This window comes from Acartia tonsa, chromosome 9, assembly GCF_053477335.1.
Source record: "Acartia tonsa isolate MP-2025a chromosome 9, ASM5347733v1, whole genome shotgun sequence".
Classification (NCBI taxonomy): Eukaryota; Metazoa; Arthropoda; class Copepoda; order Calanoida; family Acartiidae; genus Acartia; species Acartia tonsa.
The window spans coordinates 46,231,728-46,295,690 of record NC_137268.1 but is presented as its reverse complement, the minus strand read 5'-3'; the positions used below and the strand labels follow the sequence as shown (position 1 = coordinate 46,295,690).

The window sequence follows — 63,963 nt, the reverse complement described above, 5'->3', positions numbered from 1 at the left end:
TGGGAAGGTTTTAAACTATTTTTGAGGAGGGTGTCTTCACCCCCCTTCCCCCCCCAATTTTTTTTATTCTTTTGAAATACAAATTTAAAATTGGATGAGGTCGACTTTCCCCCTCCTACCTTAAGTTCCCCTAGAGGCTTCTAGGGCCGTAGCCGCTAGTAATTTTATATTTTATTTGCATGCACTACTTAGTACTAAAAAAATGTTCTTGTTTTTATATTTGTTTAACTCAAAATGTGATTATTTAGAAATATATTAATATTACAAATACCTTCAAATGTAATAACTTATCTCTTTAAATGTATATTTCTAACTTTTCTGTCGTTATTTATTTATTTCCCTTGTATTACTTAATAACATTTAAACAAGGATGACAACATCCATAAGTAGCGAAGCACAAAAAATCGTGGATGAAAATACGTAAAAGTAGATTTAAAGTGTACTTATTAAAATCAAGAATAGATTTATAGGAGAAAATAAACACAAAACCTTGTTTTATTTTTAATGATGACGACGGTCAAAGTAGATTACATAAAAGATTCTCATAACAATGAGAAAAATTGATACTGATATCCCAAAAAAAGTTTGAAAATTGGACCAAAAACACCAAATATATGGGGAAATATGTAAAACATATAAAAATAGCCAAAAGCCTGATAAAAGGCAGTCTGACCGCCATGGTTGTTTTCTTTAAACGACGGGAAATTTAATTTTGATATCTATAACTGAAAAAATTTTGAAAATTGGACCATAAACACTGAAGATATGGAGAATAATGTGAAAAATATAAAAATAGCCTAAAACCTGCAAAAAGGCAGTCTGGCCGTCATGGATGTTTTCTGTGAACGACAGGAAATTTAATTTTGATATCAATAACTGAAAAAAATTTGAAAATCGAACCATAAACACTGAAGATATGGAGAAAAATGTGAAAATACAAAAATAGCCTAAAACCTGCTAAAAAGCGGTCCGACCGCCCTTGATGTTTAATAGTTAATTGTGCTCCTTAATAATGGGAATGTTGTCAAAAAATTTCAGCTGTCTATCTTTAATAGGAGCCGAGAAAATCACGTTTCCCCTATTCTGTCTCACACGGACGGACAGACGGACGGACGGACGGACGGACATTTCGAATTATAGAGTAGCTTCGCTTCTAAAAAAAGACAAATATTTATGTTTAATTGTCTCTTTCCAATTTTATTTTTTGACTTACTTGATTTAGAAGTAAAACAAAACCCAATACGGTTATTACAAGCAAATATCAAAATCAAAAAATTATTTCATTCAACATATTAAAACACAATTATATGATACGAATATTTACATAGGTATATTGTTTATATAGTTTTAATTTATTTTAATACACAAAAATATCAAATATGTTGCCTAGTGGCAGGACCTAACGCAATACACAATGTGTTAATTTTCTAGTATAAAGTGGATTATTAAACAATAACATTGTGATCATGCGGTAAGCAAATTAAAGGTAAGCACAGAAAACCTAAAAGAATAATTAAAAACAGAATTACAAAGGAAATATAATTAATTAAGGTAATATGTAAGATACGATATATGTTACAAATTATAGAAATAAAACAATTACACATAATTTAAAAAATGGAGCTTTTTAAGGATATACAGTATGACCCTTGAAAAAGTATTTTTTAGCATCTGCAGCCCTTATTTCTCAACGAATCATTAAAAAATGTATATGACCTTGTTCTCTATAGATTTCCACATAGGTAGATATAAAAATATTTTTTTTACCTCCATTAACACCGGAGATTTTTAGAGCTAAAGTTTTGAAAACTAAACTGAGAAAAGAATTTTTTTTGTTTCTCATAATTATTGGATGGTTATATTATGTTTTTCTGGCAACTGAATAATGATACACAAAGAAAAACAAGTTAACTAATTATTTCTTTTTTATTACACCAAAAAATATCAATTTTTAATGGCAAAAAATACTACTAAATGAATTGATTATTTGCAAATTTTAGGTTATTTATTTACCCTTATTTATAAAAGGATTAATTATGACAGTTGCTCCGCCCCCTTTTCTGACATCTTAATCATTTAACAGGGGGTTGATTAAGCTTTTTATACTAAAAAATCATTATGTTGAAATTTTATTTTCTTAATAACTTTTTTATTATTAAAGTTAGGATTATGAAACAAAAATAATTTTCCTGCTTTATTCATAAAGATTTGTTTGGTTTTTAAATCTAAAACAATTTTGCCTAATAAGTAAGTTTATAAAAATATCATTAAACTAAAAAGTCTCAAAAATATGTGTAAAAAAATGCTTTTTTCTCAAACCTAATTTTTTTATTTCATTTTTGTATAAAGTTTCTGCTAGTAACAAAAATAAAAGGATTTCTACCTTAATTTTTCTAAAAAAGTCGTTAAAAGTTACTTTTTCCTCAGTCAAATTTTCAAAACTTTAGCTCTAAAAATCTCCGGTGTTAACGGAGGTAAAAAAAAATATTTTTATATCTACTTATGTGGAAATCTATAGAGAACAAGGACATATACATTTTTTGATAATTCATTGAGAAATAAGGGCTGCAGATGCTAAAAAATACTTTTTCGAGGGTCATACTGTATATATATACTGACATACATACAGAATAATCGAATGTCCTGATATTTCTTCTCATATATCTTGAAGTAATTTTCAATTCCATAAAATTATTCTGTACAAAAAATGTGATTAATTAGCGAAATTTGAATATCTGTAGTTAATGAAACAAATACAATTTCTGGAAAAGCCATTGAGTCACAATATGTTAAATCCTAAGGTAGGTTTTTTTGTCCGGTAAGTTCGCTATAACAACATAAACAATAGATTCCTAATATGTAAGTTTTGAATTGCAAAATAATTTTTAAATTAAAATGGTTTTAGGCTAGTTTACTACTCCCTCCCTCCCCTAAGACGTTACAGGATCTGTCTCTATTTTTGAAAAAAACTACTGTTAATTGTATGTAGCAAAGCATAAGGACGTCCAATTTTTTTCTGTTAAGGGGGCAAAATGAGGGTCTCCACGGTTTTATGGGGGTAATCTAATGTATTTTTGAAAATTTTTAGAGGGGTACAATGACGGGTTTTAAGGTTTGAGGGTGTTTAACACCCCCCCTTTCCCTGAAACATATATGGCACAGCAACTATTCAAATAAAGTGTGTCAGTATGAGTAATTTCAATGATATTTTCGTTGATTTTCCAAACTAGAGGGAGCATTTGATTATTTGATAACAATTAGCAGTTGACCAATTAATATCGTCCCGTGACCTTTTCAAAGCTTTTCTGTAAGGCAGTAAGAAAGTTAGTGAGATCTTTTAGTACAGACACTTTATAATATAGTGAATAATATATTAAAACTGTATTATGATTCAGAAAAAAGTGCGCATAATTCTAATGTATTGACGTGAAATGTTTATATTAAAGTTAGATATGCAACATTGCAATTTTTGATATTGCACTGGCCTTGATAATCAAGATTGGGAAAGATATTCTGAAATATAAATAAGACAAAAGTTGCAGGGGCGTCAAAGCTTTATATTTTGAGGGGGGTAAAATGAGGGGAATCAAGTTTAAGGGGGAGGGGGGTTAAACACCCCTTTACTCTCCTCCATGGATGTCTATGAAAAGTTGAACTTTTTTTTGCAAATTGAAAGACTGCCAGAGATCTTAAGGGATTTAACATGCATGCATTATACCTGTCCAACTCCTTATTCCTCTGGGGAACATAATGCATTGACAAGATTTTTCCATTCTCTCCGATACTGGGCTGTTTCCTCCACATCCTCCCAGGCTAGGTTGGCGTCCTCCAGCTCCTTCTCCATGGTCCTTTTCCAGGTTCCCTTGGGTCTTCCCCGCCTCCTGCTACCTCCAGGCATCCAGTTAAGGGTTTGTTTTGGGATCTTACTACCATTCATGCTGAGCACATGTCCCAGCCAGCTCAAACGCTTGTGTTTAATATCTGTGGAAACTGGTTGACTTTTTGTTCTTTTGTACAGATTTTTGTTAGATATAACCTCAGGCCAGTAAATTTTGCATATTCTTCTGAGGCTCTTGTTATGAAAAACATCTAACTTTTTCATATCAGCAACATTATTCTTCCAGCATTCAGCACCATATAAAAGGACAGATTTGACGTTACATATCCTTAACTTTGTTCTTTCACTATATTTGTTAGATTTCCAAATTGTTTTTAGCATAGCAAAGGAAGCATTTGCCTTGTCAATCCTCGTTTTGATATCTGCACTTGCTCCTTCAGTTTGGTGAATAAGACTTCCTAAGTATGTAAATTTTTGTACTTTTTCCACAGGAGTGTCGTCAATGGTAATTTGGTCAATGTTGTCTGAAGCTATATACATTGTTTTTGTTTTATCAACGTTAATTTGAAGTCCAGTTTTCTCTGTAAATAAATATAAATTCCCAGTGATGATAAACAAAATTACTAATTCTGTAGATCAAAATCAATAGGGCGTCCTGGCAAACAGCGATATATACAAAGAATTACAATAGTGGCCAGAATAATTGTCAATGTTTCTGAAATTATGATATTCTTTGCTAATTTGTATTAAAAGAAACTACTTTCCATTTAACTCTTTTCTCTTTCTGTCTGTCTGTCTTTCTCCCTTTCTCTGTATCTCTCTCTCTCTCTCTCTCTCTCTCTCCCTCTCTTTCTCCCTTTCGCTGTGTATCTCTCTCTTATTCTTCCTCTCACTATATTTATCTTTTTCTCTCTCTGTATCTCTCTCTATCTTTTTCTATCTTTCTCTCTGTATCTCTCTCTCTCTCTCTTTCTCCCTTTCACTGTGTATCTCTCTCTTATTCTTCCTCTCACTATATTTCTCCTTTTCTCACTCTGTATCTCTTTCTCTCTCTTTGTCTCTCTATCTCTCCGTCTCTCTCTCCCTCTCTCTGTATCTCTATCTTTCACTGTATCTCTTTCTCCTTCTTCCTCTCACTATATTTCTCTCTCTCTCTCTCTCTCTCTCTCTCTCTCTCTCTCTCTCTCTGTCTGTCTCTTTCTCTCTCTCTATCTCTCTCTCTCTGTCTCTCTCTCTGTAATACTGTCTCTTTCCGTCTCTCTCTCACTATATTTCTTTCTCACTCTCTATTTATCTGTCTATCACCTGCTCTATATATATCGTTCTCCTCTCTCTTGGTAAAGAGCAAAATATTTGCCTACTTTTAAAAATCAAAATAAAATTAATAATGCATTTTTAAAAAATTGGACAGTTATTGTTTAAACATACTTATATTTACACCTAAAGTCATATAATATGTTAATCTTTATATAAAAGTAACAGGATGTTTGTATGTGTGTCTGTATCTGGCGATGGATCTCGTTTACAGTGAAGCTTCTAATATGTCAAGGGAATTTTTATAACTATTATAGAGGAAGGGTGGGAGAAGGTCGCCACCTTCACAAGAGAAATCGCCATTATGAAAAATGAACCAACCTTAATAGTCCCCCTCCAGCTACAAATACAGACCTAAATTCATCTGCTTTATATTATAAACAGTGATTTGAAAATCCAACCATCCATTAGAGGGTTAAGAGCGGAAGGCAGGCATAGAAGGTGGGGGTAAAGGGGTTTTTACTCCCTTCCAACCTTTTAAATCCCTCATATTACCCCCCTCAAAATAAAAAAGCTAGGACGTCCCTGAAGGCAGATCTTCCCTGATCATCACAAGTAAAATTTTTAAGGGAGGGCAGGGGCTGTTGACACCCCATTACACCCCCATACTGCAAGCAACTGAACACAATAAATTTCTTTTTACAGAACTAAAAAAGGAGGAAAATGAAAAAGAATCTCCTTCTAAATTTGTTTATTATGGTTACATACTGGTAAGAATAATTTTTCTTCTGAGCTTTTTAAAATTATTTTTTTTCATTCTTATGGTTCGTTGCATTTGTACTTTTTGTTCTTGGCATTTTATATTTTTGATGGCGGTTTTTGCGATGGAATTTTTTGAGATTCGATTTGTTATATTTTCAGCTAAGTTTCTAGGGTCATAAAGTGACTTCTAATTTGTAAAAAGTGTTATTTTAGTTTTAAAGAATAAGATAGAAAAAATTTATGCGACTTCCTTTGGAAGGGTTCAGTGAATACCATCATACTAGATAAAAACCTTCCTAGAACCTAAAAAAAGACTCACTGTAAAAGATAATCTTAATAGTAAAGCAGTTAGCGAGATATTTATGTCCAAATATCCAATCCAGAGAGGGATGGGATATTGGGCTGTTTATTACAATAGTCTCCAAAGTCTTAAAATTAGGTTTAATTATAAGTTGGATCCTTGGGGACTTTTAATGATTTTGATTGGTTAGTTCATTATGTTGAGTGTCCAAAAGTTTCAACCACTAAATGTAATCTACAGAAGGGGTACTATTATTTATCGTTATTGGGATTTAACGGCCATTGTATTATTCCTTCAGAACACTGATAATCAAGGTGCACAACAAGACCTATATAGATCTAACAGGGATCTTGACGCAATGAAGCAGGCCCTTCTGTAAATGTTGAAAATTGGAATTTTCTGTGTATTAAAAGTTGTCGCAAATATAGGTATTAGATAATCAACCCAAAATTTGATATTTTTAGTACGCAGAAAGTAGATGTGATCAAGGTGCACAACAAGATGCTGGAGAATGGAACCTGGATAGCTCTTGATAATCCTTTACAAGTTCCTCCAGATTCAGGTATTCAAAAAAATATTTCATCAGTTGTTTCGACTTATTCATTTATTTTCTGCTTATTTAGTTCTGACACACTACAAGTGTTAATGTTCGTTTGTCCTACTGCATAAGAGCATTGCTCTTATGGTTGTTGTCAAACTTGTTTGAGAATATAAATCATTTAGGAGGCAGTGATAACAGGTATTGAATCAAAGTTATATTAAAATGTTTCTTCATACGTTGTCCTGAAAAGTTTTGGTTCTAGCAGTGTCTAAACTTGGTTTAAATTTATTTTATGGTAACTTAAAACCATCAGCAAATTGCATTAATATATCAAGAAAAAATAAATTACGATTTTTTGAATAAAAAAACTTATGAAAGGATAAAAACATCTTATTACCTTATTCTAAACTAGCGGCTATGCCCTAGTTGCCTCTAGTGGCACTTTAAATGTTTTTTTTTTGTTCAAGTCTCTACGATACCTATCTATGTTGCGTTGAAATTTGATTTTTTTTTGTGATTTCTCTTGGAAGGGGGGCGGTACCCTCCCCTAAAATAGTTATAACCTTTTCGGGACCTATGAGAGGCTACCCAATTAAGGAAAACCCTATCGGTTCAGCAGTTAGCGAGATCCTTCGGAACAAACATACAAACACACAGACAAACAAACATACATCCTGTTACCTTGTTTAAGGATTTTGTGAGTGCTGCTTTTTGGAACGCTTTACCTCCTCCTACATTTTTCCCACATTTTGAATTATCAGAAGGAATGTGCATTGAATTTCTCAAACCTAAGTTGTCTTATACCATGTATCTTATATCTATTTAATTCTTTTCTGTAAAAGAATAGTTTTATGAATTTGTAAAAAATGTGTTTTTAAAAGCGAAGCTTTTCTACAATTAGGGTCGGTCCGTCCGTACGTCCGTCCGAGATAGATAGCTTTTATTCGTTAATTTAGGCATGTTAGAATTGTCCTATCGATTTCAAACTTTGCATGATGATTCCTGTAGTAGTTGGGTACGATTTAGTAAGCGTAGCAACTCTATAATCATTACCAGAATGTCCATACTTCCATTTTAAACATGTTGATTTTTCTACTTTTTTACCAACAAATTTTTATGTGATCTAATTATTCGTTTGATCTGATTTTTGGTATATTGATTCCTGGGACAACAAAGAACAATATTATAAGCGAAGCAACTCTATAATCCAGTCCTAAAAATGTAAGTATGTCCATAAACATTATCCTATATTAAGCAGTTTTCAACAAATTTACTTACAATTTTGCTTCGACTCTTATACTTTTATATTCTGATTATTTAGTTCAGACACTATACAGGTTTTAATGTCCGTTTGTCCTACCGTTTCAGTGCTTCGCTTTTATGGATGTTGTCATCCTTGTTTTGTTTAGATTATGATTTGCAAATGTGGGAAGATAATACTACAGAAATATTGTTTGAAAGGTATATTACAGTATGGCCTAGAAACAGATTAATATTCGTTGGATTAAAACCGGTTCTCAGCACTCCGGATAAATTATTTATAGCACCGTATTGCGACAATTTTCCACGAATATAAAAATAAAATTTGTAAAATTAATTACAGATTTGTTATCCCCAAGAGAATCTTATAATTTTTCATTTTAGACCCGCGGAAAGCTGTCTATACGATGCGATGAATAACTATTAAAACTTATTTGATTGAAATGCATTCCATTCTGCAATTGTATGATGTAGCATGACAAAATCATCAAAATACCCACGACCGTGACATAACAAGTAACGTATACCGCTTGTCCACAGAAGGTTATGAGTTCGAATCTCGGCTTTACAACGCGTCATAACTAAACATGTTCTTACTACTGCTATGTCAGATGCACGACGTAATAGTAGGGGAAAAGACTTGTCCCAAAGCAGGCATTATTATGCGAAAATCAAACGCATTATCCAAGTAATTAAATATCAAATTTTCTAGTGCGTTACTTTCTTATGTACACCTAGTTGTCCTTGTAATCAATAGATTTTATTTTAGTGAAAGAGTGGACCTGCTAACCAAGATAGATTCCGTACTCAAATCAAACAAAAATAGCATAAAAGGTTTTTAATCAGTTCTGCAGCCTAAATTTTTAAAATGTACTAGAAAATTTCTTTTCTTTTTGCGATTGTCTGAAAATAGATAATTTTAATATAGAGCATTATATTTCTAAAGAGTTTTGAATTGTTGCTAAATTAAAACTAAGGGTAGGGAGGGCTCCTTTGCACTTTAACCCGAACGGAGTATACTATAAAACAGGGACCGGCAAGCCCCTGTAAGCCTCAGGGAAATGAACCTTTTACTATTTTAAAATTCAAGTCTAAAAATGACCCAAATATGACAATCCTTCTTTTCCAAAAAACTATAAATTAGAGACTTAGTCGCGGCTTCCGAGCCCTGCTATAAAATAAAATTTTCTGTTGAATTGATTGATCCACAATGCAAAGTGCACATGACCGATGCGTTCTTCCATTGTTTGTCCTCCTACCTGACCCTAATGTCAAAAAATGACACAAACAACAAAACTAATAATGAAAGGTAATTTTGGAAAGTTTTTAAAAGCGAGGCTTTCTGCAATTAGGGTCTGTCTGTCCGTCCGTAATAATAGCTGTGTTGATTTAAGATATGTCATATAGTTATGTACGGCATATAAATTATTTTTATTATCAAGGGATCGCAACATCCATAAAAGCGAAACGGTTGGATAAACTAACATTACCACATTTAAAGTGTTAGAAATGTATAAGTAATAAAAAAACTGTGTTAATAAATGATACTGTTTAACGATATACTTGAATTTCAAGGATTTTATTTTAGAGATGCTTCGCTTATAACATTGTACATTGTGGTCCTAAGAATAAGGATTCCAAAATCCGATAAATATTGATAATCATATTACAAAAAAACAGTTGTCAGAAAAGTTGAAAATCGACATGTTTTAAATGGACGTACGGACATTCTGGTAATAATTATAGAGTTGCTAAGGTTTCTAAACAGGAATCACCAAGTAAAGTATGAAAAGTGATCGTAAAATTTTAACATACTCAAATTAACCATAGGACGGACGGACAGACGGAACGACGGAACGACCCTAAAAGCTTCGCATTTAAAAATCTTAAATTTAGTGCAACAGGCATACACCAGGCACAGTTACTAGAGGCATTGTTTCGTTCTGAAGTAGAGGAAGTATCGAATGAATATCTTCAGGTTGGGATGTGCACAAAATTATATTTTTTTTGGGTGGGGGGGTAAAATAATGCAACAGCAATTCAATATTGGTTATATTTTGTATTGGGACTTTAAAATCAGCTGATAGCGAAACCCTACAAATGAATAAAAAAAAATTTGCTAACAGACGAAAAGGGTCCCCACCACTTGGGCCAGGTATTTGTCTGGATTATACATCTATACCTATACCTTTATTGTCAGTTGACTATATTTTAGTGACTTACCCAAATTTTTGTTCATTTAATATCCCCTTTCTTCCTTGCTAAATTTTAAGGGATACACTCAAATTGACGTACATGGGTGGAGATAAATGGGTGCGTTACCCCCTCAAACTTTGAAATCCCTCATTTTACACTTTTTAAAAATAAATTTCGATCACCCCTGTCAAATCTTTGAAAATTGTTTTGACCCCTCAAAATAAACCATATGTCCCTGTACACTTCCATATATTTTTTATGGGTTACGAGGCCACTTTAGGGGATTCCCCTTTCATGTGCACGCCTATGTTACGCCTAGGTTTTAGAACACAGCATTGAGACAAACTTTACTGATGATTCTCTTGGAAATAAGAGGTAAAAACTTAGGGTTGGGCCGGATATTTTTTTGGCCGGATACCGGATACCGGATATCCGGCTGATTTCAAATGCCGGATATCCGGTATCCGGCCGGATATCCGGCCAACGCCGGATATCCGGCAAATATCCGGTTATCCGGCCAAATTCCCGGATATCCGGCCGGATAACCGGCCAAATTCCTGCATATTAAAGTATCAAAAAAGACACATTACAAACTGTCCCAATTTTGAATAACTTTTGCGGAACAAGTTCCATTTACGTCATATTTTTCTTTCCCGAAAAAGGGAAGAGGGAAAGAAAAAAAAGGGAAGGGGGGAAGAAAAAAGAGATGGGAGAAAAGGGGGTTTTCCCCATCTCTTTTGAAGAGATTTTCTTCCCCCCTTCTCTTTTTCGGGAAAGAAAAATATGACGTAACTAGAACATGTTCCGCAAAAGTTATACAAAATTGGGACAGTTTGTAATGTGTCTCAAAAAAGGATATAGTCCCTTTCGTGGCAACGCACCTTAAGGGCCGATTTGTCGTATTTTTAAAGTTGCTTTTAATAGGTCATTTTAGGTTAGGTTAGGTTATTTATTGGTTAGGTGATTGCCCCGCAGGGTTAGGCAATTGGCCCCGCAAGGTTAGAGCCCCCCGCAGGGGCTAGAAATAGGAGGAAAGCTACTGTGAAAATACGAATAATCGCTCCTTAAGGGGCGATGCCAGGATAGGGACTATACCTGCAAAAAAATTTCTTTATAAACTGGTGTTTTATTATATAAAATTAAGGTCAAAACTTAAAAATTAAGTAACTATTATATGATCTTTCTTCTTAGCAATTAATCTAATGAACTACTACTACCCTCAATCTGTAGTATCAACGGTTGGAGGATGGGCGGGGAGGTGGCGTTAAATGCCTGCCCCCCCCCCCTCTGTTTTTTTCTATCCCATTTTCAGTGACTTTCGAAATATGGGTATGACACATAACTGAGAGTTGAAATTTTTTTAATACCTCCTTCCTGGCGGGCACAGGATGCCAGCAAACCTGGTAAGGTCATTCAGGTTAAAAGTAAAAATATATTGTTTTACTTAAACAAAGCATTTCATGTTATCTAATACTAAAATATCCTATAATCGTACATCCTTATATGAAATATATATCAAGTCGATTTCATGTTCCAGGTATAATCCTACAAGTCCTGAACCTCCAGGTCTCCAGAAATATTTAAACGGTTCCTGTGACCCAGGGGCGTCCAAGCTTTTTATTTGGGGGGGGGGGTAAAATTTTTTTAAGGGGGGGATAATTCGGTTTTGGGGGGGGGGTAAAATGGCGCGCGAAGCGCGCCGCAAATTTTTTTTACCCCCCCCAAAATTTTTACCCCGGGGGTAAAATTTGCTTGGGGTGGGTAATTACCCCCCCTGAAATCTGTTGGCAGGGGTAAAATTTGTTTACCCCCCCCCCCCCAAATTTACCCCCGGGTTAAAATTTTTGGGGGGGGTAAGTTAAATTTTATCAAAAATTTAGTATTAAAAATGCGCGCGAAGCGCGCAAAAATTTTTTTTGTTAGAGTTTTTCTATTTTGGGGGGGTATTTACCCCCCCAAAATTGTTTGGGGGGGGGGGTAAATACCCCCTCCTAAATGGTTGGGGGTAAATTTTAAATGGGGGGGGGGGGAGGTAAAATGAAAAAAATTTTGGGGGTGCCTACGGCACCCTAAAATTCGTTTGGGGGGGGTAATCGCCCCATTACCCCCCCCCCTTGGACGCCTATGCTGTGACCGCAAATTTTTACTTGAAGATTTCAAATTTTAAACTTAGGCTTTTTATATATCTTCATGACATATTACAATTTCATAAAATCCGTTGCCGTTTACCTGCCAACCGTCGGTTTGCAGGTGGCAGCTGCCAAGTACTGCTGCCACCGCCAAAATTTATGTTTTGATATTTGTAATATAAAATTTACATAAAGATAAACATATTCAGAAAAAAATGTTCTTCTAGCTTTAATAATAAGAAAATTACAGCCATTTAAGATTTTAAAAAATATAAAAGATTATATTGCCGGATATCCGGCCGGATAGTTTTAATATCCGGTATCCGGCCGGATATTGAAAATGGCCGGATATCCGGCCCAACCCTAGTAAAAAGCATAAAGCATTGGCCATTATTTTCAAGAAAGTGTCATGTGTGACGTCATAGAAATGCGCAAAGAGAAAAAGTATGAGTGGAAAAGGAAACTCCTTAAAAAGAGATAGATAATAGACGTATTTTTATGACGTCACACATGTCACTTTCCAATGTCCCTTTCCTAAGCAGCTCACCAGTAACAAACTTACAGTATTTGATAAAAAACAAGGATGACAACATCCATAAAAGCGAAGCACTGAAACGGTAGGACAAACGGACACTAACACTTGTATAGTGTCAGAACTGAATAATCAGAATATAAATGTATAAATGTCGAAGTAAAATTGTAAGTAAAATTGTTGAAAAACTGCTTGATACAGAATAATGTTTATGGACATACTTACATTTTTAGGACTTGATTATAGAGTTGCTTCGCTTATAATATTGTACTTTGTTATCCTAGGAATCAGTATACCAAAAATCAGATCAATCGGATTATTAGATCACATAAAAATTTGTTGTTAAAAAAGTTAAAAAATCAACATGTTTAAAATAGACGTACGGACATTCTGGTAATGATTATAGAGTTGCTACGCTTTCTAAATCGGACCTAACTACTACGGGAATCACCATGCAAAGTTTGAAATCAATAGGACAATTCTAACATGCCTAAATTAGCGAAAAAAGCTATCCGTTACTGTTGCGTGATCTAGTGAAATGTGAAATATGCAATTTATAGTATAACATAAAACAATTAAGAAAAAGAAAACCAATTCCAAATTTAGATAATTTATTACAGTAAGAAAACAATGAAAATCACAAGAGAATAAAATAGTATAAAAGTATAAATATAGAGAAGTTATTAAATATAAAAATTCCCCTTCCAGGACTGGTTTTGAACTCCAGGTGTGGAAGGGGAATTTTTATATTTAATAACTTCTCTATATTTATACTTTTATACTATTTTATTCTCTTGTGATTTTCATTGTTTTCTTACTGTAATAAATTATCTAAATTTGGAATTGGTTTTCTTTTTCTTAATTGTTTTATGTTATACTATAAATTGCATATTTCACATTTCACTAGATCACGCAACATTAAAACTACAGATGCCTGATTTGGGTAAAAGAAACACTAGACCACTAGACAATGGACTGCACTACAAATCTCAGGAATGGCAGATACACTAAGCCTAGGTAACTATTATAAAAGGTAAAATGTTCTAGATTATTATATGTACTTGATATAAAAGAAAGAAAAATAAAAATACATTAAGCAATCAAATCCATTTAATTACAACGAATGTTGAATGTTTAATGAATATAAAAGAGATAAAATGATTAAAGTACATAAAATAACTAAAACTATAAAATAAGAGTAAAATAAAAAATGTTATAATTAAAATAAGATTAAAAGAGTAAAAGGAATAAAAACTTGATCTCAATTGAAATCGATCAAGAAATGAATTGAATAAAAACAATGATCAAAATGACATGATATAGTCAAGTGATTAAAATGATAAAAGGAGAAGTGATCAAAATGACCAAGAATGTAATCAAATGAATAAAAGTAAGTAAAATAATAAAAGAAGAAGTGATCAAATTGACCAAGAATGATCAACTGATAATGCATTCAAAGATACATTGTCATTTATAGGCGAGAGTAATGTTATTGTTTTGATTTTAAACCAGTTTTGATAATAAAGATATTTACTGTACATGTGTACAGCAATTTTTTAAAGTTAAATTAAAATAATAAAATGATAAAATTAGATTAAAATATGATTAAAATAACCCATTTAAATAGATAAAAAGTCGTTGGTATTTTAAAATAATAATTAAGAGCAAACAATAACATCATATAAAAAAATAGACGAACTCTTTGTATCATTTAACATAAATTGAGCTCTTTGTAAAGTTATAATAACAAATCTGGTGTTTTGATGAATTTTGGCAAGATATAAAGACAATTTAATTTAATTCAAATGAACTAATAAAATTTAGCAATATTTATTTTGCATATCTCATTTTTTCACACAACATTGGCCCCAAAAAGGGATGCAAAATATATTGCTTTACCTGTTCTTTTCAGCAGATATAGCATCAGAAGATTCTTCAAATCATAGATAAAGTTCATGACACAAAAATTAACCAGTAACAACAATATTTTCAATATGAGGAGCAGCAAAAGTATCAAGACTATTTTGAAGATTAAAAGTAGCCAAGATAAATGTGTATAGAACACATAAATTAATCAATTAAGGCAGTAATATCAATAAAAAGATCAGCAATACAATCAGGAGAGTCTGAGTATTTGATTAAGTCAAGACAATAAAGAATTGAACAAAGAACACAAAAAAATTTAGGAGAATATACAACACATATCAATGAGAGAAAAGAATTAAAATTTTGATATAATCCTACAGTTGAATATTCAATTAATAAAAAAAGTTATATTCATGCAAAACTTAACAAATCTATTTCTTTAGTTATGACTTGTTTATGCTAAAAACATAATATGAAGTAAGATAAAAACACATTATAAAAATATTAAATGTTATAAACATTTAATTAACTCCTAATATTCTTTTAATTTAAGAGTCAAATAAGATACTGAGCAAAAGTAACAATTTTATTGGTTAAAGTATTTAGAAACAATTTATTATTCATTTCCTATAGATTTAATCAGTAAAAACACTAAGAAAGATTTTTTTGGTAACATATGGGTAAAAATTGACATCCTTATGTTTTGAGAACACATTTAATTATATTGTAATATAATTAATTTAATACAATCTAAATCTAATTCATATAAATCCTTCTTTTCAATAATAAGAATTAAGTATGAACAAGGACTTTTGAAAATGACACAACATGATAAGAACATTTCTGAAAGTAAAAGAGAAAATATCCAAAGTCTAAATATATATACTATTTTTTTATATTTTGAAATTATTTATAAAATTTTTTTTCAACACTTAAAGGATAAAATGAATATCCAATGTCAAGGATAAAAGAAATACCCTTATTTTATTTTTAATTATTTGATTAATATCAATGTTTTGACACTTCAAGGATAAAATTAATATCCAATGTCAAGGATAAAAATAATACCCTTTAAATTAATGTCATTTATTATAAGTATTTATATTTTGACATCTTTGGAATAGGCAATAATTGTTTAGGATTAAAGAAATGTTCAAAAATATTGTAAGACCATAGAAAGCAAATTATTTTAATTAACTAAATTTCATACTTTGAATAAGATAAGTATTATCTAAGGCAATCAATCTAACTCATTAAAATAAAAATAAATATATTCACATTTTGAATATTTGTAAAGGAAAGTATTAATATTGGTATGATAAATTATACCTATATAAGATATCAACACTGGGCTAGTTTAAGCAAAAATATGATAAAATGATTTAAAAATTACAAAAACGTTCTTATTTTCTGCACTTATCATGACAGAACTGTAAAAAGAGCATTAAGAGAAAGGAATTGATATTGGAATGAAAATGATACCTATATAAGATATAAACACCGAGTTAGATTTAAAAAGATATGATAAATATGATTTGAATATTAATTTGTTACAAATATATAAGTTCTCATTTTCTGTTCTTATTATGACAGAATTTTAAAAAAATGAGTATAAATTGGTAAAGGATTATTAACAACATAATCAAGACAAGTAAGCTTCTCAATATCCATAACTAAATCACTTTCTGACTAAAGTGTCATAGCATAATCAAATGAAATATCGTTCATTCCTTGTAGAGAATATTTTGGAAATAGAATTTTATTTTTATAAACAATGTAAATAAATATAAAGCAATTACTTTAATTCATTCTAATATTAATTAAGTAAGCTATTGTTAAATGCAATTATTCTAACTTTTAAATGAGGTAAAGAATGTAAAAATATATAGATATTAAAAAGATTTGCCAGAGATAAAAACGATAATCTATGATATTATCAGCTTCAGCTTATTAATAAAATTATTAAAAAACTTGATTAGCCATCAATAAAAATATTTGTGCTCATAGTGGTAGAAAATAACCATGAGTTGACATTAGATCAATAATAACAAGATCATGAATTTAAGTTTCTTGTTAGCTTTAACTAGATCACTTATTATCTTGATAAGTGAATAAGTATAATTGATGAAAACATCATCATTCTTTACTTGATATTCCAAATTATGAGCATTTTTAAATCTCTGATTAATATAATGTTGAACACTCTCCAAACCTTTTGTGAGAAGACTATTTACAGTAAAGCACATTTTACTGAATTTCAAAACATGTTGGGAAATAAACAGATTTGCTAAGAGATTCAAGTCTGTAATTGCAGACTTACCTTCAGCCTCAAAGGAAGAGCAAAACAAAAGATAATTAGTTCTATCTTTTATGAGCATAATTTCTGCATTTATAGTTCCATTATCAATCAAAGGAACGTCAAAATTGTTTATAAATGATTGATTTTCCAATTTTGAATCAATTTCCCTATTAATACTTTCATGACCAGAATTAATAATACAAGCAGGATCATTTTCAAGTATAAAATTGCATGAAGAGTATAGAGGAATATCTGCACTAGCATTTGAAGAAGCTTCACTGTAATCATGGGAAATAATAAACAAATCATCATTTTCACTTTGGTCAGATATTTGGGGAATAAGACCCTCAAATATGTAATCATCAGAATTATTTGGTACATCATTTAAAACATCAGAGGATACCTGAATATTATTTGAATCAATAAGTTTGCAATCAGAATCAAAAGGTGAATCATTATTTGGACATCCAGAGGAAATAAAACCTGAATCATCTAAAAAGCAAGCAGGTGGATAATCATTACCACAATCAGAAGCACTAATACTACAATCAACTATCTTAGTAGCATTAGTATCACTCACATCTAAACTACTGGCTGGTGTACTAATACCAGTATCAGCTTTATCACTAACTTTCTCAATATTTAGCTCATCAACAAGCATTCTAAAATTACTTTTAAAAAAAGCCGTAATATCAATATGTATTGATTTATATATTTTATGATGGTTATCATATTGACGTGCTAGAGTAGTAAGTTGTATGGAAACATTTAGCAATTCTTCAAGGTCAGACTCACAAATTTTATCATACTTTTCATCAGCAATGATATCATTTATGAATTTTATATGTACATTTAATTTTTCCTTTAATTTAAGAACAATGGTATGTGTTTTATATGGAAATTGTCTGTTCATACCCCTACTGGGATCAGTAATAGATGCTCTAGTTGTATATGCTTCAATTTTACTTTTCATAAGTGTAAGGAAATGAGAAATTCCTTTTGAAAATTCATAATTTAATGACTGTAATACATCCATTTTGAATATCAGATTTTTCTTAATGTATATTTGTCAAACTACAAAATTGCATTTTCTTTTAAAAATTTACACAAAGGATAACAGGACTGGTTTTGAACTCCAGGTGTGGAAGGGGAATTTTTATATTTAATAACTTCTCTATATTTATACTTTTATACTATTTTATTCTCTTGTGATTTTCATTGTTTTCTTACTGTAATAAATTATCTAAATTTGGAATTGGTTTTCTTTTTCTTAATTGTTTTATGTTATACTATAAATTGCATATTTCACATTTCACTAGATCACGCAACATTAAAACTACAGATGCCTGATTTGGGTAAAAGAAACACTAGACCACTAGACAATGGACTGCACTACAAATCTCAGGAATGGCAGATACACTAAGCCTAGGTAACTATTATAAAAGGTAAAATGTTCTAGATTATTATATGTACTTGATATAAAAGAAAGAAAAATAAAAATACATTAAGCAATCAAATCCATTTAATTACAACGAATGTTGAATGTTTAATGAATATAAAAGAGATAAAATGATTAAAGTACATAAAATAACTAAAACTATAAAATAAGAGTAAAATAAAAAATGTTATAATTAAAATAAGATTAAAAGAGTAAAAGGAATAAAAACTTGATCTCAATTGAAATCGATCAAGAAATGAATTGAATAAAAACAATGATCAAAATGACATGATATAGTCAAGTGATTAAAATGATAAAAGGAGAAGTGATCAAAATGACCAAGAATGTAATCAAATGAATAAAAGTAAGTAAAATAATAAAAGAAGAAGTGATCAAATTGACCAAGAATGATCAACTGATAATGCATTCAAAGATACATTGTCATTTATAGGCGAGAGTAATGTTATTGTTTTGATTTTAAACCAGTTTTGATAATAAAGATATTTACTGTACATGTGTACAGCAATTTTTTAAAGTTAAATTAAAATAATAAAATGATAAAATTAGATTAAAATATGATTAAAATAACCCATTTAAATAGATAAAAAGTCGTTGGTATTTTAAAATAATAATTAAGAGCAAACAATAACATCATATAAAAAAATAGACGAACTCTTTGTATCATTTAACATAAATTGAGCTCTTTGTAAAGTTATAATAACAAATCTGGTGTTTTGATGAATTTTGGCAAGATATAAAGACAATTTAATTTAATTCAAATGAACTAATAAAATTTAGCAATATTTATTTTGCATATCTCATTTTTTCACACAACAGTTACGGACGTACGGACGGACCGACCCTAATTATAGAAAAGCTTCGCTTTTAAAAATAATTTAACACATATATTTAGATTTTTACAATGTCAGTAAAGCACTGAATATCAGATGGACGCAAATGACCTTGTTAAACTATAGCTGCGTTACTTGTATCTGATATTAAATTAACAGGATGTTGATTTGTTTGAACCGAAAGATCATACGTACTTTCGGACTAAGATCAGAAAGTTGTGATTCATAGCAGGGATCTAAAGGGTTAAGACAAAGGTCGATAGATTGATTTACCGATGATGATACACAAAATTATCCTTTCTGAAGGTTACAAATAGTGATTGAAACGTTTGGACACTCAACTAAATAAAGCAACCAAAAATTACTCAATGTTCTTAAGCCAACGAATAAGAAATCTTTATTATAGAACTTTGGGGACTAATGTAATAATGTCCCCTCCCTTCCTAAATTACTAAATTAAATATTTAGGAATTTTGTAGCAACGAACTTTTACACAACAGATGAAATTGTCAAAGAATTCAACAGTTTAAAGGTATTTTAATTCTAAAATTGACGTTTTTTTCTCATACTGCTTTGGAACACAAAAATGTTGAAAAAATGTATTTCCATGATTATTATAAAGTTTAAAAAGTCAGGTTAGAAGGGTCTCACTTGCATAGTACAAAGATAAAGCCACTCTTGGAAATAGTTTTGCTTTCATAATTGAATAAGAGGGTTGAGGGTTTCAGTGGTTTAGAAAATATATGTTTGATAGAACGCACCCTAATGTTGCAGTATATCATTTAGGTGTAATAAAAATTAGTAAACATACTTAACAAAAATGAAATGTAAAAAAATATCTTAGGAGATGTACAAAAATGGGAGTTTACAAGTGAAAAGTTCACTGATCCACCAACAAAAAATGTTGTCCAAGAAAATTGACAATGAGTTTGAGGATATCAAGAAGATTTTATCAGATAAGGTTGGTTACTAAAAGTTTTTACTCGTACAGCTTGGAGATTTTTGTCCTTGTTAACAAATATTTTAGGCAGAATGCCATTATACTCCGGGAGGGAGGGGACATTGGGCTGTTTATTTGCACTAGTACCCAAAGTTTTATTATAACGGTATCTTGTTCGTTGGCTTAACAACTTTGGGGTTCAATTTTGATTGGCTGGGCATTAAATTAAGTCTCCAAACTTTTCAACCACTAATTGTAATCTACAGAAGGGAATATTGGGGATGTACATGGATTTATCAACCATTGTCTTATCCCTTTAGATCTCTGATATATGCCCGACATAAACAAATTCACATGCCATTGTTTTGACAGTAAACTTTTTTTCAGGAAATCAGTGACAAAAAGACAGACGCGGGCGCCTCCTGTTCATGGATTTCTCAGTTAGCTACGCTCCTGGGTGTTGTTTGCGTGATTCTCTTCCTTGTTATTTGTTTCTGCGCTTGTAGGAGTAAGACAAAATCTGGAAGCAAAGGAGATAATCAGATTTATTTGTCCACCACTAACCTTGTTGATAAAGATTCTTATTAGCCCACTTAACCTCAACAGAATCTAATAAATATAATATTTTTTTATTGGTTAGGGGAGTTGTTAGTCATAAAAGCAAAGGAAAAAAATGTATATATTTATTTAGACCTCTAAATTAATGTTTGTTCTGTTTATTAAGTTTCGCCTCTACTTGGATAACCTGTTTTTCGATTTTAGAGCTTTGTTTTTATGGATGTTATCATCCTTGTTTGATAACAAATAATCATGTCTTGGTTATTAAGACTTAGTGGATGCTTTTTCTTAACAGGTGGAAAAGCTGCAGGCATTGTAAATAAAATAAGATTCAGTTGCCATGTTTCTGTATATTTCTCATATTTATGACAGTTTTAAATTATAATTTTTTGAAAATATTGTTTATCTGTTAAAAAATGAATGTTTAATGAAAATTAGAATTAAATGCTTAATAATTCCTAATATTTACTTATTACATCATATGTTGCTATCTTAAAAATAATCATATTAATTTTTATTGCTTTTTAAGAGGGACAATTATGTTTATAAGTAGCTCAAAAGTAAGAAAGTATTTAAATTATTAAGAAAAAATGTATTAATGTTAGTTTAATGACATTCTATTCAATTAAAAAATGAATTAATGCATATATTTTCAACTACAATATAATCCACAACTTTTCTTTATTAAAAAGTCAGAAAACAAAAAAAAAGCAGTTGTTAATTTACATAAAAATATTATATAATATAAATAAAATAAAATATTATTTTCTGGTTATTTTAAGCCTCGGTTGTTACAATCCTTGTTAAAATGTATTTTTTTTTACATATAGAGTTATTATTTATTTGTTAACGTTTAAATTTGAAATTTGATTTGTATTAATTTATTATTGTTTATATTGGAAATTGAATTAGCTTAGTCAATAAATAATTTGTGTCAGTGATTTTCAACATTAATTTTAAAATTAATAAAATAATACATGTATATTTAGGATATTTTTTAATAACAAAGCTTTTCTATAATTGAAATTGTTCAGTTCGTTTGACCGCAAGATTGTAATCGATTTCTTTACTCCTTAATCTTATAATATTTAAATGAATAGTGTAACTAATGAAAGAATGCCGGCATTGGTAAAGACCTTTCTCAGAAATAGAATAAATTGCATTAGTTAACGAAATCTTAATGGACAAAAATGTATTATTTCATATTAATGACTACAAGCTGTGCCCCTAGCACCTAGCATCTTGAAGCTTTATATTTAAAGGAAAAAGTCAAAAGAATAGTCTAAAACCATCCTTTTGTCTAAATTTACTATAATAAAACTCAATCAGTTGAGAGTAATCAACGAGATCTCATAGGTCAAACAAATAATAGTTATTTCTCGTATCGTATTATAAACGGCTTTCCGCGGATATAGAATGTACAATTATAAGATTAAAACTAGTTTTTTTAGCCGGTGCCTTCGGGGGCTATGATTGTACATTTCTATATTCGTAGAAAACTGGATATAATACGATGCTAGACATAGTTTTTTCGTATTCATGAGAACCGGTTCCTATCCACCGGATTCAAATGAATACGAGAAAACACTTTACTACTTTATAAGAAAGGATAAATCTTAAAAAAAACATTTATTCGCATAAACGCCTGCAAATGTATTTTTGTATACAAATTTTCTTACTTGAAACATGTACATATAAATATTATTGCATACATAGAAAATCATTTGTTCTGAGTTCCTAGTAATCTTTTATACATTTCGTTCCAAATAATACACAAGTTCAAAAGATATTTTTAACAAACATTTTTAGAGCTTCTGTTATAATAATGGATATAGAATACGTGGATATTGTAAGAGATTCTCGAGCACACACTGAAAATATACTACTTTAAGCAGGCTAACATAACGATAACATCAAACACCTTTATCCCATTCCCTCACCTCCTACTGGAAAAACGAACTGAGAAATAAATTAGAACCACCGTAACAACCTAAATTGACGACAAAATTTCCCCTGTCATAATATCCACATATTTACATATCCATTTTATAATCTCTACTAAATTTGTTAATAGTAGGTATTAATATAAAACAGTAAATATAAGATAAAATATATTTGATGTCAGAAGTTATTAATTTTTTTTTGAAAATGGCAATACATTTATATTGTTAGTGCTTTACCTTCAAGTGAATAGAAAGCATAGACCCCACCACACCTTATTTTGAGAAGAAAATGTAAAGATTGGTGTTAGTTTTTCTTTTTGTAAAGCCGCCGGGATTAAGCCTAGACCTCTGAGGCTACCCTACCTATACTTACCTAAACTATCTTTTTACCCACCATCCATTGTACACCCTTGCTATATTATAAGACTAACGACTACGCCCCTAGAGGAACCTAGGGGTACTTGAGGAGGGGAGAGTCTAATTTGATAACCCAATCTATCATTTTAGATTTTAATAGAAATAGTAAAACAAGAATGACAACATCTATAAAAGCGAAGCTCTGAAATGGAAGGACAAACGAACATTAACACTTGAAGATTGTCAGAACTGAATTAGCAGAATATTAACCCTTAACAGTCGGGCCCCTTGCCGCACCTTAATCAATCTATTTATAATAATAGCTAATAAAACAATTTTCAAGCATAACTTTTATCTTACTAAAAATTTCCAGTATGGCTTCAGAATCGATTAAGATCCCCTGGATTGGAACCAGTTCTCAACAATACTGAAAAATCATGTATAGCATCGTATTATAGACAATTTTTGGCGAATTTTATTATAAAAATCATAAAATTAATACCTACCAGTTTTGTTAGCCCGGGGCTTAGAGCAGCTATCTATAATACTAATCGAAAATTACTATTATCCTTATCCATTTATTAAGTAGTATAGTTTTTTGTTTTTATTTACTTCTGGCTGTACGTTGTTACATATTTAATAGTTATATAAGCTAGTAATTAACAATAAATTAGTAACGGCAATTTACAATTTAAATTTGTTGAACTGTAGCAACATATTGAAAGAGCTTTGAAGGGGTGTATCCAGAAATTTCTGGTTCATGTACAATGAAAATAGGGGAGGGGTAAACAGGTTTGAAAAGATCCATAATATCTAAGATCCCGAACTTCTGTCACCAGTGGGTAAAATGGCGAACTTTTTCTCCCCATCCCAAAAAAGTTTTTCCCCTGGGGGTAAAATTTGCTTGGGGGGGGGGTAATTACCCCCCTTGAAATCTGTTGGCAATCTCCTAAATGGTTGGGGGTGCCTACGGCACCCCCAGGGTAGAGGTAAATTCGTTTGGGGAGGGGGGGAAATCCCCACTTTACCCTCCCCCCTTGGACGTCTATGGGCTCATCCACTAGTTAATTATAAAACAGCATTAAAACAATTTGTCAGTCTAAAGGAGCAAAAAGTAATTTCACCCTAACATTTACAAATATGAAATATACTCGAATAAAAAATTTATATAAGAAATTTTGAAGTGTCCATAGAAACACCATGTTATGTTTGATTTTTATAAATTAAGTCTCGCTTCAATGAACACAATTTGAAAAACTCTCCAACCCTCAGGGTGGTAGAGATCATTGGTTGTAAATCTAATCTACAGCCCTTACTTTTCTCCAATGTTCCTTAGCTAACATCACCGTATTTGAAATGAAAATATTTGGGAGAAGAAAGATTTAGCGTCTATTGTGCTATCCCTTATCCCTGACAACACCTGATATTAATTCAGTTCTGATATCCTTGTCATTTTCACGATAGTTCGTTTCCATATGTTCAAAATATTTAACACAGTGCAGTGTTTAGAAATACCGTTTAAAAATATTTTCAGTTTTTAATCATTGAACACTTCATTTTTTTCTGCGATGATGCACACAAAAAAATAAAAGAAATATAACCATCAAATTACAAAAAAAACATTTAACCAAACAACTTATTTCATAAATAAAACACCGAAGAAATGCGAACAGTAAAAAAAAACTTTTTAAAGCAACACCTTTTTTTAATTTTCGGACACCATTACAATTTTAGAGAATATTCCGGTAAACCTCCGGTTAGGAAAACGAATTGTTCCCATTTCTGCTAGGATATCAGAACAGAAGTTGTGCAGTTGTTCAAATAAAACTTGTTGATATTTCTTATCAGTGTTTTTACAAAGATGTAAATAAATTACCTTAGCGTAAAATTGAATAATTTTGGCGGGAAAATATTTGAGGTAAATTTTCCCAGGGGGGGGGGGGGATATTTAGGAGGATATAGGTACCTTCCCAAAATAGTTATAAATCTTCCCAGGAACTATATAACGCTAAACTGTTAAGGAAAACCCAAACGGTCCAGCGAGAACCTAAGCTAAAGACAGGAAGACATACATTCTGTTACTTTTATATATTATACATATATTCATGCATGTACAATACATTTAGAACATATGTCTCTAAACTTTGAAAAGAAAGAGCCAAATTAGCACAAATTAAAGGCTGTCGGGCCGTATATTTCACCCGTCTAATCCCATTTTCACGAATCTTCTATTAATATGTACTATGTATTGATATATTTACAGACAGACATAAACACAAAAAGAACACTTATAGAGTATCATCGAAATATCACAACCTTTGCTCTTTTCTAAACTAACTTAAGTCATCACTGTAATATTTTAAAATGTCGTCATGACAAATTTATTTGAAAAAAGGAAAGGTAATTTTTCTATTTTGTCAATTAAGATAAAGTATCTAAACAAATTTTTTATAAGCTAATCTTCGCTGTTTTTAGCCTAATTATTCTTGTATTTGTAAGCAGATTTTACACTGCTCTTGATAAAAAGTTACTCAATCATGTTTTTTAATTTGAAAGTGTTTGAGAAAGGGTGTGAAACCACTTCCGCATGTGTATAAAATTTTCAAAACATTAGAACTGCCTATTATTATTACAACACCTCATCTTTCTATCGCTAAATATCTTTATTTATATTCTTCATTGGTACTTTGGTATTTTGAAAAAATGCGGATTTGATATTAACTAAGGATTAAATATTTTTTTATTCATTTCCATAACCTATGAACAACTATGCCCTAACAAACTATGTCTGAAAGCTTGTTCATGGAATTTCATTAATTTTTTATCTTTTTTTTTGAATTTGTTATACTTGTCTATAAATGTATTTTTTAGAATATCTATACCACTTAACAAATGACAATGGAAATAGAATATACGTGGATATTATGACAGAAGAAAAATTTGCATCAATTTAGGTAACTAGTATGGACCTCACATATTGATTAGTTTGTTCATCTAGTATGAGGGGAGGATATGGGGTAAGGGGGGTGGATGAAGGGTATTGTTATTTTAGCCCGCAGCGGGTTTCACTTTATCAGTGAACATACAAATCTGGTTTAACATCCAAGTAATAATATATCCATTCAAATGACAGACGTTTTTCCGGGCATTTGATTTTAAAGTGTTTCTTCATAGTTACAAACTCATTTAAATGCTTGTTGAGATATAAACAATTTTGCTCTGAGTAGATTAAAACCTGCCTAGAATGATTTTCTGAGAGATAGAACCTAATCAAATCAAATATAATTTTCACAAAAATTGGTACAAAAAATACATTTTTAATTTTGTCATTCAGTGGCTCTGTAATCAAAGGGATAGGAATGTGCCTGCATAAAATAGCCTAAAACCATAATAGGACTTAATAAACGTGAAACCCACATGGGACTTGTGTAAAGCTTCCCTAATTATGAAGATCTTAACAAAGTAACAAACAAAATCTTACTACTTTATAGTATAGGATTGTTCCCCTGCTTATAAACATAATTACCCTTAATTAATTATTGCTTTTTTTATGCTCTTTAAATCTGAACGGTTTATGTTTAAACATTTAAACAATTAATTTAATTCTGTAAGAAAAAAAACTTTCTATTTCACTCACCATCATTTTTAGATGATGTCAAGTTAACGTATCCAGGGGGAATTTCTAGTCAACTATATTTTAGTAATGGAGTGCTTTAGTGATCTGCTCTTTGATTGCCTGATCCTTGTCTTGGAGTCCTAACAGTACATGGTAATAGGTTTCGTCTGTTTTAGGCCAATGCATTCTTGTATTCCTAGCAATTTCACCTGATATAGCAGCAATATATACAACTTTAACGTCATTTGTTATGACGAGGTTAGTTCTAAATTCCCGTCCAAAGATAGGACAAAATTCTTGTAATAAATACGCCCTTGTAAGCTATCAATAATATTACCCAGCCGTTTAATTTAATCTGTTCTTTGGGATAAAGACAGATATTTTGATCAATAATTGCCTTTCCAATGTGACATTATAACAGATTTATATCCGCTGGATTTAAATCAGTTCTTACTTATCCACACTGAAAAATTATATTTCTTATTGCATTATAGACCATTTTCCAAGACTATGTTTTAATTTAATATTTACGGAAAGTTGTCTATAATACAATATAGTAAATAACTATTTCAGCACGATTCATTTTCGCTGAATAAAAACCCTTTCTGCACCTAAAAAACAGATTTTAAATATTGAACATAAATTACGTAACAAATGTATCCTTTAATTTACTCAGTCATAATATTTTTTAGGCCCTGTAACAATTATTTGCTATGGCGAATAGCTTACCATGAGATAAGGCCAAAAATTTAATCATTTCAAAATTCTAATTTTTATTATATTCATCTTAATGCTTTTCTTTATTAAATCTGCAAAACTTAAATTTATAATATTAATATCACAAATATATTACATGAATATTTGTCTATAATTTCTGTCTATGATAGCTACGGGATAAAATAATCAACAGTTAGAAAATTTCTTTTGAGAAAAATCTCGCTACTTATATGTGTGTATGTGTGTGTATGTGTGTGTAAGTGTGTGTATGTGTGTGTGTGTGTGTGTGTGTGTGTGTGTGTGTGTCCGTGCGTTTAGCCGGAAAGGGAAAACAGTTTTATTTTTGCTTGTCCGTAGTACTAGTTAGTTCAGTTATAACGTTGACCAACCAACGAAAGTCTTAGATATAGGCTTAAGTGAAAGTGGCTTTTACTTACATTCTGTTATCAACCATATATATATTTTATAATATCAAGTAGAAGGGTTTTTTTGATATGGTTCTCCTTTGCAGTGAAGCTTCTAATGGGTTCTAAAAGGGTTTTGGCTATTTTTCCGCCTTGCTTATACCTTCGAATATAAATCCCCTAGAGTATAAGGGCGCAACTGCTAGTACTAAATATAGATGATTTGAATGTTTGATTGTGATTATATTTTCTTAAAACTATCAGCTGCGCCTCTAGCATCTAGGTGTTCTGTATTAGGTTGTGGGAAGGTAAAAAAACATCCCAGGACATATAGCGTAGGTTCTTAAAATAGAACACCAAATTGGTTTTATTTTTAGCGAGATCTTAGCGGACAAACAATATTACGGCTTTATTTTGTAATTGTTTCAATGGTTTGCGGAAAGGGGGTTTCTACACCTCCCTAAATCAAGATATTGGAAAGAACTACCCCATTTCCAACCTCTAATAGTTTTACACCACCCTGTAGATAGATGTGCACACAACTTGGTAAAATCAAACAAAGATCATTACCAGAATGTCCGTACGTCCATTTTAAACATGTTGATTTTTTTATTTTTTGAATAATTTTTTAAGTGATCTAATTATCCGATTGATCTGATTTTTGGTATACCAATTACTGGGACAACAAAGTACAATATTTTAAGCGAAGCAACTCTATAATCAAGCCCTAAAAATGTAAGTATGTCCATAAACATTATCCTGTATCAAGCAGTTTTTCAACAAATTTACTTACAATTATGCTTCGACTCTTATACATTGATATTCTGATTATTCAGTTCTAACCGACCGTTTAAGTGCTTCGCTTTTATGGATGTTGTCATCCTTGTTATTTCAGTGATTCATTATTGTTGTTAACGTCTATGTGTAATGTATATTGTGATTTTCTTATTAATGAAATATTGAATTATATTTTTCTAGAAACAAAATGTTATTTAAAAGCATTCTTACATTTACAATTTTGCCAGTTTTAATACCCTCTACCTACAGTGATACTAAACTCCTTGAATCTATCGGAGATCCAAGATTTTTAAGGTAAAAAGTCCATGGACATGGCAATCTAAACGAGATATAAAGGAGAGAGAAACAAAGAAGGAGATAAAAAAAGATAAATAGACAGATAGAATGAAAGAGAGAGAGGTAGTGGGGGGGGGGAAGCAAAAAATAGAGAGAAAATAGAGAATGAAGATAAATACATAGAGAGAGAGAGAGAAAGAGGGAGTATGTGGGGGAGAGGGATGGAAAGATAGAGAGAAAAAAGAGAGAAAAAAGAGAGAAAAAAGAGAGAGAAAAGAGAGAAAAAAGAGAGAAAAAAGAGAGAAAAAAGAGAGAAAAAAGAGAGAAAAAAGAGAGAGAAAAGAGAGAAAAAAGAGAGAGAAAAGAGAGAAAAAAGAGAGAAAAAAGAGAGAAAAAAGAGAGAAAAAAGAGAGGAAAAAGAGAGAAAAAAGAGAGAAAAAAGAGAGAAAAAAGAGAGAGAAAAGAGAGAAAAAAGAGAGAAAAAAGATAAATAGATAGAGATGTAAGATGGACTTAAAGAAGAAAAAGGAACAAATAAAGAAAAAAAATTTGAAAACACAGAGAAAGGTTGAGAAAGATCAAAATGCTAAATAGAGATAAATAACAGTGTTAATAGCCAACATACGTTTTAGTTTACTTGAAACTGTTTCTGGATCCGACTCTACTCTTGGAATGATTAGGTAAAATATATTTAGCAAGGTTGATTACATCCATAAAAATCCACAAATAAGACAGTTTAGATGTCTCATCAAAACTAATAAAAATTACGTACAATAATGGATTCATTATTACTTGGATCTTACAACATATTATTACGTGCTGTAATAAAGTGAAACGTGTAGCTGGTTAAAATAACGACCCCCCATCTACCCCCTTTACCCCATTATTAAAAATTTAAATGAAACGGATAATAAAACCAATTTTTCCCGAAAAATAATGGACTTTCTAATCATGATTATAGTGTTGCTACGCTTTCTAAATTGTACCTGACTGTAATAGGAATCAACATGCTTAAATTGATTGAAACACGTTGCATAGCTACCATTAGATATACAACTGTTGTTCTTTTAGTAAACTGATATCCGAAGTTGGATTAGTGAGAGATTCTGCCTCTGTTTTTGCACAGGTAATTTCAGGGATCTTATGGGAAAAGACAATTGTCGATAAATTAATTTACACCCCCATATAATAATGAACAAAGTAACCTCTTCCCCTAGTTGTTCAATCTTAAACTTGATTATTATAATTGCATAATGCATGGAAAATCACCACTACAGCTGTAGATTATAATTTAAGTTTGAATATAAGCTACTCTATAAATTTGATTTGTCTGTCCTTACCCGTTAGTACGTCCGAGAGTCCCTCCGTCAGTCAGTTATGATATTTTCTTGGCTGCTCTTGAAGTTGTTATTCTTTGTTATTTACCTCATTTCAGTTTACAACTCAGTTGGTCCGTCAATCCGTCAATATATTTATATTATCAAGGTTTCGTGATTTTCTTTAATTCTTTCTCTTTATTTTTCTTCCTTTTTTTACAATTATCACCACTGAACAAATACTCTCTATTTCACTTTTTTACGTTTGCTCATAAATATTTTTGTCATCCATGTATTTTTTTTAGGAATCATTAAGTAGAATGGGTGAAATAGAGACAACAAACAGCATTGTACATACACTGGTAAATATTTAAAAAATATATATTTTTCTCGTATTCATTCGAATCCGGTGGATAGGAACCGGTTCTCATCCATACGAGAAAACTATGTCTAGCATCTTATTATATCCAGCTTTCTACGAATATAAAAATATACAATCATAAAGAAGTCGGACAGTCCGACAAACAAACAATAACAACTATAGATTAACTTTGAATTTTTAACATTATATAGAATTTAGAACAAAAATCCAAAAAAATACTTTTATTCAGCATGGTTAATATAGACTTACGATATACGTATGTCTATCCTGTAATATAAAGTAGTAAGTTTTTTTCTGTCTTAATTTATAGATCTTAGCAATTACTTGGTTAAATATTTTGTACTTATCAGGGAAGCTTTATAAATGCCCTATGGTGTTTTAAGGCTATTTTCCTGAGGCTAAGAGCAACTAAAGCAACTAAAAAATGCGGACTTTTTAAAAATTGAAATTGCGCAGCTTGTGTTAATAGTAGAAAAATACTACGCATAGCGTTAGAACCGCTAAGAAGTTAGTTATATTTTAAAATTTACTCGCAAGTCAAGTTTTACATCAGTTGGGATATTTTATCAAGTAGCTCCCTAACTATACGTAGCACAGGATCCGTTCTTATATTTCCAAAAAATAGAGTTCATAGCGATTCTAACGATATGCATAACATTTTTCTACTATTAACACAAGCTGCGCAATGTCAATTTTAAAAAAGTCCGCATTTTTTTTGAACACCCTTTAGTTACTTACTAAAGAAACAACCCACAATGTAGAAAAGTTCGTCTTTCAAACTAATTCCAATTTTATTATTATTTTAAGTTGACAACGGTGCTGCGACTATTTGGATTTGAGGATAACAACATGGCTAGAACTGCTATCAACGTTCTCTCCTACTTCTCCACCTATCTTATTGACTACTTCACTGGGGCTAGCAACTTAGGTAAATGGATTTATTATTACTTGGATCTTACGCCATAATTATTATCTACTCTAATAATGTGAAACTTGTAGCTGGCTAAAATTATAATTTGCCCCAACCATTCTGTTTACCCCATCCCCTCCCCTCTAACATAATAAACGAACTGACCAATAATGATGGCAACCCATATTGATGACACTTTCTCCCCTGTCATAATATCCACGTATATTCTATATCCATTCTTAGGTAGACAAATTATAATGTGTCTGTATGTTCGTTGGCGTTTTTAAAAGCGAAGCTTTTCTATAATTAGGGTCGGTCCGTACGTCCGTCCGTCCGTCCGAGATAGATAGCTTTTATTCGTTAATTTAGGCAGGTCCTATCGATTTCAAACTTTGCACGATGATTCCTGTAGTAATTAGGTACGAGTTAGAAAGCGTAGCAACTCTATAATCATTACTAGAATGTCCGTACGTTCATTTTAAACATGTTGATTTTTCTACTTTTTTAAAAACAAATTTTTATGTGATCTAATTTTCCGTTTGATCTGATTTTTTGTATATTAATTCCTGGGACAACAAAGAACAATAGTATAAACGAAGCAACTCTATAATCAAGTCCTAAAAATGGAAGTATGTCCATAAACATTATCCTGTATCAAGCAGTTTTTTAACAAATTTACTTACAATTTTGCTTCGACTCATTCGATACTTTTATATTCTGATTATTCAGTTTCAGACACTATACAAATGTTAATGTCCGTTTGTCCATCCGTTTCAGTGCTTCGCTTTTATGGATGTTGTCATCCTTGTTTTAGTAAGATTGACCTAAAAAGCCTTGTTTACTGAAGGATTTCATAAATCTATATAAAGCTTGAGAAATTCACCTGCTTAAAATGTACTTTGTACTTTTTCTTACAAATTCATTGCAAATTTAACTTTTTCTATTTATAAGTTCCTGTTCTCTTATCTCGAGTAGCTGTATTTATGTGTATATTGAGTCAAGTAAGATCTCGCAAACAGTTACTATAAAATATAATGTTGGTTATTAATATGTTTAAAGAGCAGTTGATTGAGGGTTTTATGTCATCTTTTAGATTACCATTAATATGTCTATGTATGTGCATGGCCGATGGACTAACAGACTTGCAATGCAATAAAAGAGCATTGCAAAAATTGACAGTAGAAATTTTCTAATTTGTTTTGGTTTTAATGATTTGATAAAAATGTGCCAAAGCTTTCTAAAAGATATTTCGTGTGTTATTTTAACCTTAGGGGTTTTTCCTCAGGGATAAAGAAAGGAATGCTAATTATTGTATTATCATATACCAGCGGATACGCCCCTAGAAGCCTTTAGCGGTACTTTTCTATGTCAATTAAGGTATCTAACGACACTTGATATAAAATAGTACAAAGGGAAGTCCTGTAAGTCATACAGTGCAGTGCAGTGGCAGTCTCTTTTAAATATTGTCGATTTCTCCTTGGACGGTACTCTCCATTAAAATAGTAATAAATCATTCCTGGACCAATGAGAAGCTTCACAGTAAAGGAGAACCCTATCGGTTCAGTGGTTAGCGAAATTCTTTGCTACAGACAAAAAAGCTTAGTACTTTATAAAATAGGATTTTATAAGAATATCATAATTATACAGATAAGTCCATAAACAAAGGAAATGTTTGAAGAAAACTAAATAAAATGGTTCCAGGACAAACGCAGGAGTCCCAAACGTCGGAGTGGACAAACGCAGGAGTCCCAAACGTCGGAGTGGACAAACGCAGGAGTGTTAAAATATTAATTTTATTAATTATTTCTTTACAAATTAGGTTAGGTTAAAATATGAATGAACAAATAAACCCCCCGCAGGGTTTAGGCATTTAAAAAACCTATAGGTTGGTCTAAAATAGGTTAGGTTAGGTTTGTCCGACGTTTGTCCACTCCGACATTTGGGACTCTTGCGTTTGTCGTAGGACCGTTGTGAGTGAACGAATAAGATAAAGAGGTTAAAAACTTTGGGTACCAGCATAATTTACAGTCGAATGTCCCCTTCTCCCTGAGCGATACAGACATAACTTTTTCTTATTGTTTAGATGATAACATGCCAAGATACAGATTACTTGCCCAACAGGTGAATTAAATCAAGAATAATTGCATCCAAATGCAACGAAAAATTTTCAAACTAATTTAGACATATTAAAATTACTTGATTTATCGGCCTAGAAAAAGAACTTTTCTCGTATTTATTCGAATCTGGTGGATAGGAACCGGTTCTCATCCATACGAAAAAATTATGTCTAGCATCGTATTATATCCAGCTTTCTACGAATATAAAAATGTACAATCATAAGATTAAAACCAGTTTTTTTAGCCCCGAGGTGCCGAAGGCCGAAGGCTAATAATTGTACATTCTATATCCGCGGAAAGCTGTTTATAATGCGAGAAATAACTAGTAAATGCTACTAAAATAAACAAGGACGATTACATTATTTAAAAGTAGTTCCTTTCAAACAAAGCATTTAAAAAACGGTATATAAAAGGGGGACGGAGAGAGAAAGAAAATAAAATAAGAGGAGAAGAAAACATGCAAGCAGGGACAAGGGAATGATAATCTGACAAACAATTATGATGGAAAATTTCCCCACAACCCCCTCCCCTTGTCCTCCTCTTCATTCCCACCCCTCTTCAGTTACATGACAAAAATAAGATACACTTCCAGATACTTTGTAAGGTTTCGTGATTTTTTTTTGTAGAATTGATTGTTAGTATAACTACCCCTGCATGTAAGAATGGGGGATATGAAAGATGCCAAAAGAGATTAAAAACTAGAATTACAGAAAAAAGACAAAAGGACAGACAGAAAGAAGGGGAAGACGAAGAAAGTCCCTTAATGTGACGTCATAAAAATGAGGGATTATCCATCTCTTTTTTAGGGATTTTCTTTCCCACTCCTCCTCTCCTCTTCCCTCATTTTTATGACGTAAGAATTTTTTTGAGCAACTTTCTTCGTCTTCAAAGAAGGGGGATTAAAAACCTTCAGATTTAAAAACACATAAGATTACAGCAAAGTGTATTTGATGTGGATTTATTTTTCAGGGATTTCTACCATTTGTTCAAGAAATAGTACACGAAGCAGATAGGTAATAATAATACTAATAATTGATATATTATAACATGGATGGTACCAGATTTGTATGTACTTTAATAAAGGGATTGCTTGCAGCTGGCTAAATTAACGATAACCCTTACCCCAGCATATACCCTTACTAGATTAAACTAAATTGACAAAAAAATTTTGTCTTAAATACTTTTAAAAACCCTAAAATTTTGATTGGTTGGTTCAAAGCTTGAAATGTCTAAACTTTTTGACCAATGAGTTTAATATTCAGAAGAGATATTTTTGTTCTTTATCATTACAGATTTTTTTTTCTGGATATTCCTCAATTATGCCCTACCCCCCCCCCCCCCCCCAAATTTTCTTTTTAATACTAAAAATTAGTGGGGTCGACAAACCCCATCCCCCCCCCCCAAAAAAAATCCCTCCCAAATAAAAATTTAGTTTTTCTGGTTTTTCTTTAAAATCTAAAAAAGGAAAAATTAGGTTGATCAAACTTCTTGGGGCGAAGCCCTAGTTTTCTTTAAAGCTATATTTAATGAATATGTTTATCCTTGTTTTATTTAAAATCTATTCAGAAAAGGACGAGAGATTCAGAATAATTTATTGGATGAAAGTCTCCCATCAACTATGATTGAAAGATTGCAAAGCACTACTGGTAAGAAAAAATATCAATTATTTTAACACACTTTTTTCATACAATAATAGTTATTTCTCGTATCGTATTATAAACGGCTTTCCGCGGATATAGAATGTACAATTATAAGATTAAAACTAGTTTTTTTAGCCCCGAGGTGCCGGAGGCACCGGCTAAAAAAACTGATTTTAATCTTATGATTGTACATTTCTATATTCGTAGAAAGCTGGATATAATACGATGCTAGACATAGTTTTTTCGTATTCGAAATGAATACGAGAAAACCCACATTATCGTACAGCATACGATAAAATAAAGAAGTACATATACGGGAAAACAAGAACAGTAGTGTTAATAAGTAAGTAGTACATCACGAAAAATGAGTTTAGATATAAATATGATTAATTGGTCCGTATGTTTGAATTTCTTATATGTTAGTTTTGGACAAAGCGAGGACAATGGACTCTATATAATGTTTATAAAACATTTAGTACAAGATTTATAAATGTGGAGCCTAATCAATCCATGGTCAGCTAGTATGTGCCAACAAATTAATATTTATTATTTAGAGTCTATGTAAAGCTATATCAAATATTAATTTCTTGGTACATACTAGCTGACCATAGCTTGATCAAGCTTCGCTTTCATGGATATTATCATCTTATTTTTTATTTTGTTTAGGTAACACAACCTCGTGTGTTCAGCTGTTTATATGTAGATCTACCCCTCTCATGAATACTGTTCAGAAGGCCATCAAAAGCACATTGGATGATGATGAATTTAGGTATTTATCTATTCCGTAAAAGTATTGCTACTATAATAGCATAATGTCCATGTTTCCTCTAAAATAGACAAAAACCACCCCAGAACCTATTAGAAACTTTAAACTAAAGCTATATTGGTCCAGTGCAGCGGTTAGTGATTATGTTCTTTAGATGTTAATATAAAAATTAAACAATAAAAATTGTCTCTAAAATGTAAAGTTTTACGAGGGCTAAGATCAGAAAAAATACCAGTATTAAAAAAAACGGTCAATATAAATACTATTTAAAAAATCACGAAACCATGTAATCTTAAATACTTTAAACGCTATTAAATTTTTATTGACGGACAGATGTATGTACGTATAGACATACACTAACTATAGAGTAGCTTCGCTACTAACTATATTTCTTTGCAGTTTTATTTTACAAATCTACCTAAAAGATTTGATAATTATTCATAATAATTATATGGTTTAGGGGATTCTATGGAAGCAATCTTGCAGTTAACCTCTGGAACAGTGCCCCTACCCTCAGGGAATATATTCAACAAGGAGAATTCTGTGTGGACAATTATCCGTTGTGTCCTTTGCTAGATTTATAATGTCTCTACTTTGAACAAGGCTAATAAATTGATATATGTACATCCCAAATAATGAAACACAAAATTACTCCTTTTGTAGATTACATAAAATAGTGTAGTATAGTGGTTGAAACGTTTGGACACTTAATTAAATAAACCATCCAATCAAAATTCGATAAAAGTCCCCAAGGTTGTAAGATCAACAAATAAGAAATAGTTATTATAAGACATTTCATTTTTAATAATTTGTACTTTGAGACACGTTATGACGTCAACAAGGAACAAATTGACGAGGAATTGAAGTCTCAAATTGTAAAATTTCAAATAATTTTTCACTAAATGTTTAATTATAAAATATTACTGAAAGCTTAGTTATTTTACCAATATCGGGTATTGACAGGGAGGGAGGGGAAATTGTGTTGTGTATTACACTAGTCCCCAAAGTTTTATATTAAAGTTTTTTTATTTATTGGCTTAACAACTTTAGTTTCTTATTGAATTTTGATTCGTCGATTCTTTAAGTTGAGTGTCCAAACGTTTTAATCACTATTTGTAATCTACATTGAAGGGATAAGTTTGTGTATCACCATTGGGGATGTGCATCAATTTATCGGCTATTGTCTTATCCCTTTATATACCTGGGTATTGGTAATCGGTGCGCCTTCACTTCCGTACAACACAGTGGTAAATCTTCGAAACCGCAAATTTTTAAGACAGCACAAACTGTAACTCTCTCTTTTCTTTACTCTTGTGACACTTAGTGTTTTTTCTCGCGGATTTATTACACTCTGTTACTGTAATTTTAGGGGAAAGTGAATGCACATTCATGTTGTGATAAAAATAATTTATTATAATCGATAAATGTCTTATTGTTAAACTCAGGGATCTTAAGGAACAATAAATTAATGTACATCCCAAATGATGATATACTAAATTTTCCTTTCTATAGATTTAAACTATTAGTTGAAAAGTTTTAACACCAAAATTCAATCCTCGAGTACTCAAAGTTTTATTAAGATAACTTTGGGGACCTGTAATTAACAGCTCAATATCCTATCCCTTCCTGGATTAAATTATTATTTTCTTTACATTTTTCTTACATCTTTTACAGGGATTGGCAGACAAAGACTTTATTTCATTAATTTAACTATTAATATTTTTGTATGTCCTTGTTAATATTTTTTACAAAATATCAGATCATGTTATTTATAAAATGTCTTCCAATATGTATGTACCATGTAAATTTGATTATGTGCGACTACTCTATAACATACTTCGTCAGTCAGACTAACAGAAACAATGGTTTTGGAGTAATTATTGTGAGACGTCATTAAAAATGAATAAATATAATAGAATAGAAATTATGCCATGAGCCCTGTAGTTTTTAATTTATATTTCTACTAGAGGCTACGCCCCTAGTTTCTTTTTGAAGGATAATATAGCCTGAAACCATCCTAAGAATTAAAAAAGTAAATGAAATGGCCTAAAACTATCCCTGGGCATATCTTGACCTTCCATAAAAGGGTAAAACTCAATAATTTAAGTACTTTTCAAAATGTTAATATATAGAATTAGACAAATAATCCTTACTACTTTAAATAATGATTTTTACTGCTTCGCTAGCTATTGATGTTGTTACGCTTGTAAATACATTTCATTAACTATATGGGTCAAGTGCAATTTACGGAAAAATGTTCCTGGTAACGATTACATTAAAAAATCTATGAACTTTAGACGGCGTCTAACGGCCAAACGGTGGGACGTAAAGATTATGCTTGCACAAAATTTTAACCGACAAAAGAAGGCCTACAAATATTAGTTGGAATAGTTATTAATTAACATTGCACAGTTATCTCGCAGTGCACATATATGCGCAAAAAATACTTCTTTTATGTTTTTTTTCTTCAGTGAAGCTTTCCCTGTGCATCATTGGATCTTGGCTATTCTAGATTATTTGTAGGCATCCTTATACCGTACAAAACGGTGAACGGGCATGATATGTACGTTCGGCCGCTTGGCAGCTTGCAGCCTTTAAAAATTATAGATTTTTGGAAATAATCGCTACTAGGAACATTTTACCGTGAACTGCACTAGATCCAACTATAATGATTAAAACCAATATTGACTATATGTACCTAATTCTAATAACTAATAATAACTACTATTAAATACTTCATTATTTGGCCTTATATGTATAAATTGTATTTTCATATTTTTTTTTTACATAAAAAAATATTATTCCTAATAATTGGAAAGGCTACCCTAAGATTAGGAGTTTCCTATAACTAAAATTTTCATTTATATCTGTACAAGGCTTTGAAACTTAAAGGCAAGCCTTAGAAATTATGTAGGATTTTACCCATTGTTATTTGTTCTAAAAATTGATTAATGTTTTTTTTCTATTTAGTAATAGTTATCGTATCGTATTACAGATTTCCGCGGTTATTAAATGAAAATTATAATATTAAAACCAGTTTTGTGAAAAAATATCTTTAATTCGATGCTATACACAATTTTTCAGTATGGCTGAGAACTAGTTCTAATTCACCGGATATTAGTTGGTTTCAAAGGCATACTTAAATAAAATTTTACTTTTTTCTGTAACACATCGCTTGTGCAATAATTTAGTTATCCATGTGCAATAATATACACGTGTATTATATTAGCGTTGCTACTCTATAATAAGGCAGGGATAGTAGGGGATAAGACAATGGACAATAAATTAATGTTTATTCCTATGATGATAAATAAAATTACCCCATCTAGAGATTATAACTATTTGTGGTAAAGTTTGGACACTGCTAGTCTAAACCAACCCATAAAGTTTTTATAAAAGTACCCAAAGTTTTAAATACAACGAATGGGAAAACTGTATAAACTTTGGGTACCGGTATAATTTACAGTCTATTGTCTATTCCCTCCCTGATTATAAGGATAATTCGAAGCTTTAATTCTTTAAAAGTGGTATATTAAAACATAACTGCACCAATTTAATGATCATATATTTCATTAATGTCGAGTTAATGTTAGAAGTGTAAAGTGTAAAAAAAAGGAAGGCCGGCCTTTCAAATTTCAATTGTAAGGGGGGGGGGGTACTGTTGAACCTTCCCCCCCCCCCCATATCACATTCTTCACGCTTATGTTTATTGATAATACCTGCTTAAATATTAAATTTCAATCATTAATAAGAACATAATTTTTAGATTATCAAGAAATAATAGTTATTTCTCGCATCGTATTATAAACGGCTTTCCGCGGATATAGAATGTACAATTATAAGATTAAAACTAGTTTTTTTAGCCCCGAGGTGCCGAAGGCACGGGCTAAAAAACTGGTTTTAATCTTATGATTGTACATTTCTATATTCGTAGAAAGCTGGATATAATACAATGCTAGACATAGTTTTTTCATATGGATGAGAACCGGTTCCTATCCACCGGATTCGAATGAATACGAGAAAAATATTTAAACATTTTATCTTAAGATATTGTACATTTTTGTTAGTTTGTTATTGCTGCGCTTCAAATGAAGAAAATTGTCATTGAAATGTATGTAACCTAAATTTTACATAATTTTCTATATTGAAGTTTTTTTAATGGAAAATTATTGATTAACTATTATCATAATATCTGATCATTATTATTATTATAACCTATGAAATAAATTTAGAATAAATTAGTATAATTCATATGTTCGTAGTAAAAACCTACTTTGTTAGACAAGGACGTCAAAGCATTTTTATTTGGGGATATAATGTTTTTCCCCTTAAAAAAATGTTTGTAATTGGGGGGGGGGGGGGGGACTATGTATCCCATTCTAAGTGGTAGGGAAAATTTTAAATAGGGGCTTCTAAATTGATAAAATTTATTTGAGGTGCCTATGTCAACACGAAATTCGTTTTACGGGGGTTGTCACACCTTCCCTCCTCCCCCTTGGACATCCTTGTTGTTAGTTAGTTAGTTAGGTAAAAAAGACTCTAGGGGGGCTAGGTGTCGCTTCGGGTACTAGACCTCTCTCCAAGCACCTTGGAACATACATACAATACTTATGATTGCGGTGTAAAGTGTCCAATCACTTATCAGACAACCAACTCTCTGAGATGCACGACCTTTGTCTGAAAAGTCCCAACTGTGCATGGTAGCGAGTGGCGCCTGTTTTGGGCCAAGGCATTCCCCCCACTCTAACTTTTTACGTCGCGTATCTGACATAGTAGCAGTGGGAACCATTTTTAACGTCTTTAGTTATGACGCGGTGTCGGACCGAGATTCGAACCTATCACCTTCCCGACGACGAGCGGATGCGCTACGTGTTGAGCCACGGTCGCGGGTCTAGTTAGTTAGTTACTGTCTGTCTGTCTGTAATGTTTCATAAGATTTTTCAAAACATTTTAGTCCGCATTTTGAATTTTGACGTTGTCAATACTAAATCTGAACAAGGCTCTTGCCTTGAAGGGAAAATTATACATAGCTCTAATCTTCCTTATTCTTTTACTTTAATTTTATTTAAATAACCTTCAGAAATAAGGGTAAAAATGATTATTCTAAGGATTAATTTATCCCTCCCCCCCCTCTCTCTCTATAACAAGTTTAAAAAGACCTTCCCGGGACTAATACATCTTTATGGAAAAGTAGTCAGGGCTATACAGCTAGATCTTTCGAAACACACTGAAAGACAGAGGTCCTGTTACTTTACATAAGAAAAATCGGCTATTCCCCCCTTGAGGCCTCTGGAGGCACATGCAAGGGGGGGGGGGGTTGATTTCTACAACCCATTTTTTAGTTTAGATTTAAAAAGAGAAAGTAAACTTTTTAAGGGGACTTTTTTGGGCGAGTGAGTCGACCACAACCGTTTTTAATTTAAGTTCTGAAAAGAAAAGTTTTTTAAAAAATATTTGGTGGGTACTCTCGCCCAAAATAGTTATAAATTTTCCCAGTCCCCATGAGAACCTACCATGTAAAGCGGTTAGCGAGATTCTTTGGTACAGGCAGACAGAGATCTTGTTACTCTTATAAAAGGATTGTTTCCATTTTTGTTAATATAAAATGAATATTTAATAGGTACAAAATTATTGGGCTTAGAAAAGTAGACTATTAGATTAAGTCGGAAATAAGACGAAAATAACTTCAAAGGATGCTGTCGGCCAAACGACTGGACGTACAGCCAAAGTTTTTACATCGCCATAACCGACTTAAAATTTATAGTGTTTACGTGTATCTATTTTCTATATCTTGTCCTAATGGTGAACGTAAGCTATGTGTCCTGCCGTTTCACTATTTTCAACAATTATAGTTAAAAAAGAGGGCAAACAATAGCTTAAAACCACCCTGGCACACATGAGAATATTCCCTAGGGTGTATAAATCAATCAGTACAGAGGTTGGTGAGATCTTTACTGACAAACAAAAGAACATACAATGTCCAATTGTAGAATATAAAAAGACGCTTTATAGTCAAATGAACTTGATCAGAACTATGCCTAGTACATACGTGCGATCTAAATCATGAGTGTTATAATCTTATTTGCTAACACTTAATAATTCTTTTCTATATACGAAAAAATGTCATTTCCTAGTACTGGTCATAAATTACGAATGTTATTAATTAATCAGGGATTTGCAAAACTTGCTGTTTGGATGCAGCTGCGGCTTGTTGTGGCTGCAGCTGCAGATTGTTGTGGCTGCAGCTGCGGATTTTTGTGGTTGTAGCTGCGGATTGCTGTAGCTGCTGATTGTCGTAGCTATAGCTGCTGATTGTTGTGTCTGTGGCTGCGGATTGTTGCGGCTGCATCTAAGGATTGTTGTGGCTGTAGCTGCAGATTGTCGGGGCTGTAGCTGCTGCTGATTGTTGTAGCTATAGCTGCTGATTGTTGTGGCTCTAGCTGCGGATTGTTGTGGCTGTAGCTGCTGATTGTTATGGTTATAGCTGCTGATTGTCGTAGCTATAGCTGCTGATTGTTGTGTTTGTGGCTGCGGATTGTTGCGGCTGCATCTAAGGATTGTTGTTGCTGTAGCTGCTGATTGTCGTAGCTAGAGCTGCTGATTGTTGTGGCTCTAGCTGCGGATTGTTGTGGCTGTAGCTGCTGATTGTTATGGTTATAGCTGCTGATTGTCGTAGCTATAGCTGCTGATTGTTGTGTTTGTGGCTGCGGATTGTTGCGGCTGCATCTAAGGATTGTTGTGGTTGTAGCTGCATATTGTTGTGGCTGTAGCTGCTGATTGTTGTGGCTATAGCTGCTGATTGTTGTGTCTGTGGCCGCGAATTATTAGGTAAAAAATAAGCGACTTTAGTAACAATCGGCCCCAAAATTAGTTTCTAAGCATAAAAATTATTTTAATTGGCGGATGCGGTTTGAATCCCTAATATTAGACTTCTGGGAAAAAAAGCGGTAGTGACTTACTTAGGATTGTAACAAAACGCGATTGCAGTATCTAAGAATGAACTATAATAGTGTACACATATTTTAAGTACTCTATAGCTTTGTTTTTTTCTCTCTCAGTAATTTGAAGCAGAGGCGTCAAGGCGACAAAGTTCTACTCCTTTCTTATACACCCCCCTAATGCAGCCAAGAAAGGGGTAAGGTAAAAAAGTTACACCCCCTTTTAATTTCAGGTGAGTATGATCAAAAGATCACACATCCCATTCACCCAATTATACAATAAAATAACACCCCTATTGTTGTAAAAAATAAACTGCTCACCCCTACCCTAATTTTTTTAACAAGTTCGAAAAATGGGGGGTTTCCAGGGACGTCCAAGCTTTTTCTTTTGAGGGGAGTAAAATGAGGCGTTTCAAAGGTCTAAAGGGTGTATTCTTATGTATTTTTAAAAAATATAGGGGTGGTAAAATGAGGGGTTTTAAAGTTTTTAGTAGGTGTAAACACCCCTTAACCCCCACCGTTAGAGTAAAACACTAGAGGGAGAAAGGATTAAATAACTGTATCTTCCCATCGCAACCGCCTTGTGCAACCTTTCTATAGGGTCATTAAAAATCAACCAATGGTGTCGCTTATATTACACAGCCAAGTAGCAGAAAATAATTTAGAAGCAGACGAAAGAGGTATTTGAAAAAGAAATGGAGGTAGTAGTCTGTATATACATCTATACTATAAATATGTTCCTCACCTTTGAACGCATATAGGGTTCCTCAACCCAATCGCCCATCAATTTCCTATTGAATATTAAGTGTTGTTTTGACTTTAACATAATGCTTGATAATATAAAGGTCATCTATAATACAAAGTAGAACGATGTCTGTCTGTTTGTTTGTGTGTTTGTTTGTCTGTTTGTAGCGAAGGATCTCGCTAATCGCTGAACCGATCGGGTTCTCCTTTACAGGGTACCTACTCATAGGTCCCAGGAAGGTTTATAACTATTTTCTTGGGGGGTGGGACACCCCCAACCCCCCAAAAAATGAAAAAAAAACACCCCCCCCCAAAAAAAAATTTCTTTTTAAAACTAAAATTAAAATAGGTCGACTCACTACTCCCCCCCACAAAAAAAAAATTATCCCCCCCCCTAGGAAATTTTTTTAAAAATTTTTCTTTTAAATCTAAAATAAAAATACTTAAACTTGGTTTAATCAAACCTCTTGGGGCAAAGCCCCTAGAGGCTAGGGGCGAAGCCGCTAGTATTATATAAGTAAAAAAAAAGCTCCAAATAGTTTGTGGTAAGTGAAAAGAAACAGTTCAAAAGCTTAGCATATTTTTAAATCATGAAGCATGTACCATATAATAGTAGAGATAATTAAGTATTGTCAGAAAATCTTGTTTGCTAACTATTAATTTTCATATTATATATTAAATGGAAATACCAAAAGTAGACCAAATTCATTGCATAAAAAATGAAATAATTAATTAAAACTTGGTAACTTTTGCATTCATTCTAGACCTTTCATTGTGCATCCAATATGTGCAATTAATTTCTTAAAAATTTTGGAATTTACAGGGATCTAAAGGATTAAGATCGGCAGATAAATTGATGTACATCACTAAATTACACGTTCTGTAGAATATAATTAGTGATTGAACCGTTTGGACACTCAACTTAATTAACCAACTAATAAAACTTATTAAAAAGGGGCCAAATGTTAAGCCAACGAATAACAAATCATTAATACAAAACTTTAGGGACTAGTGTAATAAACAGCTCCATGTCCCCTTTCTCCGATTTGGCTAAACAATTTTTTCTGTGGGCCATAGATAAAATTTGAATTTCTAAACTTACCCAAAAATGTCCTTAAAATGCATAGCTTTGTTTATTAAGAAGAACATGCAGATAAGAGTTGCTAAATTAAATAGTAAAAGAAATAACCAATTGTTTCGACAGTTCGAATATCTAATACATAGATACTCTTATTATTTAGACCTCTTGAGGAGGCGTTTTTATCCCCCATTCACCAACCACCAAAAAGTATTATTGCTTGCTAGAATCCAGATCTAAATGGTTTGAAAGAATCTTTAAAAAAATACTAAATTTAAAGTGGGCTAAAATGTTAGAAATTAAAATTTTACGGGTATTCAAATCATCAAATATTTATACAACATATAATAATATGTATAATTGGAACCAAGTTTTTTTAAAGCAAAAATTTTATGCATTAAAATTCCTAATTTTTTATTTTAATTTTTTTTTGAGTTTAGTACATATTTTTTCATTAAACTGTTATTTTCCAATTATGTCTAATGATATAATTTTCTTTAACAAGGATAAAAACGTACTAATACAACTATCTATAATACAAAGTAGAACGATGTCTCTCTGTCTGTCTGTTTGTCTGTTTGTTTGTAGCGAAAGATCTCGCTAACCGCTGAACCGATCGGGTTCTCCTTTACAGGGTAGCTTCTCATAGGTCCCGGGAAGGTTTATAACTATTTTCTTGGGGGGGTGGGACACCCACAACCCCCCAAAAAACTGAAAAATACCCCCCCCCCCCCAAATACGAAGCCGCTAGTTTATGTATAAACTGATTGAAATTTTAAATTTTAAAACTTGCAAGAAATAATAATAATAATAAAAATATGTTAGAGGGAGGGGGGACAGTGATCCATGTACAAAGCAAATATGTTCTATGACATTGGATATTTTATTACCTGGGCGTTAAACAAGATTTTCATCTTCTCTAAACCGGGTTAAATTAATGAAACCTCACATCCACCCCCATTACTCCATCCCATCCTTCTAGATGAACGAACCAGCCAATAAATTAATTCTATGTTAACAACCCAAGATGACAATTTCCCCCATGTCATAATATCCATGTATACTCTATATCAATAGGTATGCCAAGGGATTACAAATTAAAAAGATACTGAAAAATTCTATATCAGTTAACAATATTTTTGATCGCTTATTTTGACAAGACCTAATAGAATTTTGTAAAAATCCTTCGCCATTTTATAGGATTACGACGGATAGACTTCCCTGAAATCTATAACCAAAGTAGAACCTTTAACTAAATCAATATTCAGTGCCGAGCCACCCTTTATGCATAAAGTAATTTTGACATTTTGCCGTCGAGTTGGACTCTTACAAATTTAATAACCCCCCAAAATATAAGTCAATTGTACTCTACTAGCGGATTCGCCCCTAGCCTCTAGGGGCTTTGCCCCAAGAGGTTTGATCAAACCAATTTTTCGTAATTTAGATTTTAAAATATAAATCTAAAAAAAAAAATTTTCTGGGGGGGGGTACTTTTAATTTTTTGGGGGGGTTGGGGATGTCCCACCCCCCAAGAAAATAGTTATAACCTTCCCGGGACCTATGAGAAGCTACCCTGTAAAGGAGAACCGGATCGGTTCAGCTGTTGGCGAGATCCTTCGCTACAAACAAACAGACACACAGACAGACATCGTTCTACTTTGTATTATAGATGAACAGACCAAAACCAAAAATTTAAAGAAGCTTTGCTTTAAATGATATTTATTGAGCATAAATTAATCGCCTAGCATATTAACAATATACACTAAGTAAATAGTTACCAGGGAGTAAGGGAGGGGACAATGGGCAATTAATTCAATTTAAGAGATTTCGCTGAAAAGCAATGAAAACCAGATTTTTCAAGAAAATTTTACCAAAATTGTAAAGGGATCATGGTAACCTAATTTAGAACAAAATTAGTTCTAAGAAAAAAATCATTTACTTGAAAATTAAATTATCAACACATCACAATGTAGTAAACATTCTGTAATTAATCACTAGAAAAATCTTGTTTAGAACTACCTCAACCCTTTTGATATATTTATAACTGACCCCAAAATTCAAGCGGTTCTTAGATTATTTAATACATAAATATCACAGTAGAGTTTCTATACATGAAAAGACATTTTCTTGGGAAAAAATATTTGTTAAAACCAGCGATAAATAACAAACTTTTCTGTCTGCATATTCAAAACTAGCTCAGCTAGTTAGCGGGGCATTGATGCGCAAGTCCCCAAAATCAGTAAGAATCTGCTGTATTCGTGCACATTCCCTTTAAGCCAGTCCCCAAAGTCTGAGACTCCTTGAAAATTGAATATTCGATCCATTGTCCCCTCCCTTACTCCCTGAATAGTTACTCTTACAAAAATGTTAAAGATTATAGTTAGCACAAAAATTGGATTATATGTCTTTTTTTATGATAAGTTTGTCTAAAGAAATACCCATAATTATTTTTAAAGTTTGTATTGTCATTTTATATGTTTACTTATTTTTGTATTTTATTTGTTTGTTTGCCTGTCAGTTTGTTTTTTTTGTTTATGTAAATATTGTTTTTTTTTTGTATCCTTTTTCATAGATATTTTTTAATTATCCATCAATTAACTTGTCTGATTATTTGTTTGTAGGTTTTTCAGTGTATCTATGAGCCTATTAGTTGGTCTTCTTGTCTAGAAATTTGTCTGTTTGTCAATCTACCTGTATTAGAGACTGTCTATTTTTTGTCTTTTTCCTATCCAAACTTTAACTACTATTTTTTCTTCCATTGTCCGTTAAAAACAAATAAATTTTATGCTATTTTTCCAGGAAATAATTTAATAGTATTGTAAGAATATACACACCAAAAGAAAGTTCCAGGACTAAAGTATATATTGGAAATGATTAAGGAAGAATAACTCATTACCCAACTGGATATGAAGCAAGAAGCACATATCAGAATAGTATTGGCTATTTTGATATCTCAAATTGTACCGACTGCTTTTGCAGGGATATTAGATTTTCATAAAGTTAATTTAAATTTTTCAAAATTAATAATTTTGCCAATGTTTCAAAGCAACAAAATATAAGAATGTATATACAAGTTTTGATCAAAATTTTAGAGAGGGGTGAATGGGTGGCAAAATTAGGAAATCAGGTCTTAGGACAAACGGAGGAGTGACAAACGTCGTAGTGGATACTTAACCTAACCTTTGCTATTTTAAACCATAGGCTTTTTAAATGCCTAACCCCCTGTGGGGTGCTTATTTCTGTATTAATTACTTAACCTAACCTAACCTGCATAGAACTTAATTAGCTTAATATTTTGAAACTCCTGTGTTTGTCCACAAAGACGTGTGTCACTCTTTCGTTTGTCATGCAACTGGAATTAAAAAAGTTTAAAACTGATAAAAAATGAAACATATTTGCTTGATTCGAATTTCAAAAATAATTTGACTGCTATTAAACAATTTTAAATCTTATGGAAACTGACCCAAATATAAACAGATGATGGTCCTGATGTTGTGTTCTGGACAACTGAATTTAAAACAGCCATACCTGTCTCCTTAACCATTAATGAACCTGTGACAAGTTTTACCATTTGCTTCAGGTAATTTTATTTATATTGATCTTTTTAAGTTCAATCCTTTTTTATCACGTAGTATAGTTTTTTTTGTTTGACTCTGTCGATTTTAATTACAACTTTTTCAGCACCTGCACCTCCAAATAAAGAGCCCTTAGACTGTCTATGTTAAAATTAAATAAGATATATTTTACAAATTAAATGTCAATTGCTATTTTATGTTTTTTCTAATAAACTTAAATTTAGTATAATTAGTTTAAACCATAATTAGGCAAAAATTTATACAGTTGCTTCTTTACTAAAAATCAATAATTTAAATCATACCCTTACTTATACTATCAATAATCGTTCAAAAATTTACTATTTGCTTCTTGTAAATCATTAAAAAGAATAAAGATTTTTAAAAATCCAGTTGATCTCTAATTTGGAAAAATTAAAATAAAAGAGGTGTTATTTTCAATAAGGACCAAGGATACACGCAAATACTTTTTATTCTGACTGCCTGTATAAGAATAAAAAAATGTTTATTTGAAAAATGAAATATAAATTGCTATTTAATGTATTACAATAAACTAAGGAATGCTGTTATTATAATTTTTAAAAGCGAAGCTTTTCTATAATTAGGGTCGGTCCATCCGTCCTACAATTTCAGAGCTTCGCTTTTATGGATGTTGTCATCCTTGTTATAATATCGTTTTAATCATAGTCTGAACAAGGACTATTACATTTGTTAGCGAAGCAGTCAAATTTAAAAGTTTCTTTTGTATATGTAACAAAAAATATTTTGGGTTGTGGAAATTTTTTTTTTTTTTTTGGGGGGGGGCTGTGCCCCCCCCATAATTTTTAATTTTAGTTAAAAAAAATTTTTTTGGGTGGAGTATTTTTCATTTTTGGGGGGGTTGGGGGTGTCCCACCCTCCAAGAAAATAGTTGTAAACCTTCCCAAGACTTACGAGAAGCTACCCTGTTAAGGAGAACCCGATCGGTTTAGCGGTTAGCGAGATCCTTCGAGACACACAGATACACAGACACACAGATAAACATCCTGTTACTTTAGTATAAGGATTACCATATTTTTAAATTAAACAGGAGGATGCAAAAGTTAAAGATGGACGAGGTTGGGAATGGTAGTGGAACTAAGTGAAGGGCAGAGCATTACCAATAGACATACAAACAAAAAATATAGAGTAGCTGCTCTACTAAAGTCCATAATAGGAAGTGACTGTTGAAGAATAATGTAGTTTTAAATCATAATACAGTTTTAAATATTTCAGAGAATGTTAAAGTCATTTTAATACAATTTATCGTATTTATTCGAATCCGGTGGATAGGAACCGGTTCTCATCCATACGAAAAAACTATGTCTAGCATCGTATTATATCCAGCTTTCTACGAATATAAAAATGTACAATCATAAGATTAAAACCAGTTTTTTTTACCCGTGCCTACGGCACCTATGGGCTAAAAAACTGGTTTTAATCTTATAATTGTACATTCTATATCCGCGGAAAGCCGTTTATAATACGATGCGAGAAATAACTATTTTAAAATTAAATTAAGGTTTATGGAAGAGGCATTTGGAAAAAGTATTCTCAGGATTTACGATGAGGCCCAAGGCATGCTGGTTCACTTTGATAAACTTTCTGATAGAAACTTCAACGTTTTCAAAGTAAATGTTTTTGGACAGGTATATCCCAATGAAATATTGTAAAACTAAAATTGCAATTCATTCATACTTTATTTTAGATGAGACTTTTCAAGAAGTCAATGGAACCCCATCAATGGCACAGTGTGTGTATTATATTAGGTACATATAAATTATTGAATATTTAAATATTTTTAGATAATTAGTTATCAGATTATAATTAGATGATTTTTGTTTCATTTTAGAACTTGAAAAGAAAAAACTTCTAGTAATAAGGTAAATATTTTGTTTAGATTTAATAAATTGTTTTCCAGTACTGCCTTGAAACCATTTATAAACTGGTGGATTAGAACCAGATTTCTACAATATAAAATTGTACAATCATATAATTCAAGCCAGTTTTTTTAGCCCATGCATATAAGGGCTAACAAACTGGTTTTAATCCTATAATTGTACATTATTATATCCGAGGAATGCTGTTTATAATAAAATGCAATAAATAATATTTTCATTAGGTTAATAGTTATGTAATACAAATAAATATGTTTAATGTTATTTTTATTTACAGTAATGGAGATATAAGTTTGGATACATCAATCCCAGCATTGAGTAATGTGACTGGTTTTACTGATACTACACAAGCAAAGTTGTTTCCAGATATTCTTGAGTATGGAAAAATTGGTGAAATCAACATGTGGAATGCACTTCAGTCAGGTTTAGTTTTTTCCTTTTTTAGTTTGCCCCTCCTTGCTTCAAGTTTATTATCCTTATCAGAGGTTTAGGGTAATGCAATGTATTTAGTGTTTGTTGAAAAAAACATCAATTTTCCACATCATCGATAACAATCCAAATATCTTTTTTTATGTTGCTAATATTTTCATTATATTGATTGTTAGAAATATTTTAGGAGATATAGGAATGGATATCATTCTACTTAGCATTGTAGGTATTTTTTTTTAGTGGATGATTGTACAAAGTGGACAAAATGTTTACTCTACAAGGAAAAGGAATTTAAAGGAAACATTATAACTTGGCCTATTCAAGTATCAACAACAGGCTCTGGTGGAACAAATGTAGAATCAACTCTAGCTACTACATCATCCAACTCTACTTCAACTACAACTAACACTACTTCAAGTTCAACTGATGTTGGCTCAAGCAACACAACAGGATCACAAACTTCAACAGATGGAACAACTAATTCAACATCAACTGATATCTCAACAAATACAACAGGACAAGAAACTACAAGAGCAGCTTTTAGACAGAGACCAACAGAGTTAGCTAAAATCAAAGTAGATACAATGCCAGTAAATGACTTTTGTGAGTATAAGGCTCTAACCATAATGATGTTACCCTCAAAACGTACATTTGAAGAATCAATTCTGGCCTGTAAGCAGCTCAAATCTACAATCTACACTTACAAGGATTCAGTTTCCAAACAATTACCTGAAGCACCAATGGAATCTTGGAGTGATTGTATTTGGACAGGCCATACAAGAAATTCCAATGGTCAGTTCATAGCTAGGTATGATGGAAATTCAAGCATTGATCAAACAAAATTGAACTGGATGTGGGGGGAACCAAATGGGGATGACTTGCAAGAATGCTCTACGCTTCATGGTAAGACGAATATTTTTTTTGTTATTTTCATCTTAAATCTTTAACTTATTTTGATAATGCTTACCTTTTAAATATTAGTTTCAGAAAGTATTAGGCAAAGTAAAGAAAAAAAATCTTAGATTAACTATTGGATAAATAAGGAGTGCTTAATTAGTATTAAAACTAAATATTAATTTTTAGGTTTTAATTCTGTTGAAGTTAAAGATACTGATTGTGCAGAGAAATGTATCACAACCTGTGATATCAACAAACCATTAACCTTCAGAATTCAAACAGAAAATTTCATGAGTGCTTTTTCTGACCCCAACCTGATAAGAGATACCATATCAGCAGATTTTGCCTTTGTACCAAATTATGATTTTCCCAACAATACTGTTTTTAAATCCTACAGTGGAGATATTTTTAAAATGAAAGATTATACACATTGGATGACTACAAAAGCTGATGGAACAACCCTTCTTGAGACTGAGGTATCCGGATTTCCTCTGGGAATTGTTCAGTGGAATTTTGCCAAGGAAGCGCAACAAAAAATGATGAATACTACAGGTTTTATATTTGATTTTAAAATCATAACCTACATATTATTATATCATCATGTTTAGCTTTGTATTAATTTTGCCTTTTTTCAGGTATGAGTGGAGATAATCTTCCTAATGTGTTTTCTTTTAATATAAATGCCTGTAACTCATCTGAATTCGGTTGCAGCAATGGCATCTGCATTCCCAGATTTGAAAGATGTAACATGAGATCTGAATGTTCTGACGGAGAGGATGAAACAAATTGTAATTCAATAGTAACACCGCCAGGTAATGTGTCTTCAGGGCAAATTAGTCACGAAACCTATCTCCACATAATTCTGGTGGTTAAAAACATTATCAAATGGTTCTAGCCGGTAGCTGTTGGTACTAGAATTAAACCCAAAATATGTTTTAAAAGTTGATTCCTACGCAATTAATGACGAATTTGCCCTGAAAATAGGCAAAAAAAACGGCTTAACGGCTGAGCCTCCAGCCTTTACTTTTCCAACTTTTTGTTTGACTTAGAGAAAATAGACCTACCAAGGATTACTCATGTAAAATTTCAGATTGAAATTCGAAAGTGCCATATAATCATTGATTACGAGATGGTTACATTACCCTCTCCCCCCTTAATTAAAAAATACATACTTTTATCCCTTTTATTCCTTCCACCAGGGTAAATAAACAAGTTAGCACAAAAATGAAATAATCTTCTCATTACCAGAATATTCTTTTTACTTTCGTAGATAAATTTTTAAAATTGATAAAATTCATCTAGATATTGACCTGCATACTTATTGTAATTTGTAGGATATAACAATCTTGTACCACTGAACTCAAAGAGTGACTCCTTGGACCTACACATGAAGATTTCATTGCTGAACATGCTTGACATGAATCTTGATGAAACAACATTTACAATGCTCTTTACTATGGATATCATGTGGATGGATAAAAGACTAAGGTACATTTTATGTTTAGAAATAATTTAAAATTAATTAATGTACAATAGTTAATAGTACTAACATTGTGTATTCATATATTGTTAACTTATTGCTTGCATTTAATTACATAAACTATAGTTTGGCAAATTATTTATTATGCTTTTAATTAGTTAAGCAAACTAATTCATTCATTAATTTTTAGTTACCGAAACTTGCAGCCAGGGTTCAACACAGTTAGGCACGAAGAATGGAAAAATATTTGGATCCCTGATATCATAATGCATAACACCAAGCAAAGAGGACATACTGCTTACAGGTAATGGATAAAGAAAATTTTCAAAAATTTACTGAATCTTTAAAATCCAGAATTTATACATTTGCATATATTGTACTTAAATGCTAATTCTTCTTTTCGTAAACTTTAAGAGATGATGAAATGCACAGCCAAGTTCAACTGAGACTAGTTAATGATGCAGACTACACTTCTAAATATACAGTCCACTACAACAACTTTAACTACAAAGGAGACAATGTTGAGATCAATAAAATCAACACATATGCATACTCATTTGTTTGTATGTATCACTGGCAGTGGTATCCATTTGACTCACAACTATGCCAAATGAAGTTTCAGCTGTATGTGGCACAGTCAGATCAGATTCAGGTAGGGCACTTATCTTTGTATTGAAATCAATGACAACATCATTTTAAAAATAAAAGACTTTAATCATTACATTTACTTTTACAGGTTAATGTAACAACTGAGAGTACTGTAACAGAATATTCAACTTTCTCTCTAAACATGACACAGACTACGGTAGAACGAGACCCTAAAACTGGATATATCATTGTGTCAATTGACATTAAGTCTATTCGTGACTTTACTCCTTTACTTTTGAATACCTACCTGCCCACATTTATACTTACAATCATCAACCAGCTCACCAATTACTTTGTTGGCTTTGACATGTTTGAGGGTATCATCACCATCAATGCAACTGTGCTTATGACCCTGGCTTCACTGTTCATCTCTGTGTTCAACTCAATGCCCCAGTCCACCTACATCAAGATGATGGATATCTGGATGATTGTGACTTTTGTGTATCCTTTTGCCATCATTTTCCTGCACACTGTAGTACATGTTCAGTATAAGAAAAATGTAAAGAAAGCTGGAGCAAGAGTCACATTTTTGCTGAGGTAGAGATTGAAATACTTCAAAATGCATTTTTAGCATCACAAATATTTGTTTATTATTATAATTTTTCTGCAGAAATGATAAAAAAATCATTTCGAAAAGAGCCCTGGACCTTTTTATGTGAATTAAAATTTTGATTTTTTTTAAGTGTCAGCCATTTCTCTGCTTTTTTTTGAAGTTAGGATACTTAAAATTTTGATAAAAATGTCTAGAGTTTTTACAAGATTATATTTGGTAAGTATTTTGTCATCCTTGTTTATTTTTAGGTTCAGCCAAGTGATGTTACCTGTTTTATTTGTCATATTCTCAATCATCTACTGGATTGTTGGCCTCAGAAAATATGCAAGCAACTAATTCCACAAAAGTTGTTCATAGTATGTCCTATCTTTAAAATTGTAAAGATTTTTCCTGTATGACTTCGAAACCGATTAATATCCACTGGATTAGAACCAGTTTCCAGCCATACTGAAAAATCATGTATAGCATAATATCAAAGATAATTTTCCAAGAATATTAAAGTAAAAATCCTAAAATCCAAGGACTTTAACCCCATGGAGCTAACCTAACTGGTTTTAATCTTATATTTTTTAATTTCAATATCCGCGGAAATTTGCTATGAATTAAGGGCTGGTCAGTGAATCTAAAGTTAATTATTTTGGTGTTCCTGGACTATGGGTACTAGAACCGACATAACTTTAAAATTTTGCCTTTTAAAAAGACTTTTTGCAGTAGCGCAGAATTCACTCATTGTGAGACAGAACTATATACTAAATTTTTTTCTCAGATTTATTGTCCAAATTAATAGAGTTTCCAAAATTTTTGTTTTCTGGACAAATCTGGTTTGGGTGATTACAAATCTAAAATTGAATTAATTGCCCAGTTTCCTTTTATCCCTGAGTTTTACTATCATCTCCCTTTTCTGAGATGGGTTTTTGAAAGATGAATGCTGCGTTTTTTTGATTGATTGATTGACTAAACAGAGTATACAACTATTTATTTAATCATTTTGCTTTTGTTGTTACGGCCTTCTTAGAACAAAAACAAATGATTTTAAATCCATTTTTGCTGCATATTAATTGATGCATCTTTTTAGAGCTGTATAAGACATTATACAAATGGCTAAAATAATAACTTTAAAATTTAGAATTCTTAAGTTGTATACTCTGTTGAAATCGTACGGGGCATTGATCTTAAAGATCTGATAAGGATTTTAACAGAGTATACAACTTAAGAATTCAAAATTTTAAGATTATTATTTTAGCCATTTGTATAATTCGCTTTTGTTTGTACGGCCTTCATAGAAGAAAAACAAATTATCTTCAATCAATTTTTGCTGCATATTAATTAATGCATCTTTTTAGAGCTGTATTAGACATCATACAAATGGCTAAAATAATAATTTTAAAATTTTGAATTCTTAAGTTGTATACTCTGTATAACGATATCGTCTTCGTTTAATCAATCAATGTCTAAAAAATGTCGAAAAAACGCGGCTTTCTTTTTTTAAGAACCCATCTCTGTTGTCAATGTCATTTTAGCAAGTTTGACCGAAAGCCCTGTACAGTTATAATGGGTTTAATGGGTATATGATATACGTGGAAATTATGACAGAGGAAAAATTGTCGTCAATGTAGGTTGCTAACGTGTAATCAATTTATTAGTTTGTTCGTTCATCCAGTAGGACGGAGTAAAAGGTGTGCAATCCCGATGTGAGTTTCACTTTATAGAGAACATGGAAATCTGGTTTAACATCCAAGTAATAATATATCCATTAATTGTTTGGATAAAAAGACAACATAATTTCCGCACTAGTTTCATAAAATTACATAATTTTGTATCTAATAATCTATGCTACTAATACAAGTTTTATTACATGGTCATAATTTATAAAGATATTTTTGTATTATAGAGGCTGTATAATTATTTTTGTAAACTGCAACCAATTGTAAAATATTGATTCTTATAAATATAGTCAAGCCCAAACTGTTTTACTTTTTTTCTGTATTTTAAATTAAAGTTGCAACGCTACCTTACGAGCTTGTTTGAATTGGCAAATAACGTCGATTTCTGCATTTTAAATGTAGTTTTTAAGCTACTTGTATCTATGAAATTTTTAGTAGCGAAGCTACTCTATAATTCAAAATGTCCGTCCGTCTGCCCGTCTGTCAGAGACAGAAAGGGGGGAACGTGATTTACGACTCCAATTAAAGATAGAAGGCGGACATTTTCGGGGATTAAATATGTTAACATTCTTTATTTAATTTATAATAGTTATTTCTCGCATCGTATTATAAACAGCTTTCCGCGGATATAGAATGTACAATTACAAGATTAAAACCAGTTTTTTAGCCCCGGGGTGCCGAAGGCACCGGCTAAAAAAACTGGTATTAACCTTATGATTGTACATTTTTATATTCGTAGAAAGCTGGATATAATTCGATGCTAGACATAGTTTTTTCGTATGGATGAGAACCGGTTCCTATCCACCGGATTCGAATGAATACGAGAAATAAGTTTCTTTTATTTGTTTTATTTTTTTACAGTGCATATTGCAATGGAAAATATTAAACAAAAACTAACATGCCCATTCATATTTTTACTAAGTTTCATTAAGATTCGTCAATTAATTAAGGTGCTAGATCGATTCCTATATTTATAAGTTTTTATGATTTTCTCAACTCCTATTCAAGATAGACGGCTGATATTTTCAGGGATTGAATACTTTAATATTCTGCATACTTTAATAAGGTTTTATTGAGATTTGCCTATTGGTTGGGTTGCTTGTTCGATTCCATGATTTTCTTTACTCCTATTTTGTCATCCTTGTTTTCATAATTAATCAATTACTTTGCTCACATATCTAATAAGTAATGTCTTAACAAGGAAACTAATGTTTAGAGTAGTGTTGCATCATCAATGTTCTTGATACAATTATTGAAAATTTTATTTTGAGATAAATGTACATAAAGGGCCAGTATGAAAAGACCTAAGAAAACCTAATTTGTAACAAAAAATGGGTTTAATAGTTAATTCTCGCATCGTATTATAAATGGCTCTGCGGATATAGAATGTACAATTATAAGATTAAAACTAGTTTTTTTTAGCCCCGAGGTGCCGAAGGCGCCGGCTAAAAAAACTGGTTTTAATCTTATGATTGTACATTTCTATATTCGTAGAAAACTGGATATAATACGATGCTAGACATAGTTTTTTCGTATGGATGAGAACCGGTTCCTGTCCACCGGATTCGAATGAATACGAGAAATGTTATTATAGACTAGATTTTTAAAGATATTTTCCAGTATGGCTTCTAAACCGATTAATATCCACTAGATCAGAAACGGTTCTCAGCCATACTAAAAAATCATGTATAGCATCGTATTATACATTTTTTTCCACAAATATCAAAATTAAAAATCATAAAATTAATAGTTATTTTGTTAGCCTTTGTCTTCGATCCCACGTTAGCAAAACAGTTTATAAACTTCATAATGTTTCATTTTAATATCTGCGAAAAGCTGTCTAAAATACGATGCGATACATAACTATCACTTGTTGATCTCAAAAACGGCTTCTTTTATAATATTCCCTTTTTTCAAGAAAGGTCTTTAATGGGCTGAAATGATAATAGTATCAACATATTGGTAGGATATGGAATAATTTAAAGAAGTTTGGAAATTTCCTCTATTTGAAAAGTAGTTATGTTTTTAACATGTCTTAAAATAGGGTAAATCCCCCTTCCCTTTCACCAAAACTTTTTGTTTTATTTACAACAGGTAAACTTACAAGTTTGCTCAATTAGAAAACTCGATACCAAGCCGTGCATTCCCAAACTCCGCCCACTTAATAATTCTACCCTTCTTGCTAAGGATAACAAAACAGGTTAAACACAAAAACTACAAAAAAAATTACGATATTAAAAAAATATGGCCGTTTCCCTAAAAATGCTTAGTCAAGCAGAATTAAATAAAGAAATAATTTAACAAATTTGTAAAAAGAAGTTTTTTGTTTATCTTATAATTTAGGAGGTTAGGTTATATCGAGTACTGAGTAGCCCCCGCAGGGTTAGGGAACACCAGAGTTTGGTCCACAGCTCCCCTTCATTTCAACTAATTTAAATTAAAATGAGTGACTTTCTTCTGTGCCAGCATAACTCTAAAGGCTTTTAAATTAAAACAAGGATGACAACATTCATAAAAGCGAAGCACTCAAACGGTAGGACAAACGGACATTAACACTTGTATAGTGTCAGAACTGAATAATCAGAATGTAAATGTATAAGAGTCAAAGCAAAATTGTAAGTAAATTTGTTGAAAAACTGCATGATTCAGGATAATGTTTATGGATATACTTACATTTTTAGGACTTGATTATAGAGTTGCTTCGCTAACTACATTATACTTTGTTGTTCCAGGAATCAATATACCAAAAATCAGATCAATCGGATGATTAGATGACATAAAAATTTGTTGTTAAAAAAAGGTAAAAAAACAACATGTTTAAAATGGACGTACGGACATTTTGGTAATAATTATAGAGTTGCTATGCTTTCTAAATCGTACCTAACTACTAAAGGAATCACCATTCAAAATTTGAAATCAATAGGACAATTCTAACATGCCTAAATTAACGAAAAAAGCTATCCGGTACGGACGTACGGACGGACCAACCCTAATTATAGAAAAGCTTCGCTTTAAAAAAAAAGTTTAGTCTATTACAAAATAGCTAATAAAAAAAAACTTTTTATTTGCTGTTGTATAAGTATACTGTGCAAAAATGAGTTGTATACTATATTGCAGGGATCTTAAGGGATAAGACAATGGTTTATAAATTGATGTACTTTCACAATGATGATACACAAAATTACCCCTTCTGTAGATTACAATTAGTTGTTGAAACTTTTAAATAATTAACTAATGAACAAACCAAACAAAATTCCTTATAGTCGAGTCCCTAAAATTGTTGAGCCAACAAATAAATATTTTTAATAAAACTTTGGGGACCAGTGTAATAAACAGCCCAATTTTCCCTCCCTTCCTGACTATATTGACTACACTCTTTTTTAAAATTTAATACTTTTATTCTCAAACATGTGATATTTCCCCCCCCCCCCCCCAACCAGTTTGACCGTCAAGGCTTGCTTTCTTTGCATTAATGTCTTACATGATATATTGACTCCACCCACTTTTGAAACTTAATCCTAACATTATCAAACACATGATAACCCCCCCCCCCCCCAACCCCGCAACCAGTTTGACCGTCCAGGCTAATTTTCATTGCGCACTAATAGTTTTATATCATTAGTAAGCTAATAACACTTGTACAGCAAACAAGTTATCCAGGTAAAATTTGTAATCACAATTTTCTATGTGAATTACAATGTTTTAATATCTAAGCTAATCTATAATTAGAAACGTCCGTCTATCCGTATGCTAAAGTGAAAATGTGATTTTTTTTGTAACGTTTCCTGTTATCAGAATATATGTAATAACGTCTGTTAGTCCAACAGTAATTCTCTAAAAGAATTTAATATTTATAGGGAATATTGTATATGCTTGATTTTATTCCTTACACCCGTCTCACAGTGCGTTTGCAGGTGCTTTGACTTTTGTGTCAGAATCTAAATTGGGACAGAGTGCATTTCATTACCCTAGGTTAGTTAACTTTTCAACAAAATCTAAAATGCAGCCGTTTTTGAGAAAATTAGAATTGAAAATTTCAAGTTCAATTTTCATCCACTAGGAGTTACCGCATAATCATGACAAGAAAAGCAAAGATTATTTATTTAAAATTTTGAACAAGTTTGCTTTTATAAAGTTCTTCATAAAACCAACCCTTAAGTGAGTTAATTCATGGCCATTTTTTCAGTTGCTTTGCTAAGGTCACGGAAATTTAGCCTTAAATAAATCATATATAGAGGTTTTATGACAGACTTTATAAAAGCAAAGTTGTTCAAAATTTCAAATAATAATATTTGCTTTCCTTGTCATGATTATGTGGTAACTCCTAGTGGATGAAAATTGAACTTGAAATTTTCAAAACTAATTTTCTCAAAACGGCTGCATTTTAGATTTTGTTGAAAAGTGAAATAAAGTTAACTAACCTAGGATAATACACTATGTCCCAATTTAGGTTCTGACACAAAAGTCAAAGCACCTTCATACGCAATGTGGTCTATTTCTATTGCAGATTTCTTTAGCCAATAAACAATTAAACCTCAACTCTATAAATTTGATTGACTATTGGTTAACACTTTCTGTCTGTACATCTGTGTTATGTACATACATCAGCTTAGGCCTTCTTATGCAACATAACTAAAAATTGCAATACTTTTTAACATTGTTTAATGTTTTATCTACTTATGGAAATATAATTCATTAACATTATAAATCAATATTTTAGGATGAAATTCCTGGTCGCCTTGCTGTTGGTCTGTCAACTGGCGACACTAGTCCTGCCAAACCCTATACTCCATAGACCCCATAGACCACATTTAGAACGAATTCTTGGAGATTTATTTGGCAACAGATTTGGACGTCCTCATGGACATGGACATGGTCATGGTCATGATCATGGTCACGGTCACGGACATGGTCATGGAAAAGGTCATGGACATGGAAATGGAGGAATTGGAGGTGGTATCAGTGGAGGTGCTGGAGGAGGAATAGGAGGTGGAACTGGAGGAGGAGGTGCAGGATTTGGAATTGGCGGAGGATTTGGTGGCGGAGCAAATGCAGGTGGCGGTGGTGGAGGAGGAGGTGGTGGAGGAACTGGAAATGGTGGTACAGGGTTTGGATTTGGCGGAGGATTTGGTGCAGGAGCAAATGGAGGAGGTGGAGGAGGAGGTGGTGGTGGTGGTGGTGGATCTACAGGTACTGGAGGTGGTGCAGGATTTGGATTTGGCGGAGGTTTTGGAAGTGGAGCAAATGGAGGAGGTGGCGGTGGAGGAGGTGGCGCTGGAGGAGGAATTAAAGGCGGTGCAGGAGGAGGAATTGGTGGTGGTGCAGGAGGAGGAATTGGAGGTGGAACTGGAGGTGGAATTGGAGGTGGAATTGGTGGTGGTGCTGGAGGAGGAATTGGCGGAGGTGCAGGAGGTGGAATTGGTGGTGGTGCTGGAGGAGGAATTGGCGGAGGTGCAGGAGGAGGAATTGGCGGAGGTGCAGGAGGAGGAATTGGCGGAGGTGCAGGAGGTGGACTTGGTGGTGGTGCTGGAGGTGGAATAGGAGGTGGAACTGGAGGTGGAATTGGCGGAGGTGCAGGAGGAGGAATTGGCGGAGGTGCAGGAGGTGGAATTGGTGGTGGTGCTGGAGGAGGAATTGGAGGTGGAATAGGAGGTATAATTGGAGGTGGAATTGGTGGAGGTGCAGGAGGAGGAATTGGCGGAGGTGCAGGAGGAGGAGGTGGTGGGGGAACTGGAAATGGAGGTACAGGTTTTGGATTTGGCGGAGGATTTGGTGCAGGAGCAAATGGAGGAGGTGGAGGAGGAGGTGGTGGTGGTGGATCTACAGGTACTGGAGGTGGTGCAGGATTTGGATTTGGCGGAGGTTTTGGAAGTGGAGCAAATGGAGGAGGTGGCGGTGGAGGAGGTGGCGCAGGAGGAGGAATTGGTGGTGGTGCTGGAGGAGGAATTGGAGGTGGAATTGGCGGAGGTGCAGGAGGAGGAATTCGCGGAGGTGCAGGAGGAGGAATTGGCGGAGGTGCAGGAGGAGGAATTGGCGGAGGTGCAGGAGGTGGAATTGGTGGTGGTGCTGGAGGAGGAATTGGAGGTGGAATAGGAGGTGGAATTGGAGGTGGAATTGGCGGAGGTGCAGGAGGTGGAATTGGTGGTGGTGCTGGAGGAATTGGCGGAGGTGCAGGAGGTGGAATTGATGGTGGTGCTGGAGGAGGAATTGGAGGTGGAATTGGAGAAGGAATTGGCGGAGGTACAGGAGGTGGAATTGGTGGTGGTGCTGGAGGAGGAATTGGAGGTGGAATAGGAGGTGGAACTGGAGGAGGAGGTGCAGGATTTGGATTTGGCGGAGGATTTGGTGGCGGTGCAAATGGAGGTGGCGGTGGTGGAGGAGGAGGAGGAGGTGGTAGTGGAACTGGAAATGGAGGGGCAGGGTTTGGATTTGGCGGAGGATTTGGTGCAGGAGCAAATGGTGGAGGTGGAGGAGGAGGTGGTGGTGGTGGATCTACAGGTACTGGAGGTGGTGCAGGATTCGGATTTGGCGGAGGTGCAGGAGGAGGAATTAACGGAGGTAAAGGAGGAGGAATTGTTGGAGGTACAGGAAGTGGACTTGGTGGAGGTGCTGGAGGAGGAATTGGTGGAGAAGCTGGAGATGGAATTGGAGGTGGTGCTGGAGGAGGAATTGGTGTAGGTGTAGGAGGAGGCATAGGCGGTGGAATTGGTGGAGGAGGAGGAATTGGTGGTGGTGCTGGAGGAGGCATAGGTGGTGGAGCTGGAGGAGGAATACGTGGTGGTGCTGGAGGAGGCATAGGTGGTGGAGCTGGAGGAGGAATTGGAGGTGGAATTGGTGGAGGAGGTGGAACTGGTGGTGGTGCTGGAGGAGGAATTGGTGTAGGTGCAGGAGGAGGCATAGGAGTTGGAATTGGTGGAGGAGGAGGAAGTGGTGGTGGTGCTGGAGGAGGCATAGGTGGTGGAGCTGGAGGAGGAATTGGTGGTGGTGCTGAAGGAGGCATAGGTGGTGGAGCTGGAGGAGGAATTGGAGGTGGAATTGGTGGAGGTGCTGGAGGAGGAATTGGTGGAGGTGGAGGAATCGGTGGAGGTGCTGGATCTACTGGTACAGCAGGTGGATCAGGATTCGGATTTGGCGGAGGTTTTGGTAATGGAGCTAATGGAGGCGGTGGAGGAGGAGGTGGAGGTGGTGGATCTACGGGTACAGGAGGAGGAGCAGGATTTGGATTCGGCGGAGGTTTTGGTGGCGGAGCAAATGGAGGAGGCGGTGGTGGAGGAGGTGGTGGAGGTGGATCTACAGGTGCTGGAGTTGGTGCAGGATTTGGATTTGGTGGAGGTCTTGGAGGAGGTGGTGGAGGAGGAGGGGGAGGTGGTGGAAAGTTTCCAGTAGGATTACCATTTGGTTTCCCATTTGGTTAAATAAAAATCATAGTTTATATATAAATTTATTTATTTGTTTTGTGATTTTATTTATTTAAATTTATCTTTATCTAAAAAGTTTTTATATATTAAATTATTATAATTATATTTATCTATTTAAAATAAATCTTAAGATGCGACTATAATATTTTTAATTAATTTAAATTCTAAAAAATATTACATCGAAAATATTTTTACTACATTTTGGTTAAGGGAATCTTCACAAATAAAATTTAAAATTATATTCCGTCTTTTCAAAGCCAATACAATCAAATGGAAGTACAAAAAGAGTTATAGAGTAAAGGCTCAGTAGTGAGAGGAATCTCCACAAGAAGTATTAGTCTATCTCAAATGATATTAGCACTATAAACTAACATGTATAAATTTTTTAAGTTGTAGCACTCGATATATTATTACCTGGATGTTATGCACCAGATTTTTATGTACTCTTTTAAAAGAGAAGCTCACAGCTGACTAAATTAACGATACCCCCATCCACCTCAGTTAACCCATCTCCTTCCTCCTACTGGATGAACGAAATGACCAATAAATGAGGTCCATATTAGCAACCAAAATTGACGACAAATTTTTCTCTTTCCAATATATCCACGTATTGTATATC

General features: G+C 32.7%; 5 protein-coding genes across 6 annotated transcripts; 4 read left to right on the top strand and 1 right to left on the bottom strand.

The window, feature by feature from the left end:
* Positions 1 to 3,730: 3,730 nt before the first annotated feature.
* LOC145327582 (uncharacterized) lies at positions 3,731 to 4,378 on the bottom strand. Its single transcript, XM_080171121.1, has one exon. The coding sequence runs from the start codon at positions 4,376 to 4,378 to the stop codon at positions 3,731 to 3,733; it is 648 nt and encodes a 215-aa protein (XP_080027247.1).
* Positions 4,379 to 5,792: 1,414 nt separating this feature from the next.
* LOC145329066 (uncharacterized) lies at positions 5,793 to 21,421 on the top strand. Of its 2 annotated transcripts, none has more exons than XM_080173085.1 (10): positions 5,793 to 5,862; positions 6,620 to 6,717; positions 8,106 to 8,144; positions 8,725 to 8,790; positions 9,175 to 9,265; positions 9,853 to 9,934; positions 10,472 to 10,527; positions 19,736 to 19,799; positions 20,112 to 20,228; positions 20,595 to 21,421. In XM_080173085.1, exons 1-10 carry the CDS (start codon positions 5,816 to 5,818, stop codon positions 20,793 to 20,795), a joined length of 861 nt encoding a protein of 286 aa, XP_080029211.1. In that variant the 5' UTR covers positions 5,793 to 5,815; the 3' UTR covers positions 20,796 to 21,421. The 2 variants fall into 2 exon arrangements, with proteins under 2 accessions (XP_080029211.1, XP_080029209.1); XM_080173083.1 differs by having other exon boundaries at positions 8,106 to 8,157; positions 8,726 to 8,790; positions 20,595 to 21,415.
* A 7,340-nt stretch (positions 21,422 to 28,761) lies between these two features.
* LOC145329065 (uncharacterized) lies at positions 28,762 to 37,607 on the top strand. The gene is made up of 10 exons (XM_080173082.1): positions 28,762 to 28,894; positions 29,509 to 29,556; positions 29,948 to 30,002; positions 30,498 to 30,554; positions 31,382 to 31,502; positions 33,568 to 33,605; positions 34,571 to 34,614; positions 35,168 to 35,247; positions 35,908 to 36,010; positions 36,468 to 37,607. The coding sequence occupies exons 1-10, from the start codon at positions 28,788 to 28,790 to the stop codon at positions 36,589 to 36,591; spliced, it is 777 nt and encodes a 258-aa protein (XP_080029208.1). The 5' UTR covers positions 28,762 to 28,787; the 3' UTR covers positions 36,592 to 37,607.
* A 10,639-nt stretch (positions 37,608 to 48,246) lies between these two features.
* Positions 48,247 to 54,939, top strand: LOC145329064 (uncharacterized). Its single transcript, XM_080173081.1, has 13 exons — positions 48,247 to 48,347; positions 49,880 to 50,006; positions 50,066 to 50,126; positions 50,210 to 50,240; positions 50,533 to 50,678; positions 50,925 to 51,587; positions 51,768 to 52,133; positions 52,217 to 52,393; positions 52,916 to 53,069; positions 53,252 to 53,365; positions 53,476 to 53,713; positions 53,798 to 54,246; positions 54,511 to 54,939. The coding sequence occupies exons 2-13, from the start codon at positions 49,884 to 49,886 to the stop codon at positions 54,596 to 54,598; spliced, it is 2,610 nt and encodes an 869-aa protein (XP_080029207.1). The 5' UTR covers positions 48,247 to 48,347; positions 49,880 to 49,883; the 3' UTR covers positions 54,599 to 54,939.
* Positions 54,940 to 59,540: 4,601 nt separating this feature from the next.
* On the top strand, positions 59,541 to 63,341 carry LOC145327581 (uncharacterized). Its single transcript, XM_080171120.1, has 3 exons — positions 59,541 to 59,586; positions 60,647 to 62,910; positions 62,971 to 63,341. Exons 2-3 carry the CDS (start codon positions 60,648 to 60,650, stop codon positions 63,339 to 63,341), a joined length of 2,634 nt encoding a protein of 877 aa, XP_080027246.1. The 5' UTR covers positions 59,541 to 59,586; position 60,647.
* The last annotated feature ends 622 nt before the right edge of the window (positions 63,342 to 63,963 follow it).

Excerpts from the sequence above, each read along its gene's own strand:
- LOC145327582 (XM_080171121.1), bottom strand. The coding sequence starts at position 4,378 with ATGTATATAGCTTCAGACAACATTGACCAAATTACCATTGACGACACT.
- LOC145329065 (XM_080173082.1), top strand. The coding sequence starts at position 28,788 with ATGTTATTTAAAAGCATTCTTACATTTACAATTTTGCCAGTTTTAATA. Across the intron at positions 29,557-29,947 it reads TCTACTCTTGGAATGATTAG|TAAACTGATATCCGAAGTTG; the intron begins GTAAAATATATT and ends TTGTTCTTTTAG. Across the intron at positions 30,003-30,497 it reads CTGCCTCTGTTTTTGCACAG|GAATCATTAAGTAGAATGGG; the intron begins GTAATTTCAGGG and ends TATTTTTTTTAG.
- LOC145327581 (XM_080171120.1), top strand. The coding sequence starts at position 60,648 with ATGAAATTCCTGGTCGCCTTGCTGTTGGTCTGTCAACTGGCGACACTA. Across the intron at positions 62,911-62,970 it reads TGGAGGAGGAATTGGTGGTG|GTGCTGGAGGAGGAATTGGT; the intron begins GTGCTGAAGGAG and ends GAATTGGTGGAG.
- LOC145329066 (XM_080173083.1), top strand. The coding sequence starts at position 5,816 with ATGAAAAAGAATCTCCTTCTAAATTTGTTTATTATGGTTACATACTG. Across the intron at positions 8,158-8,725 it reads ACAGAAATATTGTTTGAAAG|TGAAAGAGTGGACCTGCTAA; the intron begins GTATATTACAGT and ends ATTTTATTTTAG. Across the intron at positions 9,935-10,471 it reads TATCGAATGAATATCTTCAG|GTTTTAGAACACAGCATTGA; the intron begins GTTGGGATGTGC and ends TGTTACGCCTAG.
- LOC145329064 (XM_080173081.1), top strand. The coding sequence starts at position 49,884 with ATGGAAGAGGCATTTGGAAAAAGTATTCTCAGGATTTACGATGAGGCC. Across the intron at positions 52,134-52,216 it reads AAAAATGATGAATACTACAG|GTATGAGTGGAGATAATCTT; the intron begins GTTTTATATTTG and ends GCCTTTTTTCAG. Across the intron at positions 53,366-53,475 it reads AGAGGACATACTGCTTACAG|AGATGATGAAATGCACAGCC; the intron begins GTAATGGATAAA and ends GTAAACTTTAAG.